General features: G+C 46.4%; 5 protein-coding genes and 1 pseudogene across 13 annotated transcripts; 5 read left to right on the top strand and 1 right to left on the bottom strand.

The window, feature by feature from the left end:
- The first annotated feature begins 11,071 nt into the window (after positions 1-11,071).
- Positions 11,072-25,175, top strand: LOC133904451 (putative disease resistance protein RGA3). 9 transcript variants are annotated; one of them, XM_062345966.1, is made up of 9 exons: positions 11,072-11,213; positions 11,302-11,951; positions 14,991-16,055; positions 22,730-22,937; positions 23,042-23,100; positions 24,031-24,120; positions 24,221-24,329; positions 24,851-24,952; positions 25,034-25,175. In XM_062345966.1, exons 2-3 carry the CDS (start codon positions 11,339-11,341, stop codon positions 16,043-16,045), a joined length of 1,668 nt encoding a protein of 555 aa, XP_062201950.1. In that variant the 5' UTR covers positions 11,072-11,213; positions 11,302-11,338; the 3' UTR covers positions 16,046-16,055; positions 22,730-22,937; positions 23,042-23,100; positions 24,031-24,120; positions 24,221-24,329; positions 24,851-24,952; positions 25,034-25,175. The 9 variants fall into 9 exon arrangements, with proteins under 9 accessions (XP_062201950.1, XP_062201949.1, XP_062201951.1 ...); XM_062345965.1 differs by having other exon boundaries at positions 24,743-24,952; XM_062345967.1 differs by lacking the exon at positions 24,851-24,952 and having other exon boundaries at positions 25,034-25,173.
- Positions 25,094-26,131, top strand: LOC133904452 (uncharacterized). Its single transcript, XM_062345972.1, has 3 exons — positions 25,094-25,271; positions 25,303-25,422; positions 25,521-26,131. Exons 1-3 carry the CDS (start codon positions 25,098-25,100, stop codon positions 25,536-25,538), a joined length of 312 nt encoding a protein of 103 aa, XP_062201956.1. The 5' UTR covers positions 25,094-25,097; the 3' UTR covers positions 25,539-26,131.
- Positions 26,132-26,378: 247 nt separating this feature from the next.
- Positions 26,379-38,749, bottom strand: LOC133904454 (uncharacterized). The gene is made up of 2 exons (XM_062345973.1): positions 38,447-38,749; positions 26,379-26,779 (listed from the first exon to the last, which is right to left on the bottom strand). The coding sequence occupies exons 1-2, from the start codon at positions 38,497-38,499 to the stop codon at positions 26,527-26,529; spliced, it is 306 nt and encodes a 101-aa protein (XP_062201957.1). The 5' UTR covers positions 38,500-38,749; the 3' UTR covers positions 26,379-26,526.
- Positions 28,961-32,261, top strand: LOC133904321 (uncharacterized). Its single transcript, XM_062345790.1, has 3 exons — positions 28,961-30,153; positions 30,276-31,350; positions 31,439-32,261. The coding sequence occupies exons 1-3, from the start codon at positions 29,631-29,633 to the stop codon at positions 32,013-32,015; spliced, it is 2,175 nt and encodes a 724-aa protein (XP_062201774.1). The 5' UTR covers positions 28,961-29,630; the 3' UTR covers positions 32,016-32,261.
- A 2,237-nt stretch (positions 38,750-40,986) lies between the features above and the next one.
- LOC133904969 (DEAD-box ATP-dependent RNA helicase 28-like) lies at positions 40,987-58,245 on the top strand (annotated as a pseudogene).
- A 439-nt stretch (positions 58,246-58,684) lies between these two features.
- On the top strand, positions 58,685-61,067 carry LOC133904968 (UPF0481 protein At3g47200-like). Its single transcript, XM_062346643.1, has 2 exons — positions 58,685-59,411; positions 60,120-61,067. The coding sequence occupies exons 1-2, from the start codon at positions 58,824-58,826 to the stop codon at positions 60,840-60,842; spliced, it is 1,311 nt and encodes a 436-aa protein (XP_062202627.1). The 5' UTR covers positions 58,685-58,823; the 3' UTR covers positions 60,843-61,067.
- The last annotated feature ends 9,668 nt before the right edge of the window (positions 61,068-70,735 follow it).

Genomic DNA, 70,735 nt, shown 5'->3' with positions numbered 1-70,735 from the left:
CGTGAAATTGTAGGAAACTACAGCTATGAAGATATAATTACTCATTTCAAGAACCTGAAGGAAAGAAGAGGAGTCCTTTGACTAGTGACAGCCTTCATGATGGTTTACTATTTTGGTATGTGTTAGTCTATTAGTCTCCGTGTGGTTGTATTTTGGATTATACATCCTCTAAATGGTGCTTTAATATTATATTTAGGAGTTGAAAGTTGTTGATTAACATTGAACAACTGCACCCCCTCTTCAATCACTGGCGCAGCGTCATGTGCTCCTTCAACCTCGTCAACGGGATCCCCGCCTGCGCCGACTCGTGCCTCCTCTCCCGGACCATCTGCGGCGACTGGCAGCTCCACGGCTACATCGTCTCCGACTGCGATGCCATCCAGATCATCACCGATGGCATCAAGTGGCAACTACAACTGCACCGTCGCAGAGGCTGGTGCTGCCGGGCTCGACCTCGACTGCGGCCAGAGCTGGAAGGTGAGGAACGGCAAGATGATCGACACTTGCAAACTATTGTCTGGGGAGCGGCGCTCTTGTGTACCCTGGTGGTGAAGGTGGCAACGCCATTACCGGAAGATACAATCCTGATAATTAAATCAACACTCCTTTTCTGTTCTTCTCAAAATTATTTTGTAAAATTTAATAAACATGTTGATGTAAAATGCTACTGCTCTAAACTAAACAGGAGGAAGGCTGCCATTGACATGGTACAAGAACAAGTACATCTACCAGATCCCCATGACGTTCATGTATCTCAGCCCCATGCCGAAACACGGATACCCCGGCAGAAGGTACAAGTTCTACGACGGCCCGGAGGTTCTCTACACCAAGTTCCTCTACTAGACCTACTGCAATGGCACCACCGTCACCATGCCCGTCGCAGGCCGCCACTGAAAGGGGCTCAGCTACAACCCCAGCACGTCCCCCGACGCCCCGGCCTGCCCGGCCATCAACGTCGACGGCCACGTCTGCACCGAGACCATGATGGATACACAAAGGAAAGGAAGACTCTGCTGATCTGTTCTGCTAGCTGCAGGCTTCTCCGTTCAGTCAGGGATGAAGTTTGTTGGGCACTCCGAATGAGATGGCTGCGGTTTGCTAGAAAGGATTGCCGTTACAACTGGCCCAATAGCAGCAGCAATTTTTCAGGCATCAATTGAGGAAGCATAACACTTGTGTTCATGGAAAAGCGCTGAAGAACATTGCACCACCAATGTAGAGGGTTTCGAATCCTCAAAAAGAAAATTCTAGACTTCCGCAAACGAAGAATAACAGTGTCTTTGAGACTTTAGATGTGACAGTTTATTAGAGTTATACGTGAGGTAGTTGTCAATCTAATCAGCGTCTATCATTGGTAGTGTTTAGTTGAGAACCAAGATGAGCGTCTAATCATCGCCTGGTTATTATTCGTTGAACTCACAATATTTTTTTATAAAAAATGGACCCAAAATCTTATATTTCAGAATTATCAGGCCTCAAATTTTCATAACTTGTCCGATAAAAAGTAACAGACCATTGTTTTTACTAGCAGTTGACTCGCACTGATGACTGATCATTGCTCAATGCATAATTACTCATTATTAGGAATACGAAGGACAACCATATTTCAGAATTTCCAGAGGCGTCAAATTGGCATACGAGCACGATTTCCAGTCATGAGAGGTGATGCTAGAAGTTAGAAAAACAAAAGATGCATTTCACTTGTCTGCATTGCCAAAGGATTCCGAGTTTTCACTCCCAGTTGAAGCATTCGCCGAAAGGTTCTGCGCTTCCAGAAGCTTCATCTGCCGCTCAGCATGCTCCCGCTCACACTGGCTAATGCCCATGATGATGTCAAGCATGGTTCCCGTGGTGCCAAAGAAGACCAGCGGAGCTAAGGATTTCTTCTTTATGCCCACTGGAATAGCAACAAGAGCACCAGCAACCGAGAAGAACCAAGTTCCTAGAGCACTGCGTGGATACAAAAACTTCTATCAGCATACCATTATTCCAAGTCATACTGCAATAAAAGAATGCACATTTTTTTCTTAGCCAAACCTATATTGCTTCTTTTTTATATTGGTGCATTGTCAGAAAATATGATATGAAAGTCAAGCAACTCATGATATGGTGTTCCTAATCCTACTCATGATTCATTTGGCAGTTTCTATTGACAAAATTCCCCAGCGAATTCTAGCATCATTTCTAAGTTGATAATATTATGAGGAATACACGGAACTGAGATGTAGCAGAAGGGACTACACAACATAATGGCTCCGTTTGTCATTGCGGTGATTTTTTAAAAGTGCTTATTAATTTCTATTTTTAGATACAATTGTTAGTTGGAAGCATCTTCTTAGGATCTGTAACAGCAAAAATCACACTAGGAATGACAAATATTCCTCTAACTAACTAGATTCTACAACACAACGCAACACAACAGCTGCAAACAAACCCTAAGCAAATGGAATGAGAGAATTTCATATTATATTGGATAAACAATGTTTAGAGGACGAACAAACAAATTAGCATAATCTGTCTAATCACCCAAAACATTAAAAATAAATCGCACTAAAATTCAAACAGGAAAATCTGTGTTCATTCTCTCATTCTAACACAGCAGTTACATACATCTATAATATGTGCCTTAAAAAACAAATTCAAACATCAACTAAACAGAAAATCCAATGATATACTTCTTGGCTCTTCTTTCTTTTGAAGATCACAATGATGAGCTTGTACAAATTGCTTAGTTAGAGTGTGCTTGCTTGGTTTGCTTAATGATCTTTGTTTTTGAGACTTGGCAGCAACTAATTTTAGTTCAGTGTGGGATCAAAACTCAAAGCACTTATAAGTTGCTCCTATTATACTGCCACAATCAGGAGCACAAGCAAGAAGAGATAACAATTAATATAATTTCACAAGTTAAGCTTGTCTTGTCACTTGTTCATTATACTTGCAGCAGTAAGCTTGTTTGATTGATTAAGAGATAACCATGTAACAACAAAATCCCCACACAGCAAACAAAGAGAAAGAAAATATAATATTGAACTTGAATATGCTGCAGTTTCACACCAAGCTTAAGATTGTCTATGTCATATATTGGCTGAATTTGCGCAATCTTAACTAAAGCCAGTTCCTAAATCAAGCTAAGATCGTATATGCTGATGCCGAATAAAATTGAACATAAGTTGGATTGTTGAATTTAGGAAACCAGCCTAAAGGTGATTATCTCACATTTAATATGTTAACTATCATGGAAGTATCAACAGTACCTCACAACTGGTCTACGCAGAATTCAAATTATTTTTCTTTCAAAATATAAGTCATTGCAACTCTATAGTACCTAAATTAAACATTTGTTATTCAGATTATCATTACGACATGACAGGTGCACATTCTCATTTCTCATATCACCTCAATTCCATTGTGAAGAAAGACTTATTGAACATATGTCTAACCTGTCATCGATTTATTTTTTTTTGTCATCGATTCCTTTCTTGATAATTCCTCTTTCAGGAGCAAGCATTTACGCAAGATATTTTCAATTGCTTTTATGTAATACACTTAGAGCAAAACCTCTTAAATTGCTTTTGATACAATCATGGTCTTGCAATAGGCTAATAGACATTATTTTTAAAATTTTTGTAACTGAGTCAGTAGGCTACCAACATTGTCATGACCATAGTTATTAGGGCATCGCCATATAGTTGCTATATCAGTGTGGTGGAAACTTGAGGCTCGCCATGCTGATGCCATGTTGCAAGCTTGTATGGTGTCCCCATGGCGGCCCTAAGGCGTCATGTGGCGAGCAAGGAAGTCATGGCAGGAGCCATACTAAGGAAGAAGCGGCAGATCCAGCAACGGGGAGGAAGTACATTGTGTGAGTTCCCAGAGGAGGCGGCTCATGCTGTTCACGAGCTCCGAAGGGGAGACCGGCGGTAGAGGAGGGGTATTGTCGGCCGCGACTGCGAGAATGTGGACACTGTGGTGCACATTGGGCAGCAAAAGGGGCATGAGGGTGAGAGCTTGGAGTGCCATGGCGATTGGCGAGCTGGGCTTGCATCGGTGGCGCTTGATGAGGAGGTGAAATGAGGGAAGAGGCCAAGCCAGCTGTAGGTGGCTTATATATGTATGTGCTAAAATCATAGGGGATTGAGGAAACCTTGGATCTGCTATGGGCTTTTACGTCGGGCCTAATAGGCGGTGGTCGATGCTAGGCCTTGATAAATAATTCCAAATCTCGTTCTGTGTTACTGTTCTGGGCAGTGGTTTGAGGACCAATGCATTGATGTTTAAATGTCATGATCACCTAAAAAATGTCTCAAAAATAAATTATGTTGATTAATGACCGATTCTTCACAGTATTACAAAGTACGAACACTAGTACATATGTTTTGGCCGTGAAAACCTGGAACACGTTAGTAAGGTGAAAATAGGCTGGATTTTTCCCGTCCAATCGCCGAAACCAATTTAGATGCTAATCGGATCTTGGATATCGAATATCCAAAAGAAATATCGGATCGGATTTCGAATAGTTGTATCAGATTCGGATGTAGGGAGCTAGGTATCCGTCGGATATTGGATGTCCGAGAATAAAATCGGATATATCCGAAGACTATCCGACAACTATTTAAGTATATCTTTTGTAGCTTGTAACTTTCTCATACGGAGTTGAATAGAGACAATCTTTATATGAAAATTATAGATCTCAACGAAATATACAAGTTTATAGTTGATACTTTTTTCATTTGAAGTTATTAATATGTTTAAATAATTAATAGAAGATTCAGCCAGCATATTTGACATTCGTAACTTCTCCTATTTCGCTCTAACATAACTCCTTCCATTGGTGTATACTGTTGATTTGCTTGTTGGGCATCTAATGTAGTTGACTTTTGGATACGTGAAATGTTTAAACAATCATAACATAAGTGATATATATGGTTATTATTTTTACTTAATATCAAATAAATATTTGTAATCGATATTGTCTGCATTTGACTCATCACATATTCAATCCGTATAGATCTGTATTCATGACCGAGACTATCTGCATCCGTATCCGTATCTGACACCATCCGTGTTCGGCTCCGATTCTGAAAAAAATATGAGATAAGATATAGGATCAGCGATATCTGTCGTATCCGATCTGATTACACCCCTACCTATGTTGTGCATGTTCCTAATATATATTCATAGTTATTAAGGCGTATGTTCCAAATATCCTAGATTATGATGTGTTTATGGCGTCGCCACACTGCGCGTCATAAGCAATATCGGATATTGGAAACCTAGACGGCTTGACGACGGTGAGTCTTGCAAGACCCTCCAACCGAGTTTATGGAGTGGTCACAAGTGTTGTGAGCGGAGGAATAGTCCGTACTAGAGTAATGAAGCACTACTTTAGTAAAGATGACGGTGAGGTTCAAGTACCCATAGTATGAGAACCACTAGTGGGGGGGGGGAGGGGAGCTCTATCAGCTAGAGCCACTGAGTCATACGACCAGGGAGCTTTGCCATTGCGAGGGGGCACCAACAAGGAGTAGTGGTGAGAGGTAACTTACCAATATCACGAGAAAAAAAAGTCGTCGTGCTGAGTTTGTGCTCCTCTCTATCTCATTTATATTCTGCACTTATTTATTACACCATTTACTTTTCGTATTTATCTTTCCTAGAATTGTCATGTGTAGTTTATATAATTGGAACCTAGGATGCAAAAATTGTTACGATAAACCTAGATCACATTCAAATATAATTAAATAGATTTAGGTTTATATTTTGAGCTGATTAAATTTTTAGAATCCCTAATTCAGCTCCTCCTAGATATCACTGGTCCGTACAAACATATTAGGGATTAAGAGTCTTAAAATAAAAACAATTGTATTTCAAACCTAGCAGGGTAAATTGCCCGAGCTAACATGCTAGTAAAAAAATTATTTGGAAAAAATCCTTGGAGCCGCTATCAAGTCTTTTAATCAGAGATACATTGAGAAGTTAGTAGGGAACTTGTGGGAATATGTTCCTATTTATTAATTAGTTACACCCAATTGCAGCGAGTATTTGTCAAAATACTTTTGGGCCGGTGCTAAGATCCGTTTGACATTCATTTGACTCACTAGTAACTCCTACACGATCCAGCCAACGTGGTGCATGACATTCATGAAGGAAGCCGCTGCCAGGATACCTCTGTCCTGCGGGAGATTGAAGATCAGCCGTCCTCCTTTCAAGAAACCATTTTTGTTCATGAAGGAAGAAATTCGAATAAAGAAGCACATTAGCTTGCTAGGATTGCTCATTTTGGCTCTTAGAGCTGTTAGACCCTTATATTGTACCCTTGTGTTGATCAATAAAATGACCATGATTCTTTAAAAAACTATTCACTCCTACATACGATCCACTTGGGGTGTAAATAGTTGCTCGTATGGACCATATATGCAGGCTGAGTGGATTCAAATTTATTGAAAAGAAGACTGTTTGGTTGGTTGTGTCTAATTAGACAGATTAAGCTGAGTTTATATTTGATTCAGTTGAGAATGTGATTAGTTGCTCGCATAAATATGATTTTGTGACACGCCCAAACCCATTGAGCTCTCAAGCTACGAGCTAGTTGCAAGCGGGCTGACTTTCTCACAGGCGTTATGGGTGTAGCGAATCGGGTAGAGAGCATATGCAGGTCGCTACAATTTGGAGGCTGCCGTACAAGTCTTGCGCTATCTGTTTGTGCATTCCGAGAGCTTCACCATTGCAGTGCCTGTAGCTGTGTTTCTCCTCGGAGCTGCTCTTGGCCTCGAAGAAATGAGCTATAAATGCTTGCTATCATGTCTGTCATTGGTGTCGGAGAGTTATTGTAGCTTATATTGATGAAATTACAATTGTATAGATATTAGAACAATTGTGTGACAGTTCTGTTGCTTGTGAGCTGGTAATTACTGATAAGTATATATATTTGTTTGTAACTTATTATATATTATTTAAAAAAATATATATCAGTGGCGTATTTAGAACCGACCCATCACTGATATAAGTTATTAGTGACAGCTTCGAATCTACACCTGTCAATGGGTTTGGATCTAGATCCGTTATTAATATATATCATTAATGATAGGTGCAGACTCGTCATTGATATATTCGTATTAGTAATATGTTTGAAATGATAGAGATTTTACATAGCATTATCATTTGTCACTAATAAATTTTCTCATGTAATAATATCTATTTAAGATTATATGCATCTATTAGATCAGGTTAGATCAAATTTGAGTAACCAAACGCACACCAAAATGATTCGCTTGATGCAAGGTATTGTGGCGGAGAAAAGAGGAAACTGGAATAGGTCCTCCGATCAGTCCTATCGCGTGAGAAAAAAAGCATGTGGTGCTATTTCAATGGAACATAAAAAATGAGACAGGCAGCTAGGACCCTCCCTGTGTAATCGCTTGCACATAATTAAAGCTTCGATAAACAAAGGCCATGTGTGATGGTCCACGGTCCCACACTATGTCTTAACTTGTTAGTCTTTTTTTAGAACCGACTCATCACTGATATATAAGTTAACCCGTGGAGTGCAGCTGCTTGCACCAAAATATCTTCCCCGACGCGTATAGACAACTTCTTACCCGAGAGATGCTCCAAATTAAATCACAATTTTCTAGAAAAAGATATCACGACCTGATCTATAGTAAAGCTGTTCAAATTGGCGATCCCACGATACGGTCCGAACCTGTTTAGACATAGTTCAGTTAGGCATGTTAGTTAAGCGGATTGTTTTGTATCGGTTTGTGTGTTGAGTTTTTTTATATAGTCTATGTAAAATTGGGTCGTGTCGTGTTGATCTGTAGCACGATAGATCTGATAGTCTTTTTTGTCTGGTTAATATGTGAAAAAACAGAATTTTTTTAAAAAAAATCAATTTTTTTTTTGTAAAAATAGAAAAAAAATTAAACAGGCTATATCGTGCTGACCCAACGTGCCGCTGCTCTAACCTAGGTATGGCACAGGTCGTCGTGTCATATGAGCCCAACTCAATTAAAAACAAGTTGTACCGTGCCTAAACCATACCCACGTTGAAGAGACTCGGGCCGATTCAATAGATACGACCTATCTAAACAGTACTAGTCTATAGAATATGTACCTATGTGACCAACTTAAGGAAATAGATATTATAGACTATGGTATGCTTCCCCTTTGAGGTACTGAAGTTTTCTCACACAGGAATACCTAATCACTAGCAGACAATATATTTTGCTAGGAGACAAAAATGAAAAGCTTTAAGCTCCACTCAAAGGTAACACCAATAGTGTCGTACATGAACCGGCACCACTTAAATTCTTTCTTTCCTCAACGTAGTGAACATCTACTTACAAAGAAAGATGTCTAGATCCATTACTTCATCATAATTAGGATGGATAATATGAGCATTCCTTGCTCATACTAGTCAAATGCCACACTGGGTAGGTAGATAAATAAATAACATCACTCATCCTCAGTCGCGATACCTCAGCCATTGATATTTGATATTAATAAACTTCGAGAGCTACTTTTATGCCTGACATGCATGCATAATATGTACCCTTGAAAGACTATAAGAACAAGATATCTGATTGAAAAAATACAAAGCAGGTCAATACAACAAAAGAGCCAAAGAATAGCCAGAAGTAAACAGTTCTGGACGTGCTCGTGGATTCTATAGAGTTGTTAGAGCGATGCAGATTATGATTCCTGGACAAACACCGCAGGTATAATTTGTCTATATATGCATATCAATCCCTAAATAAAAACAAAGCTACAAACTTGTCTATGGTAAAAAAGCTGCAAACATTAGGAAAAAAATTGGTAACTGCTTAACTACCGGGTGAAGGACCAAATAACAATGAGCTTTTCAGAAGCTGTGCCTAGTTAGCCAGTGCGCTTTGTTGCGTCCGCGCTATCCGTGTTCAAGCCTGCTGGATGTCGGTTCTCACCAATTTTATAGACGGGTTTCTCCTTCTGCATTTCCTTAAAAAAACAATGAGGCTTTTCTAGTCACAATTGGTAACCACGCCTCTTTCCGTGGTGATGTTCCTTTGCAAAGGTGATTAGAGTATCTTTCCTGTGCAGGAGAGTGGGATTAGATCGAGCTCTTTAAGCTGCAGGTTGCTGCCATCCATCCCTGGTTGCGGAGATTCTTGAGCTACCTGCATATACACAGAGATGGTCAAATAGGTGGCCTGAAGATCTAGCATGGTACGGATCTATTTAGGCACGGTCCGTTTAGAATTGTTCGCTAAATTGGTCTTGCCGTACCGGCCCACGTGCCACGGCGCTAGCCCAAGCACGGTCCACTTAGGATCAGGTTATGTCGTGTCGGCTCGCGGCATGGTAGGTCTAATGTTTTTTTTCCCGTTAGCCTAGTAACACATGAAAATCCAGAAAAACATAAAAAACCGACGGATGTGGGAATCGAACCCACGATCTCGTAGACGGGAGACAAACACTCTACCACTATGATAGGTGTCGAGGGTTAATCCCTGATAATGATTCTGGGGTGTACCGGGTGAAAGGCGCGTGAACAACGTTTGTGGTATGAGTTTGCTTATGTGTGTGATGAACTCAAGAACACTGGAGTTATCTAGGTTCGTACCTCCCGAGGATAATAGACATATGACATGTGTATTTTGTTATGAATGTTTTTCAATTGGTTACAGATTAGTCTCTTTCCAATCCTAGACCCATTCTACTCTTTATATACAAGAGAGAGAACTTATAAGTGAACTCCTTTTGGCAGATCCATATCTGGCTAGATATTCTACTCTCAGATCATATCATGGAGAACTTGGTGAACCCAACTTTCTCCGAGAGCTCTATGTGCACGTCTCATCCATGGAACACCCCCACGCCTGCCTCCTTCGGTCACCCATCCTGTCCCCGCGCCTCACGAGTCTACCTGCAAAATTGTCCTCTTACCTGGTCGCTCTGCAGACCCTGTCCTATCTGTCATGCGGCGCTACGTCGGCCCGCAAAGCCCCATCCTGTAGCAATTAATGCTATGGGACGGGGCAGTGCCCAATCGCACCGTCCATAACTTTGTTCACCGGATGGGATGCCTGGGGAAGAAAAATATTTGAGTAGATAACAATAAATGTGATTAGATATGTTAGATAATGATTTGTCCTGCGACCAGTAAGGACTAACCGTGGGACACAAAAAATTGCAAGGAGGCTAATTGTGCAAGCTTTGTCCTGGTCGTGCGATGGACCACGGGTCAGGAAATATCCTCTGCCGGTTACCATGCGTCTCGTGGGTCCCGTTAGTCAGAATGCCCTTTCACTCAATACACCGATAATATGCATCTCTTTGTGTATTAGAGATAAACAAATTATGTAAAATCTTATAAAAATAAAAAACTTAAACGGCTCTGACCCAAACAAGACTCGCCTAGCAATACCGTGCTAGTCCAATCGCATGTACCGTACCTGAATTAGACCGTTTTTCCGTGCCTTGGGCTAACCCATTAGGACTGCCCAGTTGGCCACCTGTACATATACAAACCATGGCAGATTTACACAGTAAAGTTACACGTGTGGCCTATGCACCTATGCATGGAATCCAAAGCTGCCGTGAGGAAACAAGGCAGGCTATAGCGTCGGTAAGCAGTGCCCAAACTCACGAAAATGCAACTCTACGCGCAGGGGATGACAGAAGGTCACATGTCTAACGGTGTGATCCGGGCTAGCATAATGTTAAAAAAAACTTGGAAGTGCGTTTCTGACAGAAGGTCACATGTCTAACGGTGTGATCTGGGCTAGTATAATGCTAAAAAAACTTAGAAGTGCGTTTCTTACAGATGATCACATGTCTAACGGTGTGATCCGGCTAGCACATAATGTAAAAAAACTTGAAAGTGCTGCTATTGCCCAGGAGCATAAAAAAAAGAGAAAGGCAACTAGGACCCTCCATGTGCGATCGCTTGCACCTAAAGTGATGGTCCCCATGTCGCACAATATGTCGGACTTGCTTGTCGTTTTAGCTGTGTCTATTATACCCCTGACTCTAACCCGTTAAGAGTGCAGCTGCTCGCACCACTATATCTTCCCTACTGCGTATAGTATACAACCACAGATCTGCCTGCCATTTTCTCCACCACAGATCTGTGCAAGTGCAACCCGGCTCCCCCACACTTCTCCGCCACACTTCGTCCACCTCCGCCGCGCGCTCCGACTCCGGTGTTGACCGCGGCAGGGGCCTCCCCTTGTGTAAGCAAGTCTGCCTTTCTCTAGCTTCCTCCTCGTGCAGCAATAACCAACGCTAGTACATGGCTGATTGCTGTCGTTTCTGTTTCAGCATTATTAATTATCCTCAGATATCTTCGTGAGGATCCATGGAGATCGCCATCGGCGCTGCGCGCTGGGTGGTGGGCAGGGCGCTGAGCCCCGTGACGGACGGCCTGCTGGAGTCATGGGCGGCTAGCTCTGAGCTTGGCCCCAACGTCCGCGCACTCAAGCTGGAGCTGCTCTACGCGCAAGGGATGCTTAACAATGCCCGCGGCCGGGACCTGAGCAACCCCGCGCTGGTGCAGCTGTTGCTGGAGCTCCGGCACCTTGCGTACAACGCCGACGACGTGCTGGACGAGCTGGAGTACTTCCGCATCCAGGACGACCTGGACGGAACGTACGAGACCACGGACGCCGCCGACGACCGGGGTCTCGTCGTCGGAATCATCTTGAACGCTCGCCACACAGCCAGGGCCGTTGCGAGAAAGCTCAAGTTTTCCTCATGCTCGTGTGCTTTCGCGAGCCGTGATGATCGTGACGAGGAGCAAGAAGATGCAAAGCAAGGATGTCTCTCGAGTTATTGCTCATGTGGTGGGCGAAAAGATCGTGACAGCACATCACCACCACCACCACCGCCGTCCAACAATGGCGACCTGGAGGTCCACATCGGATGCATGGCTCAGGTTATTTCAAGTGCTCATAACAGCGCCCGTGCTGTCGGTAAACGCCTCCCTTGCTACTCTCGCCCATCTGTCCACGACAATGCTCAAACCAAAGTTGAATGCATTGTGCACGCACCAAAGTTGAAGTTTGATAGAGTAGAAGTGTCTAGAAGGATGGCAGAGATAATAGAGCAGCTCAAGCCACTCTGTGCTAAGGTCGCCACCATTCTTGATCTAGAGATATCTGGCTCCAACCGTACCACAAGCCAAGGCATAGATTTGCACAGAACCAAAACCACCACACCACAAATTATAGAGGCTACGTTATACGGGAGGGATAACCACAAAAACATTGTTGTAGATATCATTACCCATGGTAAAGATAGTGCAAACAACCTTACTGTGATTTTAATAGTTGGTTCAGGGGGCATTGGGAAGACAACTTTCACGCAACACATATATGCGGAAGTGAAGAGCCATTTCCATGTCCCAATATGGATATGTGTCTCTCTTGATTTCAATGCAAAAAGATTGGCACAAGAGATTGTAAAACAGATACCTGAAGTCAAGGGGGGAAATGAAAAAGCTAGTGATGAAGAGCTAATTGAAAAAAGATTGCAGTCTAAACAGTTCATTCTTGTCCTGGATGACATGTGGGCATATCATGAGGATGAGTGGAAAAAACTGTTGGCTCCATTTAAAAAAGGAGGAACAAAAGGTAACATGATTATAGTGACAACACGAATTCCAAAGGTAGCAAAGATGGTTGCAACAATAGATTGTCTCATAAGACTGGAGCGTTTAAACCATGAAGATTGTATGCATTTCTTCCAAGCATGTGTGTTTGATGGCCAACCATGGAAAGGTCATCCTGATTTACATAAAGTTGGGGAAGATATAGTGAAAAGATTGAAGGGGTCACCTCTTGCAGTGAAAACTGTAGGTAGATTACTAAGAAACCAACTTACTTCAAACCATTGGAGAAAAGTACTGGAAAGTAAAGAATGGGAACTTCAAAAAAAAACGATGATGACATTATGCCGGCATTGAAGCTTAGCTTTAACTATCTTCCTTTTGATCTACAACAATGCTTCTCTTATTGTGCTTTATTTCCTGAAGATTATGAATTTGATAGCAAAGAGCTAATTCACTTGTGGATAGGTCTAGGGTTACTAGATACCAGGGATCAAAACAAGAGAACTGAAGATATTGGAGAAGATTATTTAAATGATTTGGTCGATTATGGATTCTTCCAAAAGAATTTCAAAGAGGATTCACATCCTTATTATTTGATCCACGACCTACTACACGAGTTAGCGGTAAATGTTTCATCATATGAATGCCTTGTCATACATGGTTCTAACGTGAGGTCATTACAAATTCCTGCATCTATACGCCATTTGTCTATCATTATTGATAATGAAGATGTCAAGGATAGAGTAGCATTTGAAAATTATAAGATGGAATTGAGTATATTAGGTAGACGATTGAGAACTGAAAACCTACGTACTTTGATGTTGTTTGGGAAACACCATGGAAGCTTTTCCAAGAGTTTTGGTGAATTGTTTAGTGAAGCAAAATCCCTTCGTACTATATTTTTGTCTGGAGCATCTTATAATGTGGAGGATATATTGCATAACTTTTCACAACTTGTCCATCTTCGCTACTTAAGGATCAAGGGTTCTAAATTCACTGTGAAAAGTCAACCCAGCGGTATCTCAAGATGTTATCACTTGTTGGTCCTAGATTTACAACAATGCAAAAATCTTCATGGTTCTCTAAGAGAGATTCGCAACCTTGTGAAACTCCGTCATTTTCTTGTCCCAAATGAAGAGTTTCACTGTGAAATTTTTGAGGTGGGAAAATTAAAAACTTTTCAAGAGTTAAGGAAATTTGAGATCAAAAAAGAAATGAGTGGCTTCGAACTGAAGCAGTTAGGGCAATTGCTAGAGCTCCGAGGATCGCTGGCAATTTGTAATCTTGAAAGGGTAGAAGCAATAAAGGAAGCAGATGAAGCAAAACTAGTACACATGAACTACTTGCACAAGTTAACATTACACTGGGATATTGGCCGATCTAATAAGGATCCGAAACAAGAACATGATATTCTTGAACGTCTTAAGCCACAAAGTGAGCTTCGAGAGCTCTGCATCAGAGGGCATGGAGGTTCTACTTGCCCAACTTGGCTAGGTATGGACCTTTCCATTAAAAATTTGGAACATCTATGCCTAGATGGTGTAGCGTGGAATAGTCTTCCAGCTCTAGGGGAGTTGTGGATGGTTAATGAGCATGGTGAAGAGTACAGATGCAGTATTAGAGACCAAAGTTTTTGTAATTTGAAAAGGGTTGAGCTTGTTAACATAGAAAGACTAAAGAAATGGTGTGGAAATGGGACTTCTCATTTATTCCCACTTCTAGAGGTACTCGTTGTTAGGGATTGCCCTAACCTTATAGAGTTGCCATTTTCACATGTTAATGAGCATGGTGAAGAGTACATATGCAGTATTAGAGACCAAAGTTTTTGTAATTTGAAAAGGGTTGAGCTTGTTAACATAGAAAGACTAAAGAAATGGTGTGGAAATGGGACTTCTCATTTATTCCCACTTCTAGAGGTACTCATTGTTAGGGATTGCCCTAGCCTTATAGAGTTGCCATTTTCACATTCTACTTGCCGTCAAGCAGAACAAGAGGAAAACATGAGTAGGTTTCCCAAGCTACGGGAAATAACTGTATCAAAGTGCCCACATCTATTGTCACTGCCAGCTATTCCTTGGACTGCTCTATGCGATGCTAAAATATCGCAAGTGGGTGCCGGTATTGTGGACTTATCTTACATGAAACATCAGCAAAGAAAATCTATCAAAAAAGATGGGGGAGTGCCCTCCCATGCCTCTAGATCACATGCAGATGCTAGCATCTCTGAAGACCCTTTTCATAGGGAACTGTACTAATGTCTTGTGGCCGGTTGAAAGTGAGAGCAAGGCACGATATCAGCTTCCAGTTGAGAACCTCTACATCGATGAATGTGGTGCTAGTGGGATAGAATTGACACAGCTGATGTCTTATTTCCCTAACCTCTCAATGCTGGATCTATCAGGATGTAAAGCGGTAACAAGGATGGGTGTGGCGGAGAAGCATGCGACGACAACACCTACACGGTCGTCATCAGATTCAGATCATAAAACAGAGGATGCACAAATTGGACAGGAGCAGCAACAGGGAAGAGGAGAGGAGGATATAGAAGCTGCAAATGAAGAACTGTTGTTGTTGCCTCCCCAGATACATGACTTGACGATTAGAGACTGCCCAGAGCTGAGCCTTTACTCCAGTTCACTCGACGACAGCATAGAAGCAGCAGGAGGACTCCTAGGTCTGCACTCACTCCGATCATTGGATATATCGGTTTGCCCCAAGTTTCTCTCCCCCTGTTCGTCCTCTTCATACTCCCCATTTCCGACCTCCCTGCAAAGCCTGTATATAGCTTCCACCCTGGGGGGCATGTTTACCCTGGCGCCTCTCTCCAACCTGACTGATGTCATGATGAGGAATTGTGACGATCTAAGAGTCGATGACATATGGCATCTTCTCACTCAAGGTCACCTCCCTACATTAGGCCTCTATGGATGCCCCAACTTATTTACTGGTTCAGAGCGTCCACGGATTTGGGAACAAGGTCTTTCCAATTCCTCCAGACTGCAGGAGCTCCGCACGGATGGCATAGCAGGAGTCCTTGCTGTGCCCATATGTGGCCACCTCTCTTCCTACCTCACCAAGTTGTGCTTTAGTTTCAACAATGATATAGAGCGTTTCACAAAGGAGCAAGAAGAGGCCCTTCAGATCCTCACCTCCCTCCAGGAGCTTCAAATTCGTTGGTGCAGTAAGCTGCAGTCCCTGCCTGCAAGGCTAAGTGGACTTCGCAACCTCAGGAAATTAGAGATTTGGTTCTGTCCAGCCCTACGGTCGCTGCCCAAAGACGGTCTTCCAAATTCACTGACAGAATTAATGATCCGGAGCTGTCCAGCCCTCCGGTCACTGACCAAGGGCAGCCTCCCGAGTTCACTGAGAGTAATTGATGTTGAATATAGCGAGAACGAGGAGCTAAAAAGGCAGTGCCACAATCTTAAAGGAACCATTCCAATAATCCAAGCCTAGACATACCCAGGTAACAACACTTCCTTGTTTGTACTCTTCCTCGTTTCCACACCAACTGCCCCTGTTCTTTTTTTTAACCTCCGGAACGTGAAGTAATTCTCTTTTTGTTTGGTACACTACTGTTACTGCTTCATCTGTATAGTGAATATCATACTTGCTGTAACCAACTGTGTGCATGGTTCTTCTTAGATTTATACTTTCTTCTAGTCACTCATAATCTCATTCCCTCGACATAGGTTCCAAGAACGAAAAGGCATTGGCTTGCAGCTTCCACCATGACATATGATGGGATAAGTCTCTGTGCTGCATATGGTCTTTGTGGGGCTGCTTCAGATGGTCCTTGGCTGGTCTTTGTGGTCCTTTCTAGGGCTACAGCATCTAGGACAGCATCTTAGCATCTAGGACAGCTAGGACAGCATCTAGGACAGCATCTTAGCATTTAGGACAGCATCTTAGCATCTAGGACAGCTAGGACAGCATCTAGGACAGCATCTTAGCATCTAGGACAGCATCTTAGCATCTAGGACAGCTAGGACAGCATCTAGGACAGCATCTTAGCATATGCTTGGCTGGCTAGCAGCCTATAAATATGTATCCCCAACCTCTCAGGTTGGCATGGCATTTGTGTGAAAAATAAAGAAAAAAATTGCCCCAACTCCTAGTGTCATCCTCTCTCGATGAGAGTAAGAATTCAGCTACTACCAAGGGTAAGAATTCAGTGACTAACAAGTGGTATCAGAGTCGTAGTATCCTGTAGCCTGAGCATCTCCTGCTCACCTCCTTTCCCAGCCGCGCAACAGCCCCAGCTGGGAGCAGCAGTAGCTCCGGCCGCTCCTGCTCACTTCTTTCCCTCTGCGCAGACGAGCAGCAGCTCGTCTGAAGCAGCCCTCTCCCCACGCAGCAGCCCCCGGGTAGTGCGTCATGTCCGCAGGGCAGTCTCAGCGCTCGGTCGCCTCGAGCACGCGGCGTCGGCAGGAGGCCGAACTTGCCGCGGCAGAGGAACGCGAGCGAGCGGCGGCAGAGACCGCTGCGACGGCGGCAAGGGCGTCGAGGCTGGCAGCGGCGGAGCTGGCAGCAGCCAGAGCGGAGGCGGAAGCAGCGGCGGCGGCGGATGCAGCGCGTGCGGCGGCAGCAGAGGTCGAGGCTCTGCGCGGCAGCATCAGTAGCTCCGTTTCTGCTGACGACAGCGCCAACGTGGACCTCGAGTTGCTGGGGAGGGAGGCAGCGCGAGCGCGGGCGGCGCAATGGGCAGCCGCGCACGCCCACGAGCGCGGCGGCAGCCCAGACAGACGCGGACGCGCCGGCGGCGCTCCTGGAGGAGGCGCGCACGGCGGTGGCGCTCCTGGAGGAGGCGCGCACGGCGGTGGCGCTCCTGGAGGAGGCGAGCTCGGCGGTGGCGCTCTTGGAGGGGGCGAGCACGGCAACGGTGGCGGACGGGTCGATGGAGAGCGCGGCCTTCACAGGCAGCGTGGCTCTCTCTCCCCGGATCGGTACCGTGGTTACCACGGGCTCCAGGCTGTTGTCAGGGACGTCGGCCCCGGCGGTGGGTGGCCTACCCTCACTAAGACCAACTATGTCGAGTGGGCTGCGGTGATGAGGGTAAAGCTCCAGGTGCGGCACATGTGGGAGGCAGTCCGGTACGGCGACGTCGACTACGACCAGGATCGACGGGCGCTGGATGCCCTCATCGCTGCAGTCCCGTCCGAGATGCAGTTCTCGCTTACCAATAAGCGGACTGCCAAGGAGGCTTGGGACGCCATCGCTGCGGCACGCATCGGCAGCGACCGCGCCCGCAAGTCCACACTGCAGGCACTTCGCAAGGAGTGGGAGAACCTGGCCTTCAAGCCAGGTGAGGACGTTGATGACTTTGCTCTCCGTCTCAACACTCTGTTGCAGAAGATGGTGCAGTTCGGCGATGACACCTACGGCGAGGAGAGAGCTGTCGAAAAGCTCTTCCGTTGCGTCCCCGAGAAGTACAAGCAGATGGCTCGCTTGATCGAGTCCCTGCTGAATCTCTCCACGATGTCGATCGAGGAGGCGATAGGTCGCCTCAAGGTCGTCGATAGCGATGAGCCACAGTCTCTCTCGGGGCCCATCACCACTGGCGGGAAGCTCCTTCTCACTCGGGAGCAGTGGGCTGCCTGCCAAGGTGACCGGAAGAAGGGGGAGCCTTCTTCCGCGACAGGCGACCGCAAGCGTGGAAAGCCGCGCAAGGCGCGCAGAGACGCCCAGGCCGGGGCGCGAGGACGTGCCGAGGGTGATGCCCGCGGAGGCGCCCAGGGCGGCGCCGCTGGCAAGTACAAGCCAGCACGAGACGACACATGCCGCAACTGCGGCCAGCTTGGCCATTGGGCCAAGGACTGTCGACAGCCACGACGCGGCCAGGCCCATGTCGCACAGGCGGAGGAGGAGGAGCCGGCTCTGTTCATGGCACATGCAAGCATCGAGCTACCTCCAGCGGCACCGGCCGCAACGGCTCTCCTCCACCTTGACGAGCCAAAAGCACACGCCCTCCTCGGCGATGGCTCCGGCAACGATAAGACTGACGGGTGGTGCCTCGACACCGGCGCCACCCATCACATGACCGGTCGATGGGAGTTCTTCACCGAGCTTGACTCTAGCGTCCGAGGCTCCGTCAAGTTTGGGGATGCCTCCGGCGTGGAGATCAAGGGCGTCGGCTCCGTCATCTTCACCGCCGCGTCTGGTGAGCACAGGCTGCTCACCGGAGTCTACTACATCCCCGCGTTGAGGAACTCTATCATCAGCTTGGGACAGCTGGATGAGAACGGTTCGCGCGTGGTGGTTAAGGATGGAGTCATGAGGATTTGGGATCGCCGTCGTCGCCTTCTTGCCAAGGTAACCAGAAGCGCAAATCGACTCTACGTCCTTAACGTGCAGGTGGCACAACCCCTCTGTCTCGCTACTCGTCGGGATGACGAGGCGTGGCAGTGGCACGAGCGCTTCGGGCACCTCCACTTCGAGGCCCTGAAGCGGCTCAGTGCCACGGAGATGGTGCGAGGCCTGCCGTGCCTCGACCATGTGGAGCAGCTCTGCGACGTCTGCATATTGACGAAGCAGAGGCGACTCCCCTTTCCCCAGCGGGCGAGCTTTCGAGCCAAGGAGAGGCTCGAGCTTGTGCACGGGGACTTGTGTGGTCCGGTGACACCGGCCACATCGGGAGGACGACGCTACTTCCTGCTGCTCGTCGACGACCTCTCCCGCTACATGTGGGTGATGGTCCTCGGCAGCAAGGGAGAGGCTGCGGACGCCATCAGGCGTGCGCAGGCTGCTGCGGAGGCGGAGTGCGGCCGCAAGCTGCGCATGCTGTGCACCGACAACGGCGGCGAATTCACGGCGGCTGAATTCGCGTCGTACTGCGCTGATAAGGGCATTCAGCGCCACTACTCCGCGCCGTACAGCCCGCAGCAGAACGGCGTCGTCGAGCGACGCAACCAGACGGTTGTGGGGATGGCTCGGGCCCTTCTCAAACAGAGGGGGATGCCGGGTGTCTTCTGGGGAGAGGCGGTGGTGTCGGCCGTCTACATCCTCAACCGCTCGCCTACCAAGGCGCTCGACGGCAGGACGCCGTACGAGGCTTGGCATGGGCACAAGCCGGCGGTCTCCCACTTGCGAGTCTTCGGCTGCCTCGCGTTCGCCAAGGAGCTTGGCCACATCAGCAAGCTCGACGACAGGAGCACTCCGGGAGTGTTCATCGGCTACGCGGAGGGCTCGAAGGCCTACCGCATCCTCGACCCGAAGACATAGCGTGTGCGCACGGCGCGCGACGTTGTGTTCAACGAAGGGCGAGGATGGGCGTGGGACAAGGCGGTGGACGACGGCTCAGCTCCAACGTACGACGACTTCACTGTCGAGTACGTCCACTTCGAGGAAGCTGGGGGAGTAGGCAGCTCTTCTTCGACGAGCACGTCTACCCCAGTCCCCGAGCCTTCACCGACCCCGGCGCCTGCTACTCCGACAGCACCACACTCTCCAGCCAGGACCTCGGCTGAGATGAGTTCTTCGCTGGCTCCACCACAGCTGGCACCAGCACCGACAGGCACCTCTCCGGGCACGTCTACTCCAACACCAGCTCGTGTCGAGCACAGCCCGGTTGAGCTCGCTACTCCGCTCTCTCACGACGAGGAGCGCATCGACGCGTACCACGACGGTGAGCCGTTGCGGTACCGTACGATAGAGAACCTTCTCGGCGACCAGCCAGTGCCGGGACTGGTGCCTCACGACCTGGAGGCGCAGTTGCACCTTGCGTGTGACGACGGCGAGCCTCGGTCGTTTGCAGAGGCCGAGAGACACGCAGCATGGCGCGCCGCGATGCAGTTGGAGATGGATGCGGTTGAGAAGAACCGCACCTGGGAGCTTGCTGACCTTCCTCGTGGTCACCGCGCGATCACCCTTAAGTGGGTGTACAAGCTGAAGAGGGATGAAACCGGCGCCATCGTCAAGCACAAGGCTCGCTTGGTGGCACGAGGCTTCGTGCAACAGGAGGGGGTCGACTTCGACGACGCCTTCGCTCCCGTGGCACGGATGGAGTCCGTGCGACTCCTCCTTGCGCTAGCTGCCCAGGAGGGCTGGCGTGTTCATCACATGGACGTCAAGTCGGCGTTCCTTAACGGCGACTTGAAGGAGGAGGTCTACGTGCACCAGCCGCCGGGATTTGCGATCCCCGATAAGGAGGGCAAGGTGCTCCGCCTGCGCAAGGCCCTCTACGGCTTGCGGCAGGCGCCGAGGGCGTGGATGCCAAGTTAGATTCCACGCTAAAGGGGATGGGCTTCGAGCAAAGCCCGCACGAGGTGGCCATCTACCGACGGGGCAGTGAAGGAAATGCTCTGCTGGTGGGTGTCTACGTCGACGACTTGGTGATCACCGGCACCAAGGATGCGGAGGTGGCGGCATTCAAGGAAGAGATGAAGGCCACTTTCCAGATGAGTGACCTGGGGCCTCTCTCCTTCTACCTGGGAATCGAGGTGCACCAGGATGACTCCGGGATCACGCTTCGACAGACCGCCTACGCCAAGCGCGTCGTTGAGCTAGCTGGGCTCACCGACTGCAACCCAGCTCTCACTCCGATGGAGGAGAGGCTGAAGCTGAGCCGCGACAGCACGACGGAGGAGGTGGACGCTACGCAGTACCGGCGTCTTGTGGGGAGCCTTCGCTACCTCGCCCACACACGGCCGGACTTGGCATTCTCCGTCGGCTACGTCAGTCGGTTCATGCAGCGACAGACGACGGAGCACCAGCAGGCTATGAAGAGAATCATCCGCTACGTTGCGGGGACCCTCGACCACGGCCTCTACTACCCTAGGTGCCCTGGGGCGGCACACTTCGTCGGGTACAGCGACAGTGACCACGCCGGCGACATCGACACCAGCAAGAGCACGAGCGGGATCCTCTTCCTCCTCGGCAAGTGCCTCGTTAGCTGGCAGTCGGTCAAGCAGCAGGTGGTGGCCCTGTCCAGCTGCGAGGCCGAGTACATAGCGGCCTCCACCGCTTCAACTCAGGCACTCTGGCTCGCTCGACTGCTTGGTGATCTCCTCGGCAGAGACACTAGAGCGGTGGAGCTCAGGATGGACAGCAAGTCCGCTCTGGCCCTGGCAAAGAACCCCGTTTTCCATGAACGGAGTAAGCACATCCGGGTGAGGTACCACTTCATCCGAGGCTGTTTGGAGGAAGGGAGCATCAAGGCGAGCTACATCAACACCAAGGACCAGCTCGCGGACCTGCTTACCAAGCCTCTTGGGAGGATCAAGTTCCTTGAGCTCTGCTCCAGGACCGGGATGGTTCAACTTTCCCACAAGACGACGCACAAGACTTAGGGGGAGAATGATGGGATAAGTCTCTGTGCTGCATATGGTCTTTGTGGGGCTACTTCAGATGGTCCTTGGCTGGTCTTTGTGGTCCTTTCTAGGGCTACAGCATCTAGGACAGCATCTTAGCATCTAGGACAGCTAGAACAGCATCTAGGACAGCATCTTAGCAGCTAGGACAGCATCTTAGCATCTAGGACAGCTAGGACAGCATCTAGGACAGCATCTTAGCATCTAGTACAGCTATGACAGCATCTAGGACAGCATCTTAGCATATGCTTGGCTGGCTAGCAGCCTATAAATATGTATCCCCAACCCCTCAGGTTGGCATGGCATTTGTGTGAGAAATAAAGAAAAAAATTATCCCAACTCCTAGTGTCATCCTCTCTCGATGAGAGTAAGAATTCAGCTACTACCAAGGGTAAGAATTCAGCGACTAACAACATAAAACTGGTTAGTCTGTAAATCACCCCATGCCTATGTTGTTCACAAATTCAATCCGCAATATGTTGTTGTGTCACATGTTGTTTTCAACATTTTGATATCTGGCAAATGTTTCCTTTTTGATCTTTGAGTAGTGATGTACTTCCACTATTGGTTTACATAATCATACAAATGCTTTTCCTTCCATCATTTTAGGTTTATGAAGGTGTAAACTTTAAAACCCTCTTAGAAATATGCTGCCTCTATCTTAAAAAATGAATAACATTTTAAAACTTGCTGATAATAAATAGTCAGTTGTATATGCTCTTAAAAAAAAAAATCTTAAGAGTGTATGCTCTTTTCTGAAAAAAGCATGTTAAGCCCTCAGAAAAAAGAACGTCAAGAATCTAACTATTACATTTTTTTCAAACACTCGTAGTTGGATTCATAACTTGACATTATTAACACCCAGCGAGAGATTGAATGGAGTCTAATAGTTGGAAATCGAAGTTGGGCCTGGCAAATCCAGCAAGTCCAGCAAGCGGTAGCAGCAGATAGCGAGGCGTTCGAGGGGTACGAGAGGTAGTACTGCGAGGCCTCCGCCTCCTTCTCCCGCAAGTGCACCGCCGCCTCTGCCCTCGATGGAGGTAAACCCAACCCACCCCTCAGTTTAATCTAGTTTCCGTTCACGATTTCGTGGGGGAAGTTTCTCCTTTTCTGTTTGTTTGAGAATTCGGTGGGATCTCCGCAGAGAAGAAGATGCAGAAGCTGTCCAAGATCCAGTCGGGCGTGGAGGAAGCTGAATCGCTGGTAAATAGATACTACACTACAGTTTATTTTAGGGTATCCCCTTTCCACATGGTCATACGATTCTGTTGCCTTTCATTCTGCTGTGGGAAAGCAATTGGAGCTGGACTGGTGATTTTGGGAGGTCGTAGCAAGTAGAAAAATCTTAGTGGATTTTTGCGTTTCTGTTGGTATGGTGTTGATAAGACTTCAGGGCAGTTCTGTAGATTGGCTGTATGTGCCTTCGTTTTGTGCGGTTATAGATTCTTAAGATGGACCTGGAGGCGAGGAGCTTGCAGCCCAGCGTGAAGACAGGTTTGCTTGCAAAGCTGAGGGAGTACAAATCTGACCTCAACAAACCTAAGAGTGAGCTCAAGAGGATCTCCGCGCCAAATGCCAAGCAGGCTACCCTGGAGGGGGTCCTTGAGGCTGGCATGACTGACACGCTTGCGGTGAGCTCCCCGATTCCTATCAATAGCTTCATCCTTTCCAGCAAAACTTCTGTCTAATTTTTTTCATTCTTTCAAAATTTTAATATTTGGATGCTGCTTCATGTCTAATTTTTGTCACTTTTTCCATCTTTCGAAATATTAATATTTGGATGTTGCTTTATAAATTAGAGCATATTTTTAGTAATAAATTATTGATTTATAATTTTGCCCAGGCTGTCTAATTTGTCTGGCTCCGCCACTGTTAACACCTTCGAATTAGATGTAAACGTAACGAAGACATATATAGCTAGTTTAGTATTTCGGAAAATGCACAGTTTGCTGTTTGCTTTTCTGGCATGGCAGTGGCATTATGGGATACATAAAGACTTGTGCATGTGGCAAGTTCTTCCTTAATGAGCATGTACCTTGATGACAGTCTGCCACATATGATCAAATTCTACAAACTTCTTGCTCTTCATTCGCATAAGCGGTTGTTCTGAGCGATAGATGTTTTCTGTACCAGGACAGCAGCAATGCTGCAGCTGCAAGAAGTGTTTTCATTTCACTGAAGCACCAATGGTGTGCCAAGAGCATGAGTATTCATGGATCATGTGTAAGGCACTCAGATACAAAATGGACAAGATGTTGGGCAGAGCCCCTTGAAAGAGAGTAAACTAAGTTCTGCCCCTCGCTTCTGTTGTTTCTGTGTGAAGGGCTCACTGCACGAGAACCAGCACCGGCCTGGGCACCCTCTTCGACGAGGTCGGCGCCAAGAACCACTCCGCCTCCTTCAACGAGACGCTCTGGAAGTCCATCGGCCAGGTACACGCTTACATGTTCGTGGCACATAGCCTCATATCGTGTTCATGGCTTCATGCCACACCAGCACTGTATTTGTAATATTTTGTATTTCGATTTCCCTTTTAATCGAAAATGATAATAGATTTAAATGCAAGGCGCCAAGGCCGCATGGACCTGGTGCTTGCCTGCAGGTTTAGGTTTCCAACTTTGTTCCTTTCTTTGATTCATTCAATGATTCAATCTTTCTTGCAATAGGCATGGCGAAAGTTCAGATCTGAATAGTTAGACTGTATCGATGTAGTCAACTAAGATCACCTGCAAAACTTTTTTATTGGGGAATTGAGTTTCTTTCCTAGTTTCTTAGCCCTAATTTCATAGTTGATATGTTTTGCTAGCTCTACAGTTAATTGACTACTTTGTAATTTTTAATTTAGGTAGCAATGGTCAAAGAAAAAAAACCTTTATTCATTTTACAAAAGGAAAAAGAGATGAATCAGTTGGGGAAGATCCCTGCACCCTTAGTTATGAACGTGAAATTGTAGGAAACTACAGCTATGAAGATATAATTACTCATTTGAAGAACCTGAAGGAAAGAAGAGGAGTCCTTTGACCAGTGACAGCCTTCATGATGGTTTACTATTTTGGTATGTCTTAGTCTATTAGTCTCCGTGTGGTTGTATTTTGGATTATACATACTCTAAATGGTGCTTTAATATTATATTTAGGAGTTGAAAGTTGTTGATTAACATTGAACAACTGCACCCCCTCTTCAATCACTGGCGCAGCGTCATGTGCTCCTTCAACCTCGTCAACGGGATCCCCGCCTGCGCCGACTCGCGCCTCCTCTCCCGGACCATCTGCGGCGACTGGCAGCTCCACGGCTACATCGTCTCCGACTGCGATGCCATCCAGGTCATCACCGATGGCATCAAGTGGCAACTACAACTGCACCGGCGCAGAGGCTGGTGCTGCCGGGCTCGACCTCGACTGCGGCCAGAGCTGGAAGGTGAGGAACGGCAAGGTGATCGACACTTGCAAACTATTGTCTGGAGCGGCGCTCTTGTGTACCCTGGTGGTGAAGGTGGCAACGCCATTACCGGAAGATACAATCCTGGTAATTAAATCAACACTCCTTTTCTGTTCTTCTCAAAATTATTTTGTAAAATTTAATACACATGTTGATGTAAAATGCTACTGCTCTAAACTGAACAGGAGGAAGGCTGCCATTGACATGGTACAAGAACAAGTACCTCTACCAGATCCCCATGACGTTCATGTATCTCGGCCCCATGCCGAAACACGGATACCCCGGCAGAAGGTACAAGTTCTACGACGGCCTGGAGGTTCTCTACACCAAGTTCCTCTACTAGACCTACTGCAATGGCACCACTGTCACCATGCCCGTCGCAGGCCGCCACTGAAAGGGGCTCAGCTACAACCCCAGCACGTCCCCCGACGCCCCGGCCTGCCCGGCCATCAACGTCGACGGCCACGTCTGCACCGAGACCATGATGGATACACAAAGGAAAGGAAGACTCAGCTGATCTGTACTGCTAGCTGCAGGCATCTCCGTTCAGTCAGGGATGAAGCTTGTTGGGCACTCTGGACGAGATGGCTGCGGTTTGCTGGAAACGATTGCCGTTACCAACTGGCCCAGTAGCAGCAGCAATTTTTCAGGCATCAATTGAGGAAGCATAACGCTTGTGTTCATGGAAAAGCGCTGAAGAACATTGCACCACCAATGTAGAGGGTTTCGAATCCTCAAAAAGAAAATTCTAGACTTTTGCAAACGAAGAATAACAGTGTCTTTGAGACTTTAGATGTTGTGACAGTTTATTAGAGTTATACGTGAGGTAGTTGTCAATCTAATCAGCGTCTATCACTGGTAGTGTTTAGTTGAGAACCAAGATGATCCTGGTTATTATTCGTTGAACTCACAATATTTTTTTTAAAAAAAGTGGACCCAAAATCTTATATTTCAGAATTATCAGAGGCGTCAAATTTTCATAACTTGTCCGATAGAAAGTAACAGACCATTGTTTTTACTAGCAGTTGACTCGCACTGATGACTGATCATTGCTCAATGCACAATTACTCATTATTAGGAATACGAAGGACAACCATATTTCAGAATTTCCAGAGGCGTCAAATTGGCATACGAGCACGATTTCCAGTCATGAGAGGTGATGCTAGAAGTTAGAAAAACAAAAGATGCATTTCACTTGTCTGCATTGCCAAAGGATTCCGAGTTTTCACTCCCAGTTGAAGCATTCGCCGAAAGGTTCTGCGCTTCCAGAAGCTTCATCTGCCGCTCAGCATGCTCCCGCTCACACTGGCTAATGCCCATGATGATGTCAAGCATGGTTCCCGTGGTGCCAAAGAAGACCAGCGGAGCTAAGGATTTCTTCTTTATGCCCACTGGAATAGCAACAAGAGCACCAGCAACCGAGAAGAACCAAGTTCCTAGAGCACTGCGTGGATACAAAAACTTCTATCAGCATACCATTATTCCAAGTCATACTGCACTAAAAGAATGCACATTTTTTCTTAGCCAAACCTATGTTGCTTCTTTTTTATATTGGTGCAATGTCAGGAAATATGATATGAAAGTCAAGCAACTCATGATATGGTGTTCCTAATCCTACTCATGATTCATTTGACAGTTTCTATTGACAAGATTCCCCAGCGAAATCTAGCATCATTTCTAAGTTGACAATATTATGAGGAATACACGGAACTGAGATGTAGCAGACGGGACTATACAACAGAATAAAGCTCCGTTTGTCATTCCAGTGATTTTTAAAAGTGCTTTTTAATTTCTATTTTTAGATGCAATTGAAAGCATCTTCTTAGAATCTGTAACAGCAAAAATCACACTAGGAATGACAAATATTCCTCTAACTAACTAGATTCTACAACACAACGCAACACAACAGCTGCAAACAAACCCTAAGCAAATGGAATGAGAGAATTTCATATTATATTGGATAAACAATATTTAGAGGATGAACAAACAAATTAGCATAATCTGTCTAATCACCCAAGACATTAAAAATAAATCGCACTAAAATTCAAACAGGAAAATCTGTGTTTATTCTCTCATTCTAACACAGCAGTTACATACATCTATAATATGTGCCTTAAAAAACAAATTCAAACATCAACTAAACGGAAAATCCAATGATATACTTCTTGGCTCTTCTTTCTTTTGAAGATCACAATGATGAGCTTGTACAAATTGCTCAGTTAGAGTGTGCTTGCTTGGTTTGCTTAATGATCTTTGTTTTTGAGATTTGGCAGCAACTAATTTTAGTTCAGTGTGGGATCAAAACTCAAAGCACTTATAAGTTGCTCCTATTATACTGCCACAGCCTTTGCTGCTGGGCATATGTTTCATGTCTTACAGCTTTTAAGACCACATCATAATGCTTGTAATCATGAGAATGATTGCAACCACGCCTTGTATTGATCAGTGTTACAGATACATATACAAGTACATGAGCTAACTGCATAAGCTACAAACGGGGAGAACCACGGGACGTGGTCACTGCATGACTGCATGCTAACACCCCCGCGCAGTTTGGACGTCGGAGTCGCCGAAGACGCACAGACTGGATCGAAATTCGTTGAAGCTTGCTGTGGGCAATCCTTTGGTCATCACGTCGGCGAACTGCTGTGTCGTAGGAACTTGCAGAACCCGGCACTCACCGATGGCCACCTTCTCCCGAACGAAGTGAACATCTAGCTCGATGTGCTTGGTGCGCTTGTGATGGACAGGATTGTTACTCATGTAACAGGCGGACACGTTGTCACAGAACACCACTGTCGCCTTGCTGTGGTTGTGCCCAAGTTCGCCGAGGAGCTGGCGCAGCCATGTGCATTCAGCCACAGCGTTGGCCACGCCTCGGTATTCCGCCTCCGCGCTTGAACGGGACACCACTGTTTGCCGCTTACTCGACCACGAGACCAGAGCATCACCGAGGAAGACACAGTACCCGGATGTGGAGCGGCGGGTATCCGGGTAACCGGCCCAGTCGGCGTCCGAGAAGGCGACGATGTCGAGCTGCTTGGATCCGGACAGATGGAGTCCCATTGCACTGGTGCCACGGACGTAGCGCAGTATCCGCTTCACAATGCCTTGATGTGCCGACGTCGGTTGATGCATGTGGAGACAAGCTTGTTGAACAGCGTACTGGATGTCCGGCCTCGTCATGGTGAGGTATTGAAGCGCCCCGACCATGCTTCGGTATGTTGATGCGTCGTCCACGGACAGTGGTGTGCCAGAGGATGCCGAGAGCTTGCCAGCTGTGTCGATCGGCGTCAAGCACGATGTGCAATCAGTCATTCCCGCGCGATCCAGGAGATCAAGTGCGTACTGCCGTTGGTTGAGGAAGAAACCAGCTGCGGTGCGACGAACTTGAATCCCAAGGAAGTAGTGGAGAGAGCCCATGTCCTTGAGTGCAAATTCAGCGTTGATGGAGGCGGTGACCTGGTGAAGTAGCACTGTGGACGACGCCGTAAGGACGATGTCGTCCACGTAGAGAAGGAGATATGCTGATTCATTGCCTTGGTGGAGGACGAACAGCGAGTTGTCCGACCGGGTGGGCTTGAAGCCGAGGTCGCCGAGGAAGCTTGCAAGCCGCCTGTACCCTATTTTACCCCGATACTTCCCCCAAGTGCCGTACCCGTATCGCGATACGTATCCGATACCGATACGCGCCGATACGTCGCCGATACGGTATCGGGGAAGTATCGGAAAATACAGCCCAAAAAATAAATAAAAATAATCCCGATACTCCTTCGATACTTCCCGATACTCCTCCGATACTTCGCAGCCCATAACCCCTCAAATTAAAGCCCACCATCTCAAGAGCCCAGTTTTTCAACCCATTTACCCATCTCAATGCAACCCTAAAACATAATAGCACTGATTGGAATGAGCCGCCGGCCATCACATGCTCTGTGCCTCCATCTCTTTGTCCGTCGCCTGCTCCATCCCGCCGGTCGAGGCCACCGTTGCGTCGCGCCGTCGCCAGCTCCTTCCCACCGGCCGAGGCCACCGTTGCATCGCGCCATCGCCAGCTGCTTCCCGCCAGCCGAGGCCACCGTTGCGTCTCCAACTCCTTCTCGCCGGCCGAGGCCACCACTAGCGCTGAGCAGCGTGCTCCATCCATTCAGCTAGCAGTTGTTCCTTTGCTTGAGGTACGAGTTGGCAACTTGCCATCTCCTTTCACCTCCTTCCTTTGCCTGGTTGTTGTCTGTAACCTCCACCCTCCAGATCTGAGGTTTTTTCATTTCTCTTCTGTGTTTTGATGTTCAGAGATGGCAAGTGGTAGTGCTAGTTCTTCGCTGCAAGGTAGTAGTCTCAATGAATCAAGTTATGGTGCCGGATCAGGTGCTCAAAGCGATGAGAATCAACTCTACGATCTTAAGTATCCTCTTTGGAGGCATGTTAGAAAACTTGAGTCTAATGGTCCTTCAGGAGGAAATGCCAAATCAGAGTGCTACTTTTGCCACAAAATAATACCTGGTAGCTATACTAGAGTGAGAGCACATTTGTTGAAGATAACAGGCCAAGGTGTTAGTATTTGCAGAAAAGTGACAGTGCCTATACTTGAGCAACTTCGCAGGGAAGTAGCTGCAGCCGAAGCAACCATTAGTACTAGTCAACCCAGGAGTGTTCCTTTGTCAATGCAGACTCTGGGTGCAGGTTTACCCCCTTCTGAAGCCACAACTAGCACACAATCAAAGAGAAGAAAGAAACAAACTGGGGTAGAAGAAAGTTTTCACAATGAACTTCGCCAGATGGCTGATGCTCTTATTGCAAGAATGTTCTACACATCAGGTTTGCAGCTTTGCATCCTATATTCTTTAATCTTTATTGCTCCTCTTTTCACTGATTTGAGCCAAAATATTTGCTGATTGCTACTGCAATGGCCAATGTGTTCCTGTCTTTGTAATTTGCAGGTCTTCCATTCAATTTGGCAAGAAACCCAAATTATCTAGCTGCTTTCACTTTTCTTGCAAACAATGATTTGGGGGGGTATGTACCTCCTGGGTACAACAAGTTGAGGACGACTCTTCTCCAACTGGAGAAGGACAATGTTGAGAGGCTGCTGGAACCAATCAAGAGTACATGGCCGACAAAAGGGGTGACAATTGCATCTGATGGGTGGAGTGATGCTCAAAGAAGACCCCTCATCAACTTTATAGCCATAGCTGGGAGTGGCCCTATGTTCTTAAGAGCTATTAACACATCAGGAGATGTGAAGAACAAGGAGTACATTGCTGAGAAATTGATTGCTGTGATAGAAGAAGTTGGAGCAAAAAATGTGGTCCAAGTGATCACAGATAATGCTTCAAATTGCAAAGCTGCTGGGTTGATAGTGGAACAAAGGTACAACAACATTTTCTGGACTCCATGTGTAGTCCACACTCTGAATTTGGCATTGAAAAACATTTGTGCTGCAAAGAACAATGATGGTGAGAACGATGAACTCATGTGGATCAAAGATGTCGCAGGGGATGCCTTCATGATTAAAATTTTTATCATGAATCACAGCATGCGGCTATCAATGTTCAATGAGTATAGTAAGCTCAAGTTTCTTGCAATTGCTGACACAAGATTTGCATCACAGATTGTCATGTTGAAGAGGTTCCTTGTTCTCAGAGATTCACTTGTGTTAATGGTTATTGGTGACAAGTGGTCAGCTTATAGGGATGATGATAAGGAGAAAGCAAGGTTTGTAAAAGAAAAGTTGCTTGATGATGTGTGGTGGGACCAAGTCAGATACATTGTTGATTTCACTGAGCCCATTTATTCAATGCTACGTGGCGCCGACACTGACAAGCCATCCCTCCATTTGATTTATGAGATGTGGGACACCATGATAGAGAAGGTGAAAGATTGCATTTATCGCCATGAGGGAAAGAGGCATGATGAAGAATCTGTTTTTTATGAAATTGTTCATGGCATTTTAGTAGCTCGATGGGCAAAAAGCAACACCCCTCTTCATTGTTTGGCACATTCTCTGAATCCAAGGTAATTATTAGTTCAATTGTCATTGTCATTTGTTTTCATTTTATCTCATTTGGGACTAATTTATGTACTTGTTTCATTGTTTGCGTAGGTACTATACTCCAAATTGGCTTTCTGAAGCTGAAGGTCGTGTGGCGCCCCATGATGATGTTGAAATTTCTGACATGAGGAACAAATGCTTTAGAAAGTTATTTCCCATTCCGGAGGACCTTATAAAAATTAAGCAGCAGTTTGCTAAATTCTCTCTATTTGGAAGTGGCTTTGATAGCCCTGATTCAATTGACGACAGAAACAATCTTGACCCTAAGGAATGGTGGGGCATTCATGGTCAAAGGACCTCAGAGTTGAAACTTTTAGCTTTCAAGTTGCTTGGGCAGCCATCATCTTCTTCTGCATGTGAAAGGAATTGGAGTACCTATGGTTTCATCCATAGCATAAAGAGAAATAGGCTCACTCCTATGCGTGCCGAGGATTTAGTGTTTATCCACAGCAACATGCGTCTTCTTTCAAGAAACTCTGATGAATATTTGAAGGGCCGAAGTCGCATGTGGGATGTTGGAGGAGATGCCTTTGATTCCTTTGATGGTGCTGGCATTCTTGAACTAGCTGATCTCTCACTAGATGAACCAGAATTTGAGGTCATGCTTTTTGAAGATGGAGAATTCTGATACAGAGCCATCTCAATTATTTGGCCTTGTGCCTTGTATCCTGTATGATGTAGTGCAATATTTAAACTTGTAGTCTAGTAGTAAACTAGTAGTATACTAGTATTATCTATTTGAATCTGAACTCGATTTGTTGGTATGAGGAATCATTCATATCATTCTCTATAATTGCTGCATTCTTAGTTTTAATTTATATATATCGGCGTATCGGCGTATCCTTATTTTTTGAAACTCCCGTATCCCCGTATCAGCGTACCCGTATCGGCGTATCCGTATCGCGTATCGGGGCATCCTAGCCTGTACCATGCGCGCGGCGCTTGCTTGAGGCCGTAGAGGCTCTTGGAGAGGTGGCAGACGTGGTCACGACGCGACAAATCAGCAAAGCCCGCTGGTTGTCTGGCGTAGATGTCCTCGTCGAGCACGCCGTGGAGGAAGGCGTTGTTGACGTCCAATTGGTGCACAGGCCAGTCGCGCGAGGCGGCAAGCGTGAGCACCGTGCGCACGGTGGCCGACTTGACGACGGGACAGTATGTCTCGCCGTAGTCGATGCCCGCGCGCTGAGTGAATCCCCGGACGACCCACCTCGCCTTGTAGCGATCGAGGCTTCCATCTTCCTTGAACTTGTGACGAAAAATCCACTTCCCACTGACGAGATTCTTGCCCGAGGGTTTGGGGACGAGCTCCCACGTGTGGTTGGCTTGAAGGGCATCGAATTCTGCCTGCATCGCCGCGCGCCAGTTCGGATCCTTCAGGGCTGCATGCACTGATGTGGGAATGGGCGAGATGCTTGTTGTCATTGCCACCGTCGCATACTTGGGGTTAGGCTTGAACGTGCCAGCCCGAGCCTGAGTGATCATCGTGTGCCGTTGGACGAGTGGGATGCTTGGCGCTGCCGTTGTCGGAACGGACGAGTCCACGGAAGATGGAGTGGGCGCGCCTGACACCGTAGGTGGTGGGGGCGAGGACGTAGATGGCGCGGCCGATGTGGCGGAACGTGGCGCAGGCTCGAGCGGCGCTGCGGGAGCCGCGGCGTTCGCTGGGGCGCTCGGCGTAGTGGGCGTCGCATCGTGCGCCGGTTCGATCGGCGTGGTTGGCGCCGTTCGTTGCCGAGTCGGGGCGCTCGGCGTCTGGAAGACCGAGCTGTTCGTGGTGTCGAGGTCTGCGCGCCAGGGTTCGTAGACGTGGAGCGATGTCGACGGCGCGGCGGATCGGGGGCGGAGCGGGAACGTCGCTTCGTCGAAGTAGACATGGCGCGAGACGATGACGCGTCTCGACGTCAGGTCATAGCACCGGTAGCCTCGATGATCCTGCGAATAGCCAATGAAGATGCATGCCACAGAGCGTGGAGCAAGTTTGTTAGCGCTTGTGGCCTGGGTATTGGGATAGCAGAGACATCCGAAGACGCGAAGCACACTGTAATCGGGAGCGCGCCCATGGAGGAGCTGAAACGGAGTGTCTAGCGACTTTGGTTTGCAGGGCCGTCGATTGAGAAGAAAGGTGGAGGTGTGGAGAGCTTCAACCCAGAACTTGGGTGAGAGCCCAGCATGGAGAAGGAGGACACGGACACCGTCATTCAGCGTACGCAGGATGCGCTCGGCCTTTCCATTTTGGGGGGAAGTGTATGGGCAGGAGAGGCGCATCACGATGCCATTGGAGGCATAGAAGGAGCGTAGAGTGGCGTTGTCAAATTCACCGCCATTGTCGAATTGGATTGCCTTTATAGGACGATCAAACTGGGTGCGAGCATAGGCGTGAAACGACTTGATTGCAGCAGCAACATCGGATTTGCGTTGTAGAGGAAACGTCCAGACAAAATGAGTGAAATCATCAAGTAAAGCAAGATAATATTGATAGCCCGAAAAACTGGATTCGGGGGATGTCCATACATCACAGTGAATCAATTCAAATGGTGCTGCTGTTTTTGGAATGGAGGAATGAAAAGGTAGTCAAACATGTTTGCCGGTGCGGCAAGCATGACAGGTATGCGACAAATCTTTATTACAGCTGAATTTGAAATGCTTGAGTAACTGAAGAAAGCTCTCCTTGCCGGGATGGCCGAGGCGCTGATGCCAAAGATCAGCGGTGACGGTGGCGAGACAGTGTGGAGAGGATGGCGGTGTGGACAGCTGCAACGGGTACAGGTCGCTGGTGCTGTCACTGCGGAGAATCACCGCCTGGGTGTGCTGATCCTTGATAGAGAAGCCAAGTTTATCAAACTCAACAGTAATGGGATTATCACGAGTCAAAGCACGAACTGAGACGAGATTTTTGATCAGGGAGGGAGAGATGAGAATATTGCGGAGAGCAAGAGGAGAAAGAGAGGTAGGAGTTGTGGAAGAGCCAACATGTGTGATCGGTAACAGAGATCCATTGCCGACCATGATGTTGGTGGAAGAGGAGTGAGGGTGGATGGAGGAGATGTTACCAGAGCCGGAAGCCATGTGAGACGAGGCGCCCGTGTCGAGGTACCAATTGCCGCCGGAGTTGTGGAGAGAGAGATCTGTCAGCGCAGCAAGCAGCTGAGGGTCAACGTTCGCCGACGAATCGCCCTGGGCACTAGTGGCGACGTGGGCCTGCGGAGGCGTGCCGGCGGGGCGCTGGCCGAGGATGCCGGCGCTGTCGCGTGGTGGTGGGAACGGCCAGGTGTGCACCAGGCCAGTCCACGGGTTGACGCCGGGCTGGAAGCCTGCTGGCGGTGCAGAAGACGTGGAGGAAGCCGTGTTGGACGGCTTCTTCTTCTTGTTGTTGAACGAGGAGGCTGACGAGGATGGCACGGGCGGGCGGTGGTTGGTGCTTGAAGAAGAACCGCCCGTGGGGCCTTGCGGCGGCTGCGACGGCAGGTGGACGGACCGGGCTTGGGCGAGGAGCGCCGCGGCAGCCTGCAACTTGGCAGATTCGCCGATCCGATGTTCCTCAAGTTGGAGCATGGAGCGCGTCTTGAGGAAGGAGGGGAGGCGCTTGCGCATTGTGATATGGGGAACGGCTTGGTGCAGGCTGGGGATGAGACCCCGAATGATGTTGAGGACGAGATTGGGCTCGATGATAGGGGCGCCCAGATTGGCCAGGCGATCGGCCATGGACTTCATCCGAGTGCAGTAGGCGAGCACGGACAGATCGCCCTGGAAGAAGCGGCGAAACTCGGCGTTGAGGTAGACAGCACGTGTCGACCTGTTGTCGCGAAACAGATTGCGAATGCCGTGCCACAGAGAGAAAGCAAAGTCCGTGTCGTCGGAGACGACGCTAAGGAGGTCGGGGGCGACGCGGTTGTAGAGCCAAGAGACAATGGCGCAATCGTTTTGCACCCAGTCGGAGTCGCCCTTGGGTGGGGAGCCATTGACGTGGTCCCCCAGGCCATACTGGCCAAACACGGCGGAGAACGCGCGTGCCCAGGCCGTGTAGTTGTCGTCGTTGAGGTCCAAGACGATGGGGACCCTGGACTGGATGTTGATGGACTGGACCACCGTCGGAGGAGCGGGATCAGAGTGGAGTTGGGCGGTGTTGGGAAGACGCAGGCCGGAGTCGACTTCCAAGTCCGACGAGGAGGAGGAGGAGGAAGAAGAGCTCATGGCGGCGATGGGAAGAGCAGCGGAAGTTTAGGATCGGGAGATGGCTGATACCATGTAATCATGAGAATGATTGCAACCACGCCTTGTATTGATCAGTGTTACAGATACATATACAAGTACATGAGCTAACTGCATAAGCTACAAACGGGGAGAACCACGGGACGTGGTCACCGCATGACTGCATGCTAACAATGCTAAGTATGGTCTGTAAATCTAATACTCTCATTATTTATTTGGTGAATGTGTACGAGTCTACACAATCAGGAGCACAAGCAAGAAGGGACAATAGTTAATATAATTTCACGAGTTAAGTTTGTCTTGTCACTTGTTCATTATGCTTGCAACAGTAAGCTTGTTGATTGATTAAGAGATAGCCATGCAACAACAAAATCCCCACACAGCAAACAAAGAGGAAGAAAACATAATACTGAACTTAAATATGTTGCAATTTCACACCAAGCTTAAGATTGTCTATGTCATACTAAAGATTGGCTGAATTTGCGCAACCTTAACTAAAGCCAGTTCCCAAATCAAGCTGAGATCATATATGATTGGCTGAATTTGCGCAACCTTAACTAAAGCCAGTTCCCAAATCAAGCTGAGATCATATATGCTCATGCCGAATAAAATTGAACATAAGTTGAACTGTTGAAGCTAGGAAACCAGCCTAAAGGTGATTATCTCACATTTAATATGTTAACTATCATGGAAGTATCTGCAGTACCTCACACCTGTTAAAAAGTTCACCAAACTTAGATATAGGGAAATAAAGTAACATTTGTACTCCTTTTGGAATCAAACTATAGTCTACAACTGGTCTACGCAGAATCCAAGCTATTTTTCTTTAAGAATATAAGTTATTGCAACTCTATAATACCCTAAATTAAACATTTGTTATTGAGATTATCTTTACGACTTGACAGGTGCACATTCCCCATTTCTCATCTAACCTCAATTCCATTGTGAAGAAAGACTCATTGAACATATGTCAAACCTTTTATTGATTCCTTTGTTTATAATTCCTCTTTCAGGAGCAAGCATTTACCCTTCCGTAGCCTTCTTTATTGCAAGACATTTACAATTGCTTTTATGTAATACACTTAGAGCAAAACTTCTTAAATTGCTTTTGATACAATGAACATGGTCTTGTAATAGGCTAATAGACATTATTTTTAAAACTTTTGTTACTGAGTCAGCAGGCTAGCAACATTGTCATGACCACAGTTATTAGGGCGTCGCCATAGCGTCGCTATATCGGTGTGGCAGAAACTTGAGGCCCGCCACGCCGACACCACGGCACGAGCTCATATGGCGTCCACCAAATTAGCATGGCGTCCCCGTGGCGCCGCTAAGGCATTATGTGGCGAGCAAGGAAGTCATGGCAAGCGCCATACTAAGGAAGAAGTGGCAGATCTGGCGGCAGGGAGGAAGTACATTGTGCGAGTTCCCGGAGGAGGCGGCTCGTGTTGTTCGTGAGCTTTGAAGGGGAGACCGGCGGCAGAGGAGGGGTGTGGTTGGCCGCAAAGGCAAGAACGCGAACGCGGCAGCACGCACTGGGGAGCAAAAGGGGGCACAAGGGTGAGAGCTTGGAGTGCCATGGCGATCGGTGAGTTGGGCTTGCAGCAGCGGGGCTTGATGAGGAGGTGAAATGAGGGAAGAGGCCAAGGCGGCTCTAGGTGGCTTATATATGTATGTGCTAAAGCCCTAGGGGATTGAGGAAACCCTAGATCTGCTATGGGCTTTTGCACCAGGCCTAATAGGGTGTGGTTGATGCTAGGGCTTGATAAATAATTCCAAATTCTCTTTCTTCATTACTGTTTTGGGCAGTGGTTTGAGTAACAATGCATTGCTGGTTAAATGTCTTAATCACCTAAAAAAATTGTCTCAAAAAATAAATTATGTTGATTAATGACCGATTCTTCACAGTATTACAAAGTACAAACACTAGTACAGATGTCTTCGGCCGTGAAAACCTGGAACACATCAGTAAGGTTTCCTCTTGACCTATGATGTGTATGTTCCTAATATATATTCATAGTTATTAAGGCGTATGTTCCTAATATCCTAGATTATGATGTGTGCATGGCGTCGCCACACCGTGCGCCATAAGCGATATAAAGGTGTGAAGGTGGTGGGTCTCCACGCCTTGACACACCGCCATAATAATTATGGTCATGGCTCATGAGTTTCTAATGGTGATGCTGGAAGTAATGTAGTTGTGATCGAAAATACGCAGACCTTTGTAGTTGTGATAAAAAAAATGCGCAGACCTTTGTAGATGTGATTAACAGCTTGCATTTTCAATCGAGAATTGCGACACGGGTTCTCACCCTGCCCATATTTCTAAAAGAGGATCTTGCAATACTGTAATTCAAACTTTTAGTTGGTCCACGACATTTCCTCAAAACTCACAAGGCACTTGACAGAACGGAATCACTTGCGCACAACAAGATTAAGGTCTACCAGGAAAATAAAATTGCTACAATCTTTAGCGGTCACGCTAAAATCTATCTTTCCAGAGGCAATTCCTCAAAGGGCCAGAACAATTTCCAGTCATACAGCACAGTGACGAGAACGAATCCATCAATGCAAGCAAATTCTAAAAGCATATCAAACATTTCAAACAGGAGCCAACGATGGCAGTACCATAGACTGCCCCCGGATCAAAGTCACCGTCTCCATACCGATTAGCAACCTAATAAGCAAGACATTCGATTCTAAGCACAATGAAATCTCGAGCATACAACTACTACCAGGCGGATGAATCACCAACAGAAGTTCCTAGTTTCGCGAATCCAGACCCAGTGAGGGAGGGATCTATGCTCTGAATCACATGCGGAGAAATAAAGAGAGAGGGGGCTCACTGACTTGGACACGGTGCAATCCTCCAGCTGCTTCTCGCCGCCGCCGATTCGCTCCATCGCTGCAACGTTTCACGCAGCCGCGGGTTGTGGTACGCTGCTGAGAACTGGCGGCAACCTAAGAAAACGATGGTGCGGGGTCTCCGAAAGGTATGACTTCGGCGGCAACGGCAGGAGGCGCCGGCGGCGGAAGCGCAGGAAGACGCGGCTGCCGGCGGCGGGCGACGAGATCGGAATGGGGTTGAGGGTGGGTTCAGGTGAGACGGAGTGCTGCCTGCTTGGGCTTCATGTGGGCTCCACCTGTCATTCACAAGACCCGGCTACGCTTGAGCCTGCTCGAACTGGAGCCCAGCTGCCACTAGACTTTTATTTATTTATTTTTATTTACAGAATTTTCAAATATGTGCTCCTGTCTTGAAAATTTATATATATATAGTTACCTACTCGTGCGTTCTAATAGAAGCTATAAAAACTTTATTGTAGAAAACGTAAAAAAAACATAGGACTCACCACGTTAGTGTGGATGAAAAAAACATGAAAAAAACCTTAAAAATGGGGGACTCATCACGTGGCGCGGAACCCATCATATGGGTGTGGGACTCTTACTCATTTTTTAAGTAGTAGGTACATACCAATCTTACGTTCTATCGGTTACAGACACCTAATCATTACTCTTGGTGTTCTTTTAAAAAGCTGTCTAATCGAAATCACCTCGTGCCTAATAGGCGATAGGTTCTGTCGCCCATCCAACAAGTATCAGACGTATAGATTTGTAAATTTTGAAAGAGGTATTTGCGTTCTTACCCTTATATTTAGAATGCAACCATGATTTTACCACTATTTTTTAGACTTTGTGATTTTGCTCTTATTTTTTCGGAACGAATGAGCCGTTTTGCCCTGTTAGGGGATGATCTCTCGTACCCTTTTGGATGGCGAGTCAAAGTTCACTGGTGGTTGAGCACTAATGAATATTGCAGTTGTGTTTCAAAAAGTGCAGGCGAAGGCTTTGGCAGGCCTGTAGTCGGAGGTCGAAGGTCGATCTGCAGCGCCAACAGTCAGCATAGGTGAAGGCTCTGGTGAGCCTTCGGTCGAAGCTCGAAGGTCGACCTACGGCGCCGGGGATCAGCATAGGCGAAGACTTTGGTGAACATTCGGATGGAGACCAAAGGGTGACTTCAGATGCAGCATCGAGGCTGGCCAAAAGTGTCTGGTGGGTGTCGAAGCTCGTGTAGCTGCTTAGGGTATAGTTGTAAATGTGCAGATGTACTTTTGGTACCATAATACCCTCGAATATATCAGAAATGTGGCAGTTGGAGGTGAAACTGTAAATCTTAGCGTGAAGTGGTTGAGTACGGGTTATAAATAGGCTAGCACTGTAACTGAGGTGACAGAGAAATTAAGATTATTTCATCCTCTGATATATATGACACTTCAAAACCTTCGACTTTCCCTCTTGATCGAAGGCTTTTCGTTGTCTTGTGATTTAGATCCCTAATTTCAACTTCCATTAGAGGCAGTCTAATTAAAAGAATTAAAATAAAGAAGATAATGGTTGAAAAATATCCAAATTATTATATTACCCTCCCACTCCCTTCTCTGTCCCGTGGTCCATCCAATGGCTCGCGCGTGCGGACAGGCGAGCAAACGGTGCGAGGCGCTGGCACGCTTTAAGAGCATGCACATTGACCAGTTGCATGAGTACAGATATGACGAGCTCAAGAAGGATATGGGCAATTTCTTCAAAGATGCGAAGCTCGGCAATGGAGCATTCAGCTACAAGGTATGCACAGGAGCTTACAAGCACAATCTATTTCTACTTTGGAATTAGGATTACCATAATCTTTCCACTACAATCGCTATCACAAGAATTATAGGCTGTGATTTTTCCTTTTTGCGTCAAAATGATAAAGTTGGGCTTTTTCCATCGATTTCAGATCTTTACGTAGATTTTGTTGCTTGTATCAGTAAAGTTTTTCTACAGATGATTATTGTCTTATATAGTAATGCTCCTCATCAGGAGTTTATAGTTCTTAATGTTTATTCATTATTGTTAACTTTAGGGAATCTAACAAATTTATATGTAAATTGTGTCAAAATGCTATTAAAATTTGGTCAGGTTTAAAATATATACAAATTTGATAAAGTTTTGTTGTCAAATTTCTTTCAAAATCTGTCAAAATTATTGATGTCAAAACAAAGGCAAAATCACAAAGTACTTAGAAAAGCAGAAACACTTGTGCAAGGGCATTTATTTTGTTTTTACAACTGAATTCACGGCATTAAGGGCTCTTAACACAATAGGGGCAATCGCAGGTTTTAGTTTGAAAAAATAAGATAAAATCACAAAGTCAAAAAAGAGCGTAAAATTACAATTGCACTTTAAAATAGGAGCAAGAACTCTATTACCCCATTTTCAAAACGGACGTATTATATTTACAAATTCTATAAATAAAAAAATATATAAATAAAAAAATTCGCTCCCACTACACACGAGCTCTCATCGACGGCCCAGTTAAAGCCCCATGCCCCATCTCTCCCCCTCGACTAAACCCTCGCTTCCCCTATTCCCGACGACGGCCGGAAAAAGCAAACGCACACACCCATCTCTCCCGCTCTCTCTCTCGGGGCCCCGCTCCACATGGACCCCAACTTCCGGTTCGACGCGAACGGCTCCGACGACGAGGCGGCGGCCGGCGGGGGCCCCCGCGCCGGGCCGGCCATCGCAGTCGCCGTGGGAGTTCTCGTCGTATGCGGAGTCCGTGGCGGCGGAGCACGCGAGCCGCCGCACCACCTCCATCGACGAGAAGATCTCGCATGCCCGACAGGGCCGCCACAAGCCCGTCCTCTCCGACGACTCCGAGGCCGACGAGAGCGGGATCGGGGACGACGACGAGGATGATAGCGACGAGGAGGTGGAGAGGGAGAGCGGGGACGAGGAGGACGAGCTGGAGGAGAGCGAGGACGAGGTAGTGGAGTGGGAGAGCGGGGACGATGATGAGGTGGTGGGGGGCGAGGGGGAGGATGAGGGCCACGAGGAGGAAGGATGTGAGCAGGGAGAAGAGGATGGGGAAGATGGCCAAGAGGTGAGCTTCGCGCAGTTTGAGTCCCCACCTCGTTCTTTTCATTAAAGTTCAGCTATTGATTCTCTCTGTAGTCTATACATGGTGTTCAATGCATTTAATTAGGATGGCAAACCTTCAGTGCAATTTAGCAGTTAACCATCATTGCTGTGTGTCAATGTCCATTTCATTTGTGTTGTTTTTGGAATCGTTGAATACTTACCAATTGGTAATGGCAGGAAGGTGATAACACTTCGCAGAATGGCATGAGTGGTGCTTTGGATCCTTCTAATTTTTTTGCTTCGTCGAAGGGAACATCTTTCCATGCAAATTCGTTCCTTGAGCTGAACTTATCTCGCCCACTAGTTCGAGCTTGCGAAGCACTTGGATACCAAAAGCCAACTCCAATTCAGGTTTGCACTTGCAACTCTTTGTTAGGTCATGAATAATAAATAATGGCATTAAATGTACCCTCTTCCTTTAGACATTTCAGATTCTCTTAATCTGATATGGCCCGTATTGTTGTTCTCCGAACATGAATTCACATATAAAGAACTTGTTAAAATTTTTGAAAGATGCTTCATCCATATCTCTGGCACTGTCATCCTGTTTGGTTGGAGTAATTGGTAAGAGGGAATGGAAATATAGGGGTGGAGGTTTTAAAGTCTCTTGATTTTTTACTGCCTTAGTTGGCATGAGAATTTTGATGTGACGTGCCATGAAAATCTGAGTGTCAACTCCTGCCAAACCCATGGATTGGAGGTAAACGGAAGGGAATTTTGATGTGACGTGCCATGAAAATCTCATCCCTTTGATTTACATTAGCATGTATTGTAGAATGCAAATCAATTTCCTATAGTTTTCCACATTTTCTGTGAAATAAGGTATTGGGATTGGGACTAAACTGCAATTTCCTATTCCCAATCCCACCACAGTGCCCATTCCCCCTTACAATTATTGTCCAACACGACACACCATGGAAGTTTGTAAGCAAAACTTGTTCCTGCATAAGATTCAGACTATAGGTGCACATATATAAAATTCTTGAGAATACATGAATGGTATATTCAGCTACTTAAAAACCTCAAGAGAAGGTATGGTGGGGAAAAGTTAATAAATATGGAAATTCAGTACGGAATTCAACTGGTTTTGCACTTCCCTAACGGCTGGTGCTGGGAAGTCCCTGAATAATTACTCCAAACAAATAGCAGTCTCTGTTCAATGTTCATTTTGCCCTACTAACTTAGATTAGAATCACTGATAAACAGTAAATTGAATTTCTATAATGGATATCAAAGTTGTTTAAACTCTAAATAAATGGAGGATGTCGTTTATAAGTTCAAGCATCTGCATGCTGATTGTTCGTTGGTTATCTGCTCTAAGCTGTCTTGATTGTTAAGTGATATTACTATCTTGAGTGCCTGAAATGGTCACAAATTATTTCCAGACTAGCTGTACCTGTATTGGCAACTTTACTGATAAGTGTAACACTGTAATAGGAAATAATAAATGATAGAACTGTGCTTGGTTGCTAAGCTAAGAGCCGTCTGTAACTGCTAATCTGTTTGGATTGGCAGTTAGGAGGAAACTTAGCATTTATTATTTGTTGTTTAGAATCTCCCTCTATATATTTTTTTGCCTCATGCATGATTGGTAAAACAGAAACTCTCTTTTTTTTTTGTTAAAAAACACTTTTATCAGCACTTAATAAAACACAATAGTTATCCACACTTGAAACATAATTTGGTTTCCAATATCAGTTTTGCTCAATTCCCTCCATATTTCAGGCTGCTTGCATACCTTTGGCATTAACTGGACGGGACATATGTGGTAGTGCTATTACAGGATCCCGGAAGGTATCTCTAATGAACACAAATATTCCTTTCAGAGCATTTTGAGGTAGTATATATGTATAGTTTTGACTAATCTCTTTATCTTAGACAGCTGCTTTCTCTTTGCCTGTGCTTGAACGTCTACTTTTCCGGCTGAAACGTGTACCTGCAATCAGGGTGCTTATTCTTACTCCAACCAGAGAATTGGCTGCTCAGTAAGTTCTATATATTCATTTTTCAACATTACCTCATTTTTTTATTGTTATTTCATCAGACATGCTTGAAACGAGAATGGTATTTATGAACTAATTACCTAATTGTTCTGGTGATGTGATTTAATCTGTATTTCATCAGACATGCTTGAAACTACAGTGGCAAGGCCCTTTTATTTTCCTTATTTGTTTATCAACTAGTTACCTATGTTCTGGCGACGTATTTTAATCTGTATTTCCTGGGAGCAGTACTTTAGGGATATCAGTGCGGGATAGTTTTTTTGTTGTATTTTGATCATCTCTTAAGTTTTGACCTTTCAATTTTTTTCTCTTGGAACTTAGTTTTCCCCCTGCTCTAGTTCAAGTTTCCATAGCATTGCTTATAGAGAGTTTGCTTTATTCTAAATTTCTAACAAGTATCATTTTAGTACTCATCAATATTATTGTTTGTAAGTTCAATGCCAATTACAAGTTACGATTCATACCCCTATGTATGCAGGGTCCATAGTATGATCGAGAAGTTAGGTCAGTTTACTGATATCCGATGTTGTCTCATTGTTGGAGGACTTTCAACTAAGGTATTCTTGTTTGCATTTTGTTTTTCAGGTAGTTTATGTTTTCCCAAGGTTTAGTCTTCCCCCCTTGTGGTAGATATTCCTGTGCAAAACAACCTTTTGTTCTATGGATTAGGAAGTTCATGCTTCAGTTCCATTTAGTCATGCTGCATGGTAAGCCAGCTAGGTTTCCATCTATATTCTGTTTGTTTGCCTGTTATGCACTGACTGGTTCTGTGTGTACAAATAATAGAGATCTGACCTACTACTATGATAATAGGGCAGTGTCAGCTTGGACTGAGAAAACAAGGGGAAATGATTCCTTAGTAGTGTGACATATCGTTGAAATACAACTACTTCATAGGGAACTGACTTGTTTGATGTCCGGTCTGTCCGTTGGAACACTAATGTATTGCAACTGTTATCTTTTATATTGATATAAAATATGATTCCTTAGTAGTGTGACATGTCATTGAAATACAACTACTTCATAGGGAATTGACTTGTTTGACGTCCGGTCTGTCCGTTGGAACACTCTTATCTAATGTACTGTACCTGTTATCTTTTCTATTGATATAAACCTCCTTTGTTGAATTTGAAAACTACAATCGTGCACTTTTGGGGTAATGTTTGTCACTGTCATGTGTGGCCGCGCCTATTCCAGGAGGAGGCGTGTCCGTGACATCCGCCGAGCCGCTGGAGGCGCACAGGCCGCACAGGCCGCGGTCACCACGCCGCATGCGGAGGTTGTTTTAGGAAGTGGCTAGATTAGTTGGAAGTCCATGCATGTTCCCCAAATTTAGGAGCAATTAGCTCAAGGGTAGCCGGCCATTGGGCCTATAAGAATAATTGTAATCGGTGATTGAGGATTAAGAAAGAACTATTACCTAATTCCTCTCTCTCTCTTCTTCCCAACAAAGCCTACGGCTGAGGGGCAAAACCTCGCCGGAGACGACGGATCGCGACTACGAACTACGTAGTCGAGGTTCCGCTACCCAGGGGTTTGGTGCCCTTGACAACCTGGTATCACGATCCAGGCGTTCCTCATCTTCCCGATCAGCCCCACACCCACCACCGCAGCCGCCACCCCCTGTCTCCACCACGCCACCGCCGCCATACCATCTCACCGCCATGAGCGACGCTGCAGCTGCTCAAGCCGCGCAGGCCGCCATGCAGGCCACCCTGGAGTCCCTGGTGCAGTCCATCAAGACCCTGCACACCTCTGTCGAGGCCAACGCCCAGGCGATCCAGCGCCTAGACGCGGCAGTCGCACCGGCTGGCGGGTCGATGTCCTCGTCGCGCACTGGCTCGGGGGAACACCACCAGGATCGGCCGCCCCGATTCCAAAAAATGGATTTCCCGCGCTATGATGGCAAGTCCGATCCGTTGATTTTTATCAATCGCTGTGAATCGTATTTTCATCAGCAGCGAATTATGGAGGAGGAGAAGGTCTGGATGGCCTCGTACAACCTAGAAGACGGCGCACAACTATGGTATTACCAGGTCCAGCAGGATGAGGGCACCCCCTCCTGGCGCCACTTCAAGGAGCTCCTCCACTTGCGCTATGGGCCTCCTCTTCGCTCCAACCCTCTCGGCGAACTGGCGGCATGTCACCGCACCGGGACGGTCGAGGAGTACCAAGACCGCTTCCAGGCCCTGTTGCCGCGCGCAGGCCGGCTGGACGAGGAACAGCGCGTCCAGCTGTTCACCGCCGGTCTCCTCCCACCACTCAGCCACGATGTGGAGATCCACAACCCCCAGTCGCTGGCGGCCGCCATGAGCCTCGCCCGCAAGATCGAGCTCCGGAACAGCTACGTCGCTCCGCCAACTCGCGCGCCCGCGCCGGGGCGTGACCGGGCTCTCCTGCCGGCACCCGCGCCCCGTCTCGCGCTCCCGGCGTCCCCGCCAGACAAGACTGCCACGACCACCGTCACGGTGGAGGGCCGTCCCGTGCGCCGGCTGACCCAGGTGGAACAGGAAGAACGCCGGCGTCTTGGGCTCTGCTATAACTGCGACGAGAAATTCGGGCGCGGTCATAATCGCGTCTGCAAGCGGTTGTTCCTCCTCGACGGCGTGGAAGAGGAGGACGTCGCGGACACGCTGACCACGAAGGCGCCTGGGGTTGAGGAGGACATGCCCCACGTCTCCCTCAACGCGATCGCCGGCATCCACTTCAGCGACACCATGCAGATCGTCGTCACACTGGGGGGTTCGGTCCTCACGGCCCTCCTCGACTCGGGCTCCACCCACAACTTCATCGCTGAAGCTGCGGCGCACCATTCCGGCCTACCGATCCAGCACCGCCCCCGCCTCACGGTCACAGTGGCCAACGGTGAGCGCGTCTCCTGCCCGGGCGTCCTTCGGCATGCGCCGTTCGTCATCGGCGACTACTTGTTTCACGCCGATCTCTTTGTGATGCCTCTCGCCGGCTATGATCTGGTGTTGGGCACCCAGTGGCTCGCCACCCTGGGACCCGTCCTCTGGGACCTGGGCGCCCGCACGATGGCGTTCCAGCGGCAAGGCCGCGACGTGCGCTGGACGGGCGTGGCGACATCCGGCGCGCCTCACCTTCACACCACAACGGCCAGCGAGTCCTTGCTGGACGAGCTGCTGGCATCCTTCGGCGACGTATTTGCGGAGCCCCAAGGCCTGCCACCTCCGCGTGCCCGCGACCACAGCATCACCCTCAAGCCGGGCACGCACCCAGTGGCGGTTCGGCCGTACAGGTACCCGGTGTCCCATAAAGACGAGCTGGAGCGTCAGTGCCGGGCAATGCTGGACCAGGGCATCATCCGCCGCAGTGCATCCGCATTCTCCTCGCCGGTCCTTCTGGTGAAAAAGGCAGACGGCGCCTGGAGGTTCTGCGTCGACTACCGGGCATTGAACGCGCTCACGGTAAAGGACGCGTTCCCCATTCCCGTGGTGGACGAACTCCTCGACGAGCTGCACGGCGCCAAATTCTTCACCAAACTGGACCTACGTTCGGGCTACCACCAGGTCCGGATGCGGCCCGACGACGTCGACAAAACTGCGTTCCGCACACATGACGGCTTGTACGAGTTCCTCGTCATGCCGTTTGGACTGTGCAATGCTCCGGCGACATTCCAAGCTCTCATGAACGACGTGCTGCGGTCCTTCCTTCGCCGGTTTGTGCTTGTGTTTTTTGATGATATTTTGATCTACAACAAGTCATGGGCAGACCATCTACGGCACATTCGCGTCGTGCTCACCCTCCTGCGCCAGCACCGACTCTTCGTCAAACGCTCCAAGTGCGCGTTCGGGGTGTCTTCGGTCGCCTACCTTGGCCACGTCATCTCCGCCTCGGGCGTCGCTATGGACCCGGCCAAGGTGCAGGCCGTCCACGACTGGCCGGTGCCCCGCTCCGCGAGCGCCGTCCGCGGCTTCCTCGGCCTCGCGGGGTACTACCGCAAGTTCGTCCACGACTACGGCGCGATCGCGGCACCACTTACGGCGCTCCTCAAAAAGGAGGGCTTCTCCTGGAACGACGCCGCGGCACACGCCTTCGACGCGCTCAAGCGGGCGGTCACCTCAGCCCCAGTATTGGCGCTGCCGGACTTCGCCAAGGAATTCATCGTCGAGTGTGATGCCTCCACACATGGCTTCGGGGCGGTGCTCATCCAAGACAAGCACCCGGTGGCCTACTTCAGCCGTCCCGTCGCCCCACGTCACCGCTCCCTCGCCGCCTACGAGCGGGAGCTCATCGGGCTGGTTCACGCCATCCGACACTGGAGGCCGTACCTCTGGGGGCGCCGGTTCCTTGTCCGGACGGACCACTTCAGCCTCAAGTTTCTCCTGGACCAGCGGCTGGCGACCATTCCTCAGCACCATTGGGTGGGGAAGCTCCTGGGCTTCGACTTCTCGGTCGAATATAAGCCCGGCGCGGCAAATACAGTGGCGGACGCGCTGTCACGGCGTGACACAGCCGAGGGCGCCCTCACAGCCATCTCAGCGCCGCGGTTCGACTTCGTCGAGCGCCTCCGTCAGGCCCAGTCCTTCGAGCCGGCGCTGGTGGCCCTGCGGGACGAGATCCGCGCGGGCACACGCGGCGCTCCGTGGGCGCTGGTCGACGACATGATCACCTTCGACAACCGCCTCTACATCGCGCCGGCATCTCCACTGCTGCTCGAGATCGTGACGGCGGTCCACGACGACGGCCACGAGGGAGTCCAACGCACACTGCACCGACTTCGCCGCGACTTTCACTTCCCCAACATGCGGCAGATCGTCCAGGACTTGGTGCGTGCATGCTCGATGTGCCAACGCTACAAGTCAGAGCACCTCCATCCAGCGGGACTGCTCATGCCGCTGCCCATCCCGACGGGCGTTTGGACCGACATCGCCCTCGACTTCGTGGAGGCTCTGCCCCGGGTGGGTGGTAAGTCCGTCATTCTGACTGTGGTGGACAGGTTCAGCAAGTACTGCCACTTCATCGCCTTGGCGCACCCCTACTCCGCCGAGTCGGTCGCGCTGGCGTTCTTCCGCGACATCGTGCGCCTGCATGGAGTGCCGCGGTCGATGGTGTCCGACCGGGATCCGGTCTTCACGTCCACGTTTTGGCGCGAGCTGATGCGCCTGGTGGGCACCCGGCTCCATATGACGACGGCCTTCCACCCCCAGTCGGACGGGCAGTCCGAGGCCGCCAATCGGGTGATCGTCATGTACCTGCGATGTTTCACGGGTGACCAGCCGCGCCAGTGGCTCCGTTGGCTGCCTTGGGCCGAGTACATCTACAATACGGCCTATCAGACGTCTCTACGCGACACGCCGTTCCGCGTGGTCTACGGCCGTGACCCCCCCACCATTCGGTCCTATGAGCAGGGCGAAACCCGGGTCGCCGCCGTGGCCAAGAACATGGAGGAGCGGGATGCCTTCCTCCAGGACGTCCGCTACCGCCTTGAACAAGCACAGAAGGTCCAGAAGCACCACTACGACAAGCTCCACCGCCCCGTCGCATACAAGGTAGGAGATTGGGCCCTGCTTCGCCTCCGGCAGCGCGCGGCTTCCTCCTTGTCGCAGCCCACGACGGGCAAGCTCAAGCCCCGCTACTTCGGGCCCTATCGCGTCGCCGAAATGATTAACGACGTCGCCGTCCGCCTGGAGCTGCCACCACGTGCTAGAGTGCACGACGTGTTCCATGTCGGCGTCCTGAAGAAGTTCGTGGGGCCGCCTCCGGACGCTCCGCCACCACTTCCGGCCATTCACCATGGCGCCATCACTCCGGAGCCGGAACGAGCCCTCCGCACTCGGCTGGCGCGTGGCGTACGCCAGGTGCTTGTGCACTGGAAAGGGGAACCGGCGGCATCAGCAACATGGGAAGACCTCGACTCGTTCCACGACAAGTATCCATCATTCCAGCTCGAGGACGCGCTGGACGTCGAGGGGGGGAGAGATGTCATGTGTGGTCGCGCCTATTCCAGGAGGAGGCGTGCCCGTGACATCCGCTTAGCCGCTGGAGGCGCACAGGCCGCACAGGCCGCGGTCACCACGCCGCATGCGGAGGTTGTTTTAGGAAGTGGCTAGATTAGTTGGAAGGCCATGCATGTTCCCCAAATTTAGGAGCAATTAGCTCAAGGGTAGCCGGCCATTGGGCCTATAAGAATAATTGTAATCGGTGATTGAGGATTAAGAAAGAACTATTACCTAATTCCTCTCTCTCTCTTCTTCCCAACAAAGCCTACGGCTGAGGGGCAAAACCTCGCCGGAGACGACGGATCGCGACTACGAACTACGTAGTCGAGGTTCCGCTACCCAGGGGTTTGGTGCCCTTGACAGTCACTGTTTGCATGCTTCTGTCATTGTCATCCACTGTTTTTATGGTGAAAACTTGCCCAACATTTTTATGTCACTATCTTGTTGATGAAATGCTACACAGGTACAAGAAGTGGCTTTAAGGTCAATGCCTGACATCGTTGTAGCGACTCCTGGGCGCATAATTGATCATCTACGCAATTCTCTTTCTGTTGGGCTTGAAGATCTAGCTGTTGTGATCCTTGATGAGGCTGATCGTTTGCTAGAACTTGGTTTCAGTGCTGAAATTCAAGAATTGGTAACTGCCCAACTCCTGTATGCTAATATCTTGTTTTTCACTTTTATGGTAATATTTGTCATTGACACAAATACTTGAAGTGAGACAACGAGTCCTAATTTTTGCTTTGTATTTGAGAACAACAGTTGGCCAAAATACTTCTGTCTTTATTTTAATAATCAATGCAGATTCGCATGTGTCCTAAAAGAAGGCAGACAATGCTTTTCTCTGCTACGATGACAGAAGAAATTGATGAACTTGTAAAGCTTTCACTAAACAAGCCAGTCCGTCTTGAAGCCGATCCTTCTCTGAAGCGGCCTGCAACATTGACCGAAGAGTATGCTCATTCTTCTCATCCTCGTTATCTTTCTTTATTTTACAGTAGCACCAAACAGAATTGTCATATGATTTATGGCTCTACTTTATGGAGTCTCAACGTCTTCGGCAAATTTTGTATTTTAGACAACATACGGTACCGTATTTGCAAAAATAGACAACAGTTTAGCGTATTTACAAATTTAGCACTCGTATTCGGAACCTCAGTTACCGAATACTCGATTTTGGAACCTCAGAATCCGAAAACAGCCCGGACCCACTGTTTTCGGCAACTCAGTTACCGAATACGGTACTGTTCACCGTATTCGGCAACTCAGTTACCGAAAACACAGTAAACAGTGCCGTATTCGACAACTGAGTTACCGAAAACACAATAAATAGTGTGGCAGCGCTACAGTAAAGAAGCTAGCAAGCTAGCGTCTGAGCTAGGAAGGCATAGAAATGCCGGTTTTTTATTTAATTCGCGAATTTTTTTGGAGTACAAAAATAGTCCAAAAATTCTAAACGTTTTCATGAGCAAATTAGATATCACTAGCAAACCATTTTAATTAGTTTGGTCCAAAAAGCCTGAGCCAATATTTAATTAGAATTATCCTAATAAACCAACTTTTATAAACTCTAGCAAATTTTAATGCCTCAAATAAATTCACAAAAATCTAGAAAAATTCACTAATATTCTTCTAATGTGGTGTAATAATTTATAAAAATGTTTCCAACCCTATGTTATTTGGTGAAAAAATGAGTTCCTTTGTAATGATCCATTTATATGTATTTTCATTATTTCATGTGATATTCGCTTTTTAATTCAATTTAAATAAAAAAATTTAAACATGCATAATACCTTGGTTCTCAGGTTAATTCAAAAATTCTCAATATAATATGTTGCCGGCACGTGTCTTTTTCAGTCACAAGCTGAGGTGAGGCCAAACGAGACTCCAGGAACTGTTCATACCAACTGTTTATTGCCTGACGTTGTCAGCTTGGTGCCGGCAACATATTATATTGAGCATTTTTGAATTAATCTGAAAACCAAGGTATTGTGTATATTTGAATTTTTTTTATTCAAATTGAATTAAAAAGCGAATATCACATGAAATGATGAAAATGCATATAAATAGATCATTACAAAGGAACTCATTTTTTCACCAAATAACATAGGGTTGAAAATATTTTTATAAATTATTACACCACATTAGAAGAATATTAGTGAATTTTTCTAGATTTTTGTGAATTTATTTGAGGCATTAAAATTTGCTAGAGTTTATAAAAGTTGGTTTATTAGGATAATTCTAATTAAATATTGGCTCAGGCTTTTTGGACCAAACTAATTAAAATGGGTTGCTAGTGATCTCTAATTTGCTCATGAAAACGTTTAGAATTTTTAGACTATTTTTGTACTCCAAAAAAATTCGCGAATTAAATAAAAAACCGGCATTTCTATGCCTTCCTAGCTCAGACGCTAGCTTGCTAGCTTCTTTACTGTAGCGCTGCCACTCGTCCCGGTGCGGCAGACTGGACAGGCCGTATTCGGCAACTGAGTTGCCGAATACGGCACTGTTTACTGTGTTTTCGGTAACTGAGTTGCCGAATACGGTGAACAGTACCGTATTCGATAACTGAGTTGCCGAAAACAGTGGGTCCGGGCTGTTTTCGGATTCTGAGGTTCCAAAATCGAGTATTCGGTAACTGAGGTTCCGAATACGAGTGCTAAATTTGTAAATACGCTAAACTGTTGTCTATTTTCGCAAATACGGTACCGTATGTTGTCTAAAATACAAAATTTGCCCAACGTCTTCATTTGCTCAATGTTAAATTGTATTCTAGTATCATTTATACTATCCGAATTTTATACAGGTGTTATGATCCTAAGATCATACGGAGATAAACATCCGTTGGGAGGAGATTAGACTATAGATGAGAGAAACTTAGAATATTAGAGGAGACTAGATTAATTCTTCTTGCTTCCTAATACACAGCTATTGCCAACTATATATAGCCGGCCAACTTACATCCAACTTGCCTACTTCTCCTAATCCGACTCTCCTAACATATCTCTACTGATCTGACCTTCCAAACAAATTTATTTCCTTCCTAATTTATCTAAACTGATTTATCTCCTACCTTAACTCTCGCCCCATGACACAGGGTTGTTAGGATACGACGAGCACGTGAAGCAAATCAAGAAGCTGTTCTACTTGCACTGTGTTTGAAGACTTTCGAGAAAAATGTAATCATTTTTAGGTTTGTATTCTGGATAACTTGTCAATTTTTATATTTCTGCAGTTTGAGGGCCCCTTGTACAATGGACTATAGCTGGCAGCTGGCTTACTCCTTATTGTGCTAACCATGAATACGATCAAGATGAACTAGTGCCTAGTGTAGTGGTTGAAAAGATGATCTGGGATCACATTATATTGATTCATGCAATGTTCTCAAAGTTAACCAAGAGATTTGGTGGATGTGCATGTAATCACAATTCTGTTATTTCGCTGAAGAATTTGTACAACAAGTTAGTTCAGACACCTTTGTGCTTTAGTGTTTATGTTACTCCTGATTGTTATATTACACTTTGATTGTTTGGATGGATGTTTAGTGATATTTGACCATGTATCTTACTACTTTTGTTATCATATTGATATTTTATGTCTTGTCCCCTTGCAGTGGGACAAAGCAATCTGCGCACAGGTTAAAAATAATATTTGGTCTCTCTGGCATGAAAGCTGCTGAACTTCATGGCAACCTTACACAGGCCCAGAGGCTTGAGGTGATTTCATTATGAGTTTCCCTTCCTTTTTCCTTCGTGTATGATGTTAACTGTTATGCTATAAAATTTCCATTATTCCTGGGTATTCGATGAAAGCTGCAAGCAGCACTGTTGTTGTGCTCCAGCTTCTCAGATTGTGTATAAATCTCTGATGGCAGACAACAGCTTACACGCCATTTACTAGCTTATTCAATTGGTTTCACATCTCAGCTTATGAAATAATGTAAATGATAAGCATACTGTTTGGTGGGAGCATAAGCTTAAAACCTAGCTCAGAATTTGGCGTTCAGCTAGCTTTGTTGGCTTCATGTAGGTTCCGTAGTGCAAAAGAGCTCCACAATTGACTTGAATCCCTCACACAACACCACATTGATATGTATAAGATGCTGAGTGTATAAAGTTGATACTCTGTTTCTCCAACAAATAATTGCAGAAATTTACTGCTGTCCATCTTATTCCGACCAAACATTTTGGGATTACAACACTTCAACTTCACCTCTAATGATCTAAGTCGACTGGAAAATCTAAGCTACAAATGGTTGGATTTGGAAAATTTAGATTAGGTGTTACATGCAAAAAGACTGCGCAAATTCTTTGGTAGTTTATTAGTATTTGAATTGCATGCTGTAAGTCCATTCAGTGAATTAATTGTTATGCATCTTCGCCAATTTGATAGAAAATTTCATTGTTCGATAGGCTTTGGAACTTTTCAAAAAGCAAGAAGCGGACTTTCTGATTGCAACTGATGTTGCTGCTCGTGTAAGTTACTTTGTGTATCTGTTATTTTGTTTTTCGGGATTTTGAATATTAACCTCACACTGTCATTCTATTTTCCTTGTAGGGGATTGATATCGTTGGTGTTCAGACTGTAATAAATTTTGCTTGCCCACGTGATGTCAAAACGTAAGCACTAAATATGTGAAGACAGTTATTCAATCGAACTCGTTTTGTTCTGCTGCCTTTCAGTTTAGGTTGAAACTTCACATCCTAGAACAAAGTTCAGGACGTCAATATTGCCCATTATTGATTATTGGGTTGATTTACGGTTGTAGCTCCGCAATTCATTATTCATTGAGAAACACTGTATCTTTTATTTGTTGTTATTAGAGCTCAGTCCTGGAACTTCTCTATGTCGTGCATTGCCAATAAATATCATTGAATCATTCAGTGGCAAATCTGTTAAATTAAATTATCAGAATTTCAATAAGCAAAATTTACAATTATTTCATTAATTTATGTTTTATACTGATGGAAGTTATATTACATATATTACAGAATGATGTACTTGTGATTAATAAGAGAATTGGTCATTCTGGGTTCCGGATCTTCCAATATGGTGGAAGAAGATTTGTCATTCAGTCATGCTTAATTCCATGCCTATTGTTTATGTTATTGCAGCTATCTTCATGTTGTTGGCCGCACAGCGCGGGCAGGCAGAGAAGGATATGCTGTGACATTTGTTACCGATGATGATAGATCCCTCCTGAAAGCAATTGTAAGTATTTTTTTCATGTGCAACCTGGTTTGTGTGACAATGCTGATAATCGAAGGACAGAAAATTGTTCTAATTCTTTGGCATAGTTGTGTTTACGGAACCACTGAAATTCTATTTATCATATTGTTTAAGTAACCATATGATTACTAGAATTCAACTTTCCAGCCTTGGCTTGAGAACCGCAGTTTGTAGTTGACTTCTAGTGTCCTTGATCCTTAAGGTTGATTATTTTTTGTAACGAAAGAATAATGAATGGGGATCTTTATATGTTGCCGTTTTCATGATGATATAACTGGGTAGGTACTTGTTATTATATGTGGGAACGTGCCATGTGTGGGGTGGGGGGTGGCACTTGAAGTCTGGGTCTGTGAATCACATTGCTTTTAGAAATTTCTTTGCTAATTTGATAACTAGAACCAAACACATCTACTAATGTATGCAACAATTATGACTGTTGATCTTGAGCAATGCTGTTTTTTATTCGCCTCTGTTTTGGTTGTTGTTCATTGGTTTTATCTGAATTACCTTTCAGGCAAAGAAGGCTGGTTTGCAGTTGAAAAGCCGCATTGTTGCAGAGAAATCTGTGGCTGAGTGTGCAAAACCTATTGAAGAATTGGAAGACCAAATTTCTATCATCATTCAAGAAGGTTAACTTCATGCCGTTTTGCGTTAGACTTTTGCTCAAATTATGTGAATAATTTACATCCTTCGCTTTTTAGGGAGGAGAGAGCTATACGGAAAGCTGAAATGGAAGTCACAAAGGTTAATCTAAGAGTCTCATTTTTCACCCTAAATAAAAAAGTATTTGTTTTGGTTCCTTTGAATGCCAATTGGTTTATCAGGATTCTATATATATATATATATATATATATATATATATATATATATATATATATAAAATGTGTGTGTGTGCCTTTCTTTGCCATTACATATTTGAATCTATCAGGCAGAAAATATGATAGCTCATAAGGAAGAGATATACTCACGCCCAAAGCGAACCTGGTTTGCTACTGCAAGGGAAAAGATGCTTTTGGCAAAGGTTGCTAAAGTAAGTTCATTTTAAATTTTATTATGTAGCATATATTTATCCTTTTTTTTTGGCAAGGTGTTATGCATTTATCTGATGCCAATTGCATTTGCAGTATCTTAAGCATCTCTTATTCTTGTGTATATGTATTATATGCATGATATTTGATGTCCATGATAATTGTTGTTAACTGGTTATTCCTATACGAATGACCATATTTGATGGGAACTAAAGAATGTGGTTTAGTTTCATAACTTTGCTCAGCACTGAGTGTTGATTTGCTTCGCTCAGATCACTCGCACTGTACACATTTATCACCTACAATGTTCCGATGCTCATGATGTGTCAATACACCAGACGAAATAATGTTTTTACAGAAACATTTGCCTTAAAAGTATCCATCATCTTTGTCTAATATTTTCTTACTTAGGATCAAATCATTTCCCCTCCTTACCTGGAACTGACATTCTATCTTCGTCCTTAATTTAAACATGTCTGGCCAATCTTAATACATACCAGTACCATCAATAATATCTGACTTTGCTCTTTTCATCAAGGAATCCTTGGACCAAGGTAAGAATAGCTCTGGAGTTATTAGTGCTCAGCAAGCTGAAGACCTTCGGCTGAAGGAGAGAAAGAGAAGAGAGCATGAGGTGTGTGTATGAAAGTGATATTTCAGTGATTTGTTCATCGATGTGAGATTTTATTTTGCTTGATGTTTTTTGCTTATCTATTCCACAGAAAACTCTACCTAGGAAGAAACGCCGAAGATTAGAGGCACAACGGGAGATGTTGGAGGATGAGAACGAAGATGATGAAGAAACAAAGGTAGGTTGAGTTCTTTCAGTTATTTTGTTCTCTGTAGTTGTGGGCGTTATTTCCAGCCTGTGGGAATCGGCTGCAAGTAATGAATGAATTGAAACTAACTGAACAGTTAACTAAATAGCAGTCATACTATGAATATTTTTGTATATATATAAGTGAAAGAAGGAGTGTTATTTAGATCCAGTATGCAGCTGTTGTGCTGCGGTACTCTGTTTTGGAGTCTAGTTATTTGAATCTGTGCTAATTCCTGTTTTCATTAAATTATGGTGTGTTGTTTGTTTATGGTAATTTTAGTTTTATGTTGGTATCCTTTAATTTTGGTTGGCATGCCATGGATAATTTTGACTTACATTGTCGCAAAAGAAAACAGTCAAGGTAGCAACATTTGTCCTGTTTGATGAAAGTAATGACCATTCATTTGCCTTTTCGTAACTCAAATATTTATGTTGGATTCTGTTTGATTTGAACTTAAGGGAACTCAAAACCTTTTTTGAGTTGCATGGATTTGAATGATACAATGTGAATGTCTTACTGTATTTTGAATTAAGAATATTGAAATCTAATTGCCTGCGAACTAATGAAATCTAAAATGTCTCCTTTTAGAATCAACTAGGTCTGATTTCAGTTCAATTTGGATTGGCAGTTCTGTTGAATTTGTCCTTATGCGTAAACTTAATGCTGCATTGGTGATAATCTGAAGACTAAGTTATTGTACTGTCATCTGTATACAAAAGTTGGTTGCTATAAGAAGTAGCTATCTTAATCAGAACAGAAAATTCTGTTCAAAAACTTTGCTTTGGTAGGCACATTCTAGAGGAGTAGAGGTAGCTTCATCACCAGGAAGCACATCTTGATTATGTTAAAAATCGAAACTAGTTTTCTGAGTGGGCTTCATTTTATATGCTTTAGTTTCCTGCGAAAAGTTTTGTACTGAGCTATATTCAGTACTAACTTGAAGAGTCTCCTACAGGAAAATGAAGGAGGGAAGAAAGCAAAGAAAAGTCAATCTCTAGTGGATGTGGCTTACCGTAGGGCAAAATTAATGAAGGCCACAAGTAAAAGGGGTCCCGGTGCGGGCAAAGGGAAGATTGATAAGACGGCTAGACAACATTCTGAGAAGGCCCCGACTAGGCAGGAGGAGATGCACGAACTGTTCCAGAATGATATGAGTGAATCAAAACAGGGACACTCCTTGAAGAAAAATAACAATTTTGCACGCAAGAAATCAAAGAATGCTTTTAAGAGCAAATCAAGGTATGTTTGATGTTTTAGTTGACCTATTTGCATTGCCATTGAATTGAAAAGGAAAACGGAATAAAATGATCTGCTTTAGCGCTTCCGACTTTACAGCAGCCTAGTTCTTTTTTTCAGTAATGCAAAATACCAGGCGACCCAGCTTTTTTTAATGATATCTATTTTTTTGGCAGGTACAAGCGCCGAAAGTAGAAGAAACACTATTTTTAAAGGGTTGCTAACACTGGCGACATATATTACATTCCCTTGTACCATCATTTTTGACTGACTGATCCTGAAGAAATGTCGGGATCCAGCTGTTGTGCCTTTTACCTTGCGTTTGGTAGTTGTGAAATTATCTCACATGTATTTTTCACATCACATTTCAAATTTTTACTTATCTCTGAAATTTTCCGCATTTTTTGGTAATCTGTCAACAATCTTATATCTCTCTTAGATCCGACTTGCTCGATTATGCTGTTGTGATATTTTTCACTTGTAACAGTCGTTCAGCTTCCTTTGTATGTTCCTGCTCCATTGTGCACTATTACAAGTTTGCAGTCGCTGTTGCATTGCAAGCTTTTGCGATGCGTAATGCAGCTGGAGTTTCCTTGCCTAGAAGGCAAACATTCCAGCTTTCCGGTGGTCTCTCCAGTCTTCACCATCCCAGCTTTCCTCGGTAGTGTATATCTGTGCCTTTCACTTTATTCTTCTGTACGTGCATCTCTTTCACCGCTTCTGTGATCTCTCTTTCCTTTCCGAAAGCCTGCATATGCATGATTCATCCCAATCTGTCGCACAACATGCTTCATGCTTCATTGCTTCTGCTGCAAAGAAGCCTTCGATTCTGTGGTCCTGCTCAGTGCTCACTTTGCCTGCAGCAAACTGCCATTCGACGTCATCCTCAGCATGCAGCGCAACATGAGAGCAAATGCACCAGGCCTGTCCTTCTACATATACGTTGTCACGGTATAGCTCATGCAGCAGAAGTGAACTCTGAAATGGCATCCCGCCGGAGGATCGAGGAGAGCGCATGGGTGGCGGACGTCGAGAAGGCGGTGGCCGACGTCCACGCGTCGGCGGAGGAGTCCGCGCGGTGGCGTCGCCACTCCATCTACCGCGTGCCGGCGTGCATCAAGGACCTGAACTGCAAGGCATACCAGCCGCAGGTGGTGTCCCTGGGCCCCTTCCACCACGGCGAGCCCCACCTGCGTCCCATGGACGCGCACAAGCGCCGGTCCCTCGTCCACTTCCTCCGGCGCGCGCGCAGGCCGCTGTCGGAGTTCGCGGCCGCGGTCGGGGACGCGGTCGAGCGGCTGGAGGGCGCGTACCAGGGCCTCGGTGACGAGTGGCGCGGCGGGGAGAGGTTCCTGGAGCTGATGGTGACCGACGGGTGCTTCCTGCTGGAGGTGATGCGGACGGCGAACAGGAGGGAGGTGAACGACTACGCCGACGACGACCCAGTGTTCAGCGCCCACGGCCTGCTGTACACGGTGCCCTACATCCGCCGCGACATGCTCATGATCGAGAACCAGCTTCCGCTGCTCGTCCTCGACCGGCTCCTCGCCGTCGAGAGCGGCAAGGAAGGGGTACGTACGCAGCAAGTATCACAGCCATGATTACCCATTCATGCATGATCAACTAGCCTAGCTAGATTATATTTGTTCTAGAAACTTTTGATTAGGTTGAAGATCCGTACTCCAAAGTGCAGTCAAATGGTTCTTTAATTCATGCATGCTTTGAGGTCCTTTTGCTTCTTTTCCTCTATTCTATTTTGTGCTTTACTTTTGCACGCTTACTGATCTTCAGATGCCTGAAATCGCGTGAGATTTCAGGCGTCGTTCACCTCTAGCCGGAGTTACGGAAGAAGTGTTTTCGGGGTTGAAGATTGGGAGGATTCTATGGATTTCGAGCTTAGAAGAATAGGAGGCAGGCCGACCAGACAGAGGAGACAAATGTGGGCATGCTACAGGAGACGGAGGACCTCTGATGGGCCAGTGCCGGGGCAGACTGGGGAGCGCAAAAACGAGTTGTTACCGAGAGAGGGACAATGTTCGAAGATCCGATGATGGGGCCTCCGTCGGAGATGGCTGAAGGCGGGTAGAGCGGGGGCACGCACGAGAGAAATGAAACACAGAGAGAAAAACAGTTGGATGTTGAAGATGATCTCCATGCCATACGATCTAGATCCGATTGTAGTTGGTAGACTGAAAATTATCTTATTTCCATGCATCTACGTAGTACCAAAAACTGAAAGCATTCAAAGCAAGTGCACTAATCACATTTTTGGCGCGCAGAACGAGGAGTTGATCAACGGGATGGTGCTGAGGTTCCTGTCCCCGGCGGCGTGGCCACTGGTGACCGGCGTCGGGCTGGCGCTGCACCCGCTGGACGTCCTCCGCCGTAGCCTCCTTTACGGTCCGACACCGGGCCCGCAGGCGCCTCCGGAGGAGTCGGCCCCGCCGGACGACATCATCCGGTCGGCGGAGGAGCTCTACGAGGCGGGCGTCCGGTTCAAGCGCAGCCAGACGAGCAGCCTCCTGGACATCCGCTTCCGCAACGGCACGCTCTACCTCCCGCCCATCGCCGTCGACGACACCACCGAGTACATGCTCCTCAACCTCATGGCGTTCGAGCGGCTGCACACGGGGGCCGGGAACGACGTAACCGCCTACGTCTTCTTCATGGACAACATGGTAGACTCGGCGCGGGACGTGGCGTTGCTGACCGCCAGGAGGGTCGTGCAGAACACGGTGGGCAGCGACAAGGCGGCGGCGAAGCTGTTCAGCGGGCTGTCGAGGGACGTGGTGCTGGGGCCGCAGAGCCCACTGGACGACGTGCACAGGGAGGTGAACGCCTACTGCCGGAAGCGGAGGAACCGGTGGCGCGCCAACCTGGTGCACACCTACTTCCGGAGCCCCTGGTCGTTCCTCTCTCTCGCCGCCGCCGTCTTCCTCCTCGCCATGACCATCATGCAGACCTTATACACCGTCCTGCAGTTCTACGGCGACAACAGCTAGCTTTTTTTTCTAAAATAATTGATGCAGTTTATCTTCAGTATGACTTGCTGTATCTGTCCAACAATGCTTTCAATTTGCGATAGTTTGTACATGCGCGCGTACTCCATGATGAAGAACTTGTCTGATTTCGTGATTTAAGTAGTGTTTGGTTCCGTATACAGGGTTGTACATATATGGGATGATACTGCATATGTTGTTATGCATAGTTAGATGAAAGTACCTGCATATGTTGTTACGTCTGTGTTTAGTTAGACGAAAGTACCAACTCATCCATAACACAGATTCTACGAATATTATATCAAGTTGAACTATCGCATACAGGAACCTCAACACCATCTGGTTTATTAACTCGTTGGGCTCCATACAGAAAAATTGGCCAAACGATCTCGTATAGGCTCTATCAGATTCTGTAATTACTAGTCGTGAGTCTGTGTTTTGCACGTAACGCAGGAGATGCAGGAGCGCTGGAGCACAAGGCAGCGTGCAGGAAGCGGGACACGGACCCACGCGGGAGGGCGCAGGAGCACATGTAGGAGACGCGGGACGCGGGCCCACACAGGAGGGTGCAGGAGACACGAGACGCGGACCCACGCAGGGGAGCGGAGCGGAACGCAGAGGGTTGATGGAAAATCCAGGAGGCAGACCACATGAGGTGCGGGAAGAAAGTACTATATACTTTTTAAGTAGCAGAGAGAGATATGTACTTAGTGATGATTAATAAGTATTAGTAAGAATTAAGAACAATTAGTTATGTATTAGTTACAATTTGATGCAATTAGATGTTATTAGCCATAATTAAGTATTATCGTGGGTAATATACGATGAATAGTATCATATTAAGTTACAATTAATTATAATTAGTAAATATTAGTACTAATTAGAATGATTGGTTGATAATTATAATTATAAAATTATTTTATTGTAAAGAAATTAAGTTCTAAATAGATATAATGCTTATCTTTTTAGCAACTAAACATATTCATATGTGTATCCCATATATTTAACCAAACACTTTTATATACCGTTTCATACATCAAATTAAATATATTATTTGTACCATATTATCCAAAATTATTTCACCCATATAGAAGTTATCTCCATTCAAAATAATCACATCTTATTCAACTTTGTACAATCAACCAAACACTACCTACTTACGTGTCAAACCTAGGGACATTAGTTGGTGTCAGCTAGCAACATGCAAGCTGTGCCCGCGTATACCGACGGGCAGCCACCCTGACGGACGACGTAGCATCCCGACGACCACCTACGCCGGTGCAGCCATGGAGCCACCTCGCCGTCCTTGGTCTCAGTGGCCACGTATATACTCGCTCTCAGGCCCATCCCACCATCACGTGGCGACATCGTTGAACGAGCTCCCGTGGCACAAGAGATCCAACAGCCTAATTAACCACCCGAGAGATAAGGATAAAAAAGTTTTCCACTTTGCACAAGAGAATGAGATACTTACTAATCTTTTTTATGAAAGGAGGTAAGAAGTAAGATACGCTATATTTCAAATGAAGTATAATAAAGCTTATGATCTAGATGGCTTTCCAGCATAATTGAATCAAGTGTTCTAGAAAATAATAAAGGGCGATCTCATGTCTCTTTACCATGACTTTCATCAAGGATGTTTACCAATTCCATGACTGTCATCAATGATGTTTACCAATTCATCCTCACAATTTTAGTATCATAACGCTTCTAACAAAAGTATTTGTCTACTAATGTCAGTTTTAAAGTATTCACAAAAGTCATACTCAAACATCATTCATGTTTGGTCGTAATATTATGGACGAAGCAGAGATTATCCTTCATGGGACCTTACATGAACGCTGGACTACAAACAATATGTTGTTGAACTGCGAGGGATGTGGATATTACCGGTTTCTGAACTATTGCCGGGCGCCGAGGTAAGTTACGTCATGGCAAATTTCGACCCACCAAAATGGATCTTTGGACTGTCGAGCAGTTTTATATCCTCCACCTTGAGGTGGTTGCACGAAGAGAAGGCCAGAGCTGTTGATGCCACTGTGCGTGCAAGTTTCTTGTTTTTATCCTGCATGAGTTCTTCCACCACATTAGCCATTCCCGTCCAAGGTGCCCATGCCAGTTACAATGAGGTTGTTAACATTGTTGAACTTTATCCATCGTAGGAGACTGCTCGCTCCACTTCGACTTTATCCATCTTAGGGCTGGGCTAGCCAGCGAGCTAAGGATCGCCGGCCACTCGTGCTGCTACACTGCTCTTGACGCTCTTATGCTCATTGATCGATTTATCTCCGATCTCCAGTGGCGGATCCCGAAAAAATAATTGTTGGTGTCACCCACTACTACATAAATGATTAGTGGGACGTCTTTGTATAGACGCCTATGTAGAGCCATATGTGTAAAAGGTAACACAGACAGTTTCAAACTAGAACTGTTTGAAAAATAACGATGAGTAATTCCCACGACGTTGAGACGTTTTAGTGCAGACGATTCTCATTTAAGAACTGTCTGTACTAATAATATAGATGATTCTAAATTGAGACCATCTGTACAAATCACATAGTTCAAATGGCTCTCAACTACGAGCTTTCCCCATGGGTTCACTTTACTTCAACGGGTCTCAACTACAAGCGTCCCTCACACGTTCACTTTACTTCAGACGGATCTCAACTACAAGCATTTCTACGCATTCACTTTACTTCAGACGGATCTCAACTATGAGCGTCCCGCACATCCCCAGAACCTTCTCCAACCCTCCTGACCTCAACCCTTTCTCCTCTCCCTCCTCTGCCTCCCTTCTCGATCCTCTCCCTCCTCCCACAAAACCTAAGAGTGAAGTGAGATTAGCGGCTGCGATGGCTCTCCTGGCGTCGAGCTCCAGCCCCTTTCACTTCCTCTCACCCTGCAACCATCCCATACGAGGTTTTCGAACCGTCTGTACAAATGATTTAGATAATGAACACCAATGAACATGTGTTTTTTTATAGAGAATACCAAATTCCATTAATATCCTCTGACAGCATGGAACCAGGATCCACCCTTGCCAGTCGCCATTAGACTGGGTAAAAAGGATTCGCATGTGATTTTTGTGATGTGTCTCATGATCGTGCTCAAATAAAACGTTTTGCTTAGGCTAGTCAAATAAAAACGTTTGTGAAACCATTCCCTGTTGGTACAAATAGTAAACCGGACATTTGATTATAGAATATTCGACGTAGGTACTCGAAACACATAGCAACGGCAGGATTGAATTATGACTAAACCATCCATGTCATAGACAATAATAATTTAATGAAAGCAAGAATTTCAACTCTTGCAGGATTTGTAAATTCTCTCAATGCTTTTATTCAATTCATTTAAAGACGCAAAATTCTTTCCATACTTGAAACTTCAATTCCTGTTACCATCCAGCCAGCGCCTGGGTGCGAAATATCTTCTATTTTTTGCTGCAAGTTTAGTGAATAAAGCTAGTCTCCACAAGCTACAATCAAATCGAAAGACGTTAGGTTTATCAGGATCGAAAGAAATCGGCGGCTACCATCTTCTTTAGGTGGTACTTTTTATAATTTTTTTCTGACACAATACTAGGAAACTTAAATAATGGTCAAGGTAGTGAAACATAAATATTGAATCTCATTTCATAACGACATATCTGGTAGATACTGAACCAAAACAAAACCGAACATTTTATTACAGAACATTTGGCGTATTACTCAAGACATATAACAATGACATGGAGAACAAGATTTAAATCGAAAGCCGGTAACTGTTGCAAGATTTGCAAATTTGTTCCACGCATGTCTCTTTTTGGCTATTTGGGTCACGATTCTGTGTCCTCCGGTGGCGGGAAAACATCGATTTGAGGTAGGGACCTGGTATTCGGGTCGCCACTATAGTCCACTGAGATCAACTGTTGGAATTGCTTCATGTAACCACCTAAATGGAAGAAAATTACAACGTAGAAGAACATGTATTAGACAATTTTATCAAGAACATATATCGAGGAACATTACCCTTCACTTATATAAACAGAGAGTCTACCATGTGGCAGAGACGGGTGCAGACTGGTAGCAGCGTTCTTTGTAGTTCTGTGTGATAAATTTCAGAAATCCTTATTGCAGAAACTAGAAGTGGGTTAAAAAGCTAAAGATGCTGCTCTGAATTCCACAAAAAAAAAATGCCTGATTTGAAGGTTCCTTGGCGTATAGCAAGTGATCGGGAGGCAAATAGAAAGAGTACAAAGAACAAGAACCGAAGGTGGCAAAAGTAACTCTTCATTTTTGTTTCTCGGTGCACAAATTTTGTATGTCTTTTCCTGGTAGTCAATGGATATGATGGCAAAATGCTACAAGATGAGCACTATTTATACAGAAGGGAATGCCTTTGAGTCTGAAATCTGAAGGAAACAACTTATTTTCATTTGTACTCTGATCGTCTGTAATATGGCATTTCCTACTCTGATCGTCTGTGATCTGGCATTTCCTACTCTGATCGTCTGTGATCTGGCATTTCCTATTGCTAGCTTTTCTAATGGTCTGTCGTTTAAATGTTCAATTCTAAAGATAACATGCCTGGTACGAAATTCTCACTGAATCCATTTATCAATTCTAAAGACAACAGCTGTAGAAAGGAAACATATCTTTTAATTTTAAAGATACGCAATTCTTCAGCGCATTCTAGAAAACAATTATAGTAATTAAGAAAAGTTACAAAGACAAAGGCTGTAATATGTCTACTTAATGACATGCCAACAATACTCACCAGGTGCAATTAGACTTCTTTAGAAATAAAATCTCCCAGGATCGTGTACAACTAGGTGTCTCAGAAGAAGATTTGTGGACTCAACCGTAATTAGGTCCAGTTCTTCTGCATGCTGGCTTCAATAACTCCAGAGATATGGGTCAAATTCATGATTTTTCTTTCATGCGATTTATAGTTAGATTTTTGGATTTTGGAGTACAGTGACTAAGACGTTATCTTTGATGTGTATGTATACTTTGTGACTCTAATGGGCGAAAATGAACCCAATATTTTCATGCTATCAGTCCAAGTGAACCCTCTGCGGCCCACCTTGCTGCACTGGTCGATCATTTTCAGGCTCAAATGCATGGCAGGCCATGACAACAGTCCAGGATTGTGAAGGCAAGATCTCGGCCCATTTTTCCCATGACACTGCAACATGGTTTAGGCTCTCCCCAAAAGAAGCGCTTATAGAATTGAAGCTGACCGCCCATTTTTCCCCGTTGCTTGCGAAGGGGATTCTTGTGCTTGGATTATGTGAGGAATAGGTTTGAGACTTGGTTTTCGCTATTTGTATTTGTTTGATGTTGACGTTAGATACGCGCAATAAAGCTACCACAAGCAAGCATGCTGGTCAGAACTTACAGATTCAGTTTTCAGTTACAGGGTCAGGCAATGCAACAATTCAGTTTCATACCAATATTTTTTACAAAAATCCCTTCTCGGGACTCAGACCCTGTGACAGCCGTTTAATGGTCTAGGTTCTGCCACAGCCTATACTAATTTAGTAATACCTGATATGACAAGTGTAGATACAACCATGTTTTTTTATTCTCGCACTTGCACACATGAAAAGATCCAAACACATACATTATGTACACATGTACATCTTGTAGATAATGGTAAACTGTATATCTAGAAGAAAAAATACTGTTGATACATGCATTGCACGGGAAAAAAGAGGAAATATATACGGACTAAATTTATTTGCAGAAACTTTACAGTCGCAACTCTCACTCCTTAGATTTATTCGATCGAGAGTCGAGGCACATCAGCGTTCAATCAGGATTGGCCACATTATCCTTTGTAAAGAAGTTTTGATCTATGATATTTAGAGAAGAAGGTTGATCAAATGTATCGGATGGTTATGCCGTAGCCCCGTGCTGCTCCTAGGGGCGACTCGGGCGTCCCCTTGATTCCCGGTGCCACCACCCCTCTCCCTCCTCCTTTCCACCTCGCCGCTGCCGGAGCAAGCCGCCGAAAATCCACGCTGCTGCAAGGATGGTGGCGCGCGAGGCTTCTCCTTTGGGCGAGCATGGCGGTGCACGAGCTAGAGCGGGTGTGGAGTTGGCAGCTTGACTCATGTAGCGATGCTTCCTCTCCATGCCGGGAGGCGGTCAGAGAGGGTGGTGGCCACGGTTTAGCACGGGAGATGGCTGGAGGAGAAGGTGGAGATGGATCTGCGAGGGAGGTGGCCGAAGGAGGAGGTCATAGCGGATCTACATGGTGGCGATCAGATCCGGTCGGTGGTGGTCGAATCCAAATGGTGGTGGCCGGTTTCGATTGGCGATGACCGGACCCACGTGATGGGCATTGCTTTGGTTCAGCGGTGGCCATAGTTGGTTTCCCTTCATTGGAGATGCCGGTGGTGAGGCGGAGGATGACATGGCGGTGGCTGGTTCAGCGTGGTGATGTCCAAATCGACGCAATGCATCTGATGTTGGGGTGGTGTTGTTGCGATTGACAATGGAGCAACGGTGCGGTGCGGTGTGGTGCCATAGTGGTGTTGAACTCGGCAGTGCTGTGGTGTTGCAGAGGTGTCCAGTGATGGTGTGCTGCTGCTGATGCTGTGGTGGGGCGGTGCAGAGGCCTGCGGTGGCGTAGTGGGTTAGAGGTCTGCGGTGGCGCAGTGGTTCTGAGCAATGCGGTGTTGAGGCTAAGGGGATCAGGGTGGCGGAGCTGGTGGTATCCGGGCGACTGTGTGCGCGGTGCGGCTATCAGATTGATAGCGGCGCGGCAAAGGGAGGTTGGGCGCAACTTGCAGGGTAGTGCCACACATCCCCAATGATGAGGCACACCGGGTTTGAAGTGTGGTGTCCTACAGCCAGTGTGGGGTGGCACCCGCACGTAATGATTGAGGCGTCGAGTGGGCAGCGGCCTTGGAAGTGACCGGATATGGTGGTGCTCTCGGCCGACGGATTTGTGTGGTGCTGCAGCGGCACTACAACGATGTGTCCTGCACAGTGAAGGCCTTCTCGGTGTGGTGCGGTCTGCTCCACAGTGGCCTTTCGATGTCGCATGACCGTGACCGGGGTTCGGCTTCAGGGCCGGACATCGGTTGCAGCGGGCAACCAACCCGCGTGTAGCAGTTGTGCGATAGCTAGGTGCTTAGCGGTAGCTAGACCCGCATGGCGGCGTGTAGTCTGGCGAGGGGTGGCCTAGGCCATGCAGAAGCCTCGGGCATGCCTGGTCCTGGTTAGGGTGCTCTGCTATGTTGTCTTAGTGGCAGGGTGGCCTAGTCCCATTTGGCGACAGCTAGTGCGGCATCCCAATGAGGCGTCCGAATCTGCGTAAGGCCTGGGTAGCGGTGGCGGCTAGTCTTGCATAGCAATGACCAGTCTGGTGTGGCAAGTGCTGGGTCGGGGGTGGTGCCTGTTCCTCGTGGTGACAGGCGGCGACACACTATGGTGGGAGCCGGGTTATGGCGGCTTACCCTGCATGGTGGCGGTGAGTGCGGTGCGGCACAACTCCCGCTCACGTGCTTGCGGTGGCAATGGTGGAAAGGCCAACAATGTAGCTGGTTTTCTGTGCTTTGGAGCTGGTGGGGCTCGACAGCTCGCAACAGTCGGTTCCGCATAGCGGTAGCCGACTTCGGCGCAAGGCGGCTGTGCTCGGCGTTGTGGTGGGTAGTGGCTTGGTGATTTTCTTCAGTTGTTGGCACGTGTTGCGGATCTTTTGTCCTTCTGGCTAAGTAGTAAGTAGTTGCACTTTCTTATTGTGGTTTAGCTATTGCATTTGTTGTTTTTTCTTATTTTTTTTATTATAGTCTTCTAGGACTATATTCTTGTATTTTTTTTCTTCTATATCAATAGAAACGGGCACTGTCAAGTGCCGTTTGTTTTTTTTTTAAAAGATAAAACAGCTCATCTTTTATGCAGAAGAAGTCTTATCTATTGACATTTTACTATCAACAAGAAGTAGAGTCGAGAACAATAATTTAAACTTATTTCCATTTGTGTAACCCCTCCTTACCATCCCTAGTGACTACCATACTCTGGAGATCTGAAACTGGGCCAGACAAGATGCCCCCTTCCAGTGCATCTGTAGCCAGATTCCCTAGAGGCAGATGACAGCAACCATGGCTCATCACAGTCAGGCCAGCTTCTGAGGATGGACGCTCTGTTGGGGATGCTGCTGTTGCTGTGCACTCGAGCGTTGCAGCAGTGCAGGCATATGCCCTGTCTGTCTGCAGGTGCGGCACTTGGAGCATAGCAGAGCAATCAGGCGGTAGGTGTGGCGATGATGCCCATGGTCCATTCTGTACAAGCAGTGCGCAGAATTATACTAGTACTCATGCGTGATGGCGAATCTATGATTCTACAATACAAATTCTCGATGACACAACTTAAACTTACGTTAGTCATATGTCGAATTGTTCCACGAAGTACATTGATTTCACTATGGGGCGACGGCCTTACTTGAGCAGGATCTGTTCCATACAATAGGATTGTAAAGCAAAATTTCGCGGGCCACAAATCGTACTCTTTTCGGGTCCATTTCAAGTACTTTTGAAGGTGAAAGTGAACATATTTAAAGAATGAAGGTACCCTTAGGCACACATAGTTATCATAAATCAGTTATAGTCTCTTGCTTCTTCTTCTTCCTCTAGGACCACAGAGAACCGTCGTGCACGAAAAGGACCCTTGCTTATGGAGGTCATCATGAGCCACGGCCGGCACCGTTATGATTAGACCACACTTATCGTGCAGTAATGGAAACTGCGTCGCCTTGAGATCTCTTGTTTACCTTTCTTCTTGCTCTTTTATTTTATTTTGTTATCTTTGTGAATGGTTTTCTGAGCAAGCAACCTACAGCTCTGCAGGCTATGGTGTGATGATTCAGGCCACCAACTGGACAGAAAATGTAGTTAGAAAAGTTCCCGTAAAGTTTTTTTTTCAATGCTTTGCTATAAATTAAAATGATCACCTATACCCATCATGTTGAGCCAAGTTGCTGAGCTCGGCCTGCATCATGCCCAGGGATGGAGCTTAAGAAAATTAGCACTCAGTATGCATCCCATGCTGGTATACATAGTACTCTATTTTAGAGTTCTTTCTACGTATTATGGTCTTTTAATCTCATTTGAATATGTATTTTAAACCCAAGTATGGGAAATGTCAATGTATTATTCTTTGATGGCTATAAATTGTACCATATGTTAGTATTATGGTTTATTATTTGAATGTTTTTTAATTTACTTTGTTCTTCGCCCCCTTGAAATTTTTTGTGAAGCTCAGTCACTTGTCATGCCCTTTATGTAAGTCAATGCTTAATTTTAAAATGTTGAATTTTTTGTTTTCATGTATTGAAAATTGACACGACTCGGCTCCTATATGCAGCCGCATATTTCCTTTGTATATATTGGAAATTTTGTTCTAGGGAAATTAGCCCCTATGTAACTCTATATTTAATTTTTGAAACATTAGCTTATTCATGTTACATTCAACTAAATTTGTCTTTGAATATTATTTGTTTAACCTTTTGCATAAATTAATCATCTAAACGTCCCATTAAACAACATGTATCCCTAAAGGTACCTACACTAATAGAACATACAGCATGAATAAACCAAAAAAACAAAGTAACTAACTACACTGATAGGATCTAAATTAACGACAGATAATCTAGAATGTTATTAGCTGATATAGTTTGTTCTTGGATCATGATCCTACTCAACGCTGATCGAGTTCAGTGCTACACAAATCCTACACGATGTATACTATGAGATTCTACTCTCGGGATCGTGGTTTTATTATCAACTTTCAATCCAGTCCCTATTGCGATACGACAAGTAAATTACTCTTGGGGCTCACCTGAAACATATAGTGATCTTACAGTAGTTTCATAAAACATTATGATCCCCGCAAAAAATTCAGAAA

Source organism: Phragmites australis, chromosome 22 (genome assembly GCF_958298935.1).
Source record: "Phragmites australis chromosome 22, lpPhrAust1.1, whole genome shotgun sequence".
Classification (NCBI taxonomy): Eukaryota; Viridiplantae; Streptophyta; class Magnoliopsida; order Poales; family Poaceae; genus Phragmites; species Phragmites australis.
This window is presented reverse-complemented; position numbering and strand designations above follow the sequence as displayed.

Excerpts from the sequence above, each read along its gene's own strand:
- LOC133904454 (XM_062345973.1), bottom strand. The coding sequence starts at position 38,499 with ATGGAGCGAATCGGCGGCGGCGAGAAGCAGCTGGAGGATTGCACCGTG. Across the intron at positions 26,780-38,446 it reads GAGGATTGCACCGTGTCCAA|TGCTCTAGGAACTTGGTTCT; the intron begins GTCAGTGAGCCC and ends GTATCCACGCAG.
- LOC133904321 (XM_062345790.1), top strand. The coding sequence starts at position 29,631 with ATGGCAAGTGGTAGTGCTAGTTCTTCGCTGCAAGGTAGTAGTCTCAAT. Across the intron at positions 30,154-30,275 it reads AAGAATGTTCTACACATCAG|GTCTTCCATTCAATTTGGCA; the intron begins GTTTGCAGCTTT and ends TGTAATTTGCAG. Across the intron at positions 31,351-31,438 it reads GCACATTCTCTGAATCCAAG|GTACTATACTCCAAATTGGC; the intron begins GTAATTATTAGT and ends TTGTTTGCGTAG.
- LOC133904968 (XM_062346643.1), top strand. The coding sequence starts at position 58,824 with ATGGCATCCCGCCGGAGGATCGAGGAGAGCGCATGGGTGGCGGACGTC. Across the intron at positions 59,412-60,119 it reads TCGAGAGCGGCAAGGAAGGG|AACGAGGAGTTGATCAACGG; the intron begins GTACGTACGCAG and ends TTTGGCGCGCAG.
- LOC133904451 (XM_062345963.1), top strand. The coding sequence starts at position 11,339 with ATGGAGATCGCCATCGGCGCTGCGCGCTGGGTGGTGGGCAGGGCGCTG. Across the intron at positions 11,952-13,054 it reads TAACAGCGCCCGTGCTGTCG|GTCTAGGGTTACTAGATACC; the intron begins GTAAACGCCTCC and ends ACTTGTGGATAG.
- LOC133904452 (XM_062345972.1), top strand. The coding sequence starts at position 25,098 with ATGTGCTCCTTCAACCTCGTCAACGGGATCCCCGCCTGCGCCGACTCG. Across the intron at positions 25,272-25,302 it reads AACTGCACCGGCGCAGAGGC|CAGAGCTGGAAGGTGAGGAA; the intron begins TGGTGCTGCCGG and ends CTCGACTGCGGC.